General features: G+C 45.7%; 1 protein-coding gene and 1 long non-coding RNA gene across 6 annotated transcripts; both read left to right on the forward strand.

The window, feature by feature from the left end:
- Window positions 1-7,108: 7,108 nt before the first annotated feature.
- On the forward strand, window positions 7,109-34,150 carry RBM17 (RNA binding motif protein 17). The gene is made up of 12 exons (XM_019800848.2): window positions 7,109-7,247; window positions 13,903-14,040; window positions 17,938-18,054; window positions 20,539-20,705; window positions 22,562-22,659; window positions 25,538-25,594; window positions 26,901-27,042; window positions 28,970-29,121; window positions 30,450-30,523; window positions 31,337-31,435; window positions 32,553-32,625; window positions 32,758-34,150. The coding sequence occupies exons 2-12, from the start codon at window positions 13,918-13,920 to the stop codon at window positions 32,859-32,861; spliced, it is 1,206 nt and encodes a 401-aa protein (XP_019656407.1). The 5' UTR covers window positions 7,109-7,247; window positions 13,903-13,917; the 3' UTR covers window positions 32,862-34,150.
- Window positions 34,151-35,334: 1,184 nt separating this feature from the next.
- Window positions 35,335-52,196, forward strand: LOC109489803. Of its 5 annotated transcripts, XR_004621046.1 has the most exons (4): window positions 35,335-35,395; window positions 44,583-44,670; window positions 46,882-47,005; window positions 47,225-52,196. It is a non-coding gene; the product is annotated as an uncharacterized LOC109489803 (long non-coding RNA). The 5 variants fall into 5 exon arrangements; XR_002142927.2 differs by lacking the exon at window positions 46,882-47,005; XR_004621045.1 differs by lacking the exon at window positions 35,335-35,395 and having other exon boundaries at window positions 44,431-44,670.
- Window positions 52,197-70,941: the final 18,745 nt, after the last annotated feature.

Here is a 70,941-nt window from a genome sequence, read left to right on the forward strand (position 1 = left end):
TTAAGTGAATGCATATGTAAACTCAGCATCTAAAAAATATCCACATTTAAGTCATAAAACATGCACAAAAATTATGTTTTTTAAAAAGTAAATTTCTTATGGAAAGGGTTAGTTTTCAACTAATCAACACAATTAAAGACTTATGGAAAATCTGTCAAACAAGCAAAACAGACATCAGTTGGTAGAAAATAAATTTAAAATTGCTTTTTAAGGGGCACCTGGTGGCTCAGTCCATCAAGAGTCTGACTATTGGGTTTCAGCTCAGGTCATGATCTCAGTGTCCTGAGATTGAGCCCCACATTGCTCAGTGTGGAGTCTGCTTGTCTCGCTCCCTCTGCTCCTCCCCCTGTGCTCTCTCACTCTTAAATAAATAAATTTTTTTTAAAAAAATGTTTTTTAATTCAGAAAGTTCTACAAACCTGTAAACTCTTTTATAGGAAAATATACAAACAAGCAAAAAAATATGAATAAAGAGCTGCTGTGATCCCACCTGTCTGGAGAAACTTAGATTGGCAAATAACCCTTGGAAGCTCTCTCTGTATATGTGTACTTATTTTTAAAACAAAAATGGGATCCTTCCATATAAACTGTCACCCAACATAATTGAATTTTACTGAGTCTTTATTATTGACTGTGTAGTTTGTTTCTAGATTTTCACTGTTATAAACTTTGCAGAGCAGAAACAGCTGTAGAGAATGACTTGAGAAAAAATGTAGGGAAAAAAATCAAAAAAGTTTCTACAAAATGGACAAAATTGCTTAGAGGTATATAAATGTCAACAGAAGTCATCCTCTGTGGTAGACCGAAAGTATCAGTACGCACCCAGTCCCTGGAGATTATTATTATTTTAATTTTTTTTAGAGAGAGAAAGAGCGAGAGTGTGCACACACTCGAGTCAGGGGAGGGGTAGAGGGAGAGAATCTTCAAGCGGATTCCCTGCTGATCGCGGAGCCCTCACAAGCCTGAGATCACGACCTGAGCGGAAACCAAGAGTGGGGCGCTTAACCGACTGCACCACCCAGGTGCCCCTGGGAATTATTATTTTTGATCAAATTATAATTTTGATCAAACTGTCAATTTACCAACTTGTTTCCTTCCAGTGCACCCAGCCCCTTGTTTCGTCACTTCCCGGCCCTCCCCCATCTCTGTTCTCCTGTGTACTGCGTTTCCAACCAGCCCAAGCATCTCCGTCATCTCCTGTCTTTCTAGAACATCTGCCCTGCTAATCTCTAGTTTCTGATGAACTCTACCACCCGCTTTCTGCCCTCCTGCCCTCCTACCTGCTGAGTACTGCTCTCCAGCCTGGACTGTCCTCCCTGCCCCTGCCTTCCACCGCAAGACAAGTCTCTTATCTTGTCCCTCTTCTGAATCTCCACAATCTATTTCTCCTGCCTGCTCGTTGCATGGCCCCGGCTATACTCCTCCATCACATGAAGCCTCAGATTCTCAGTTTGTAAAATAAAGGTCATATAAGTTACCTTTGACAGGAAGTGGAAGAAAGAATGAAGTTTCTAATACACTCAGCAATGAGGGAAAGAAGATTTCCTCCTGGAGGTAAACTAGAAAACTCTCAAACAATGGAGGTGATCACGTCTGTGGTCTATAAGACAAAATGTTGTCTGTAAATGTGCGTTGTCACGATTGGGAAATGCACAGAGCTCCAACCAGAAGGAAGGAGAGGAGTGGTAGTACACAGCAGAAAACCAGATGTCCCGGCCAATTAGGGAGGCTTGGTAGACACCAGATTCCACTTAGAGGGTCCTGAGGCCTCCGCACCTCAGACTCAGGGTTTTGCATACCCACCCGTGCTTTGACCTGGGGTGGAGAGACCCAGCCCAGAGTCTGTCTTTGTTTCCAGGGCCCTTCCCTGCTCAGAGCTTGGTAGAGAGCCAGAGAGTATCAGAGGCACTCCGTAGGGTCATTGTCTTTCTTAAATGTTCAATGAACATATCGTATTTCATCAACGACTACCCCTCTCCTTGTCCGGGACCAAATTTTTTTTTTATTACATTATGTTAGTCACCATACAGTACATCCCTGGATTCCGATGCAAAGTTCGATGCTTCTTTAGTTGCGTATAACACCCAGTGCACCATGCAATACGTGCCCTCCTTACTACCCATCACCGGTCTATCCCATTCCCCCACGCCCCTCCCCTCTGAAGCCCTCAGTTTGTTTCTCATAGTCCATAGTCTCTCATGTTTCATTCCCCCTTCTGATTACCTCCAGGAACCACATTTTAAGTTGGCATGAAAGCTTAGCCCAAGCCTCCTTTCTCTCTTGGTGCTGCTGAGACAGAGCACTCACTGCACTCGCTCTGTGTGTGTTCCCCTGCTGGCTGTGCCACGTGCTAACTGTGCCCGTGACAAAGTCATTTCCCCTCATGAGCGGTCATCTGGAGAAGGGATAACACACCTGACCTCGAACAACATAGGTCCACTTACACGGGGATTTTTTTTCCGATAAATATGGTACAGTACTGGAGATGTATTTTCTATTCTTTATGATTTTATTTATTTATTTATTCATTAAAAGTAATCTCTACACCCAACATGGGGCTCGAACTCATGACCCCGAGATTAGGAGTCACATGCTCTACCAACTGAACCAGCCAGGTGCTCCCTTTATGATTTTTTTGATAACATTTTGTTTTCTCTAGCTTATTTTACTGGAAGAATACAGTAGTATGTGTTAATCAACTGTTTATGTGATCAGTAAGGCTTCCGGTCAATAGTCAGCTATTAGAAGTTAAGTTTTCTGGGAGTCAAAAGTTAGATGGGGATTTCTGACTTGTGCGGGGTGAGGGTGGGGTTGGCGCCCCTAAACCGCAAGCTGTTCAGGGTCCACTGTGCTACAACCACACAGAATTGTTAAAAGCGTTACCCAAATAAAAGCCAGTCCCTCCCTTCCCTGCCCGGTGTATGTGTGAGGTAACAAAAGGCCAGTGGACCTGACTCTAGGAACTTTGAACAAAAAAATAATGTAGATCATTAGCATATCTTCCTTTGAAGGGTATCTTGCAGTATTTTCTACAGTGATTGCGGTGGAAAGTTTCTCAGACTCTAGTATGGATGCCACTCCCCACCCACTCCGTGGTTCCTGTGAGAGAACAGGCTAAAATCGTGTCTTCTCTCTCTACCGGGCTGTTCTTGGCCCTGACTCCCTACTGGAAACCTCCATGGGACTTCAGCCCCCACATCTGGCCCACACCACACTTGAGGACACAGACAGCAGCTGAACCAGGCCCATGCTTCCTCTTTCCCCCTCACTGTCCTGAAAAGGCAGCATCTAGAAGTTTCCAGAGCCCCTGAGAAGCATGGTTCTTTCCTCACTCTCTGTTATAGACTACGTGTTTATGTGTCCCCAAATGCAGGTGTTGAAGCCCTAACCCCCAGTGTGATGGTATTAGGAGGTGGGGTCTTTGGAAGGCAATTAGATTTAGATTAAGTCATGAGGATGGGGTGCCCAAGATGGGATGAGTATGCTTGTATGAAGAGAAAGAGACCAGAGCTCGCTCTCTCTCCATCGTACAGCAAGATGGCAGCCGCCTACATGCCAAGAAGTGGGCCCTTTTACCAAGAACTAAACCTGCCAGCACTTTGATCTTAGACTTCCAGCCTCTGGAATTGTGACCAAAAAATCAACATCTTTTGTTCAAGCCACCGAGTCTGTGATATTTTATGATAGCAGCCTGGGCTGACTGACACACTCTCATTGCTCCTTTCTCAATCTTTATGGGGACTACCTGATGAATGTAATGCTCCACCAAGTTACATGAGGATTAAGGTGTAGTGAAGTAAGCAGAATGCCGGTTATATAAGTAAACAGGAAGCCAGATTCTGGATCATGGATTCAGTACTTGTCAAAAAACCAAAAGAGTTGGGGAACCGTAGTTGGTTCTGTGTGCTTGCAGAAATCTGTCTCTCTTGGGTGATGGCGATCCTTGCTTGGTGCCGGTTTTGTAGGATGTGGGATGGGAAGATGTACTTTCTTATTTCCAGGCCCTTATTTCCAGTGCAGGTCATTCCCATTCTCTGCTCAAGGTCTGGCTCAGTTTTTACTCTGAGCACTCAATATGATTTCAGTGATATTCAAATGATTTCTACAGGGTTTGCTCCTTCTAACATAGCCTGCAAAATACCAGGTGCTATAGACCAAGGGCTTGTGTCCTCCTGAAATTCACATGTTGAATCCTAATCCCCAGTGACAGTATTAGGAGGTGGGGCCTTTGGGATGTGAGGAGGTCTTGAGAGTTGGAGCCCCCATGAATAGCCTTGATGCCCTTGTAAGAGAGATCCCGTAGAGCTCCCTTGCCTCTTTTGACATGAGCACAGACTGAGACATCACACAGGCTTGCTTATTCACATGTAGCTTCATGGTCCTGTAGTTGCATTCAAATAAATAACAGACTGGCAAATAAGAAAAGAAGAAGACAATAAGAAGAAGGAACCTGGCTGGCTGGCTGTGCTGACAGGTGCACAGAGACCATCATGGGCCCAGGTTGGGTTTTGGACAAATAAATCTGTTCACATCTTTTTCATCTGTTCACCAGGTCTCTGCACCGCCCCCCCCCCAGGGAGGAGTGCTGTCTCCTACAATCTGGTCTACCCACCTCCCACCACAGACTGGGTGGAGACACAGCCCCAGATCTACCTTGTCTCTCTCCAATGAGATCTTAATCTCCTGCTGGGTTGAGTCATTGCCTTTATGTCTAAACCAAAGTTCCTTCCACTGAGAATTCAGTCTGACTGCCTCCCAACCACTGCACATCTTCCTGCCTCTGGGAAGGGCGTGTTCCCTAGAGTTGTACACATCCTTGGTTCGTGCCCTGACTGACCATTTCTTCCTAGTTATGTTGCCTATCTCTAGCAGTCTTCAATATGTCTGGTCCATTTTTCCTACCCCCTTTCCCTTCTGCTAGGCTGAAATACTACCTGGTTGACCACAGGCTCCTAGAAGCAGCAACGCCTTTGGAAAAGTCTTCAGATTCCACAGCTGAGTGTGAACCTGAGAATCAGGTCTATGTGTGACCTTGAACCTAAGCCTGATTACATTTGAGCCAACAATCTGGAGGAGGAATGACTCCCCAGCTTTGGAAATCCTCAACTCTAAAATGGAGCTGACCCCCACAAACCTGGGTCTCCAAGCCAACCCTGGAAACAAACTGTCCCAAGCCAGGACTGGTTCCTTCAAAACTGCAGTTGAGTGAGGACTCCATCCCTGAGCATGTTTGTCTTATTGCCAGAATGTTCCCCTTCTCACCGAGGGCTGATTGCCACAGCTCTGGGAATGGCCTTACCCTAGGACTCAGGATCTCTGTCCTAATGCCATACTATATTTTATTAGGATTTTTGCCTTGACAGTTGTAAGTGAGAATGGCTTATAGTTTTCTTTGGGGTATATTTACTAGGTATCACTACTGTGCTGGCTCATACAATAAATTTGAAGCCTTCCTCCATTTTCTATCCCCTGGAACAGCACATCAGGAATCACTGGCCCTAGGGGTTTGGTAAAATTCCCCTGTGGACTTGCTGCTATTTTGGACAGTAGGAGTTTGCTCTTCTTCCCTATTTCTCTTGTGATAGTTGGTCCATTTAAATTTTATAACTTGTCTAAGGCCCATTTTAAGAAATTATACTGTCCTCCAAATTAACTCCTTGATCCAGATTTTCTAACTTGATAAAACTCAACAAAGTCTTCTCTTAATATAACTTTACTTTCCTCTGTGTCTCATTTAATGCTTTTTGCCCTGAAATCAGTAAGTTTGTGATCCCTGATTTCTTTACGTTTGCATATTCCTGGTGTATCTTTTCTGTTCTTGCGTTTTCAAGCTTTCAGAATGACTATTTTATGAATGTTCTTGTGCGTAACATAGAGTGGCGTCATGGCCGGTGCTCCCATCTGAAGCTGCATTTTTTCAGACAAGTATGTTGGGCTCGTTTAACGTTTACTCATGTGAGATGTTCGATCTTAGCTTTGTCTGGCATGTTGTTTTGTTATGCTTTCTGTTTTGTTACTTTTCCAGACAGCTCGCTCTGTGCTTTTGTTTGAGTTTGTAGCTGTGTGTATGTGTTTTGTTTTTTCCTTTAAGATTTTTTATTTTATTTATTTGACAGAGAGAGAGACAGCCAGCGAGAGAGGGAACACAGGCAGGGGGAGTGGGAGAGGAAGAAGCAGGCTCCCAGTGGAGGAGCCCGATGTGGGGATCGATCCCAGGAGTCTGCGATCACGCCCTGAGCTGAAGGCAGACGCTCAAGGACTGAGCCACCCAGGCGCCCCTGTGTATGTGTTTTGATCATTTGGAAGGTTTGCATTTTTGTCCTGGGTTCCTGTGATTATAATGATAATGTTACTTGATGTCTTTAATCATCTATTTCTTTAGATTGTTGACTCCCTACTATATTTCTTTCTTTTCTCCCTTTTCCTAGTCACCAGATTTTAGTTGATTATATATTTTTCTTAGTATGTTCCTTTGTAGGAAGATGTGTAATTTGAGCTCTATTATTTATCAGCTCGAAATATTTTTACCTCTCATTATAGAGGTGAAAATCCTATTTACACGAAATCCCATTCCCCCTTTCCTCCCACTTTTTGTTTTATCGTTTTTAAATTGTGAGGCTTTATAACATTTACGTTCTCTTGTGTAACCCTAAGCTCCTCATTGACCGTCTCTTTCCTCGGATACTTAATTGAGTGCATCCGTTTTGCAGCCGCTTTCCCATACCTCTCGCCTATGGCGATTTATTTTCAGCCTTGTGCTTAGACGACGAGGTCTAAGCACAAATGAGAACGAAGGGATTGGAAGGTTTCTACCCCCTATCCTATTAGAACGCAGTGGACTCCCAAAGACGGTCTTTGCAGCCTTTGGACCATTTCTCCTCCTCACCATCTGGGGTCACTGCCAGGCTCTCCCGAGTCTGATCTTTCACAAACTCGGGCCACTGCGACCCCTCATGGCCGGAGAGAAGGACGCCGGCGGAGGGGAGGTGCGGTGCGGTCCTCCCGCCGGCAGAGGGCGGAGCGGCAGAGCGGCCAGGGGCGCAGGCGCAAGCGTGCCTCTCTTCCGGCCGCACGCGTTCCCTGACCCCGCGCCGCCGCGCGCCCTGCGGACTCGGCGTAGGGGTTGGCGCCGGTTCGGGTCTTGCGGTCGCGGGCTTACGCTGAGTGCGCCCAGCCCGCCCTCTCCGCGGCGCCTCGGCCCCGGTGCGCCGCCGCGGCTCATGGGGAGAGTCGGCCGGGCAGGCCGGGTAAGTGGCGCCGGAGGCGGCGTCCGGACGGGCGGCCTGGCGGGGCCGGGGCGGGAGCGCCTCCTTGGGCGGCGCTGGACGCGAGGCCGCGGCTTTAGGCCGCGCCGCGAGGTGGGCGAGAGGTCCCGGGCCGGCCCCCGGGAGCCGCCGACGCCCTCGGTCTCCAGGCTGCGGGCCCCCGATCCCGGCTGCGGCCGACCCGCCGTGTTTCCCCTCGCGCCCGCCGCCTTCCTCCTTTATTTGCCTCGGGTCACCGGGCCCTTGAGCTCTTCCGGTCTTCTTCCTATTCTTCCCTTTCCCATCTGTGTGTTTCCTCTCTCGGATCCGAGCATGTTGTGGTGGTGTTTTTTTGGTTTTGTTTTTTTTCTTTTCCCCTCTCCGTCGGTCCTGTTTTGAAAAAGTTGTTCGGTCCCTAGATCCTGGTAGCCAGGCTTGTGTCACCTGTGGCCCAGCACACTTGGTCCCTCTCCAGCGCCCCGGGAGCGGAGACGAGGGAAGCCGCTTCCTTCCCGGGCCGCAGGACGGGGAATTCCGGATGTCGACGTCTCTCAAAGGCGCAGGTTTACCTAGGCCGGTGATAGAAGACAGAACTCCGGTGTTCCTCGGTCCCTGTCCTTCTGAAGCGGTGTTGTAGCCCTGAGGCTCCATCACCAAACATGTTCCCGGAGCATTTCCCCTTCCCCAGACCTTGTGTCCTGAGCAGCAGATGCAGGATAATTAAGATTGGGTTCCTACTCTCAGGGAGTTTGGTCTCTAGGGAAACAGGCATTAAAAACCCATGCCTGAGTTGATCCAGAGGCTTCCCAGAGGGGGTGATGCTTATAACTGAGTCTGGGAGGTGTTTTGTTAGGTGTGCAAGAGGGGGGATAAGGCTCCCTGCCGAGGAAAGAAGTGCACCATAGTGCATCCTGGAAACTGCCAGTAGCGTAGCTTTGAGGAGCGGGTAGTCGGGTGGGCTCCAGAAAGTTCTTTGAGAATGCGGTAGAGGAGAGATGCAGGAGTTCCTTACTGCTAGAGCCAAGCCTAGGGATGGAAAATAGCGTGTCCTGGAGAAGTGCAGAGTTCCGCATATACTCCGGCGAGCACCGTGTCTCCTGGCAACAGGTGGAGTTTTTAAAGGACGCCCCTCAGTTTCCACACATTGAGGGGATAAAGGTCACTGCCATTTTTACTGTAATAGAGATATTCGAGGAATAGGGGCTAATGCATTAGTAGCTTAAGCAGATGGTGTGTTGTAGAATTTTATTAAGAGACGTGCTGCCTCCTGTACAGCTTAGAAGGAGTAGGTTGTGAGACAAGAATATAACAAGGTGTGATAAACGTGTAATCAGTGGAAAGCTGTTGTGTTGGTGGTTTTGTGATAACTAAAGATAGCCGTTATGGAAAATAAGAATTTGGGGGGAATTGTTGGTGTGTTCCCAACTGTGAATGTATAGAGTGGATTTCTTTTTTTACCTGGTTTATTTTAAATTACCTTCAGGGAACAGATGACCAGGGCTAGTGATCCCCCAAGTCTGTCATAACAGTGAAGGACGTTTTGTTACACACCCATACTTCAGGTGACTCTCCTGGACTTCGTTGAGTACACCCCAGCCTAAGAAGGGACGTGACCAGGGTGTCAGAGGTGGAGATACAGGGGGAAAAAATGTTTTCGTTCTTTAGAAGGTTGTAAATTTTACACGGGGCAGATGCCTTTTATTGCTCAATAGCTGTATTTTTTTGTGAACATCAACGTGCACCGCCCCTCATAGTTCCCGTCCTTTTCCTTACTGTCTGTATATACTTCCCATGTTCCTTAGGCTTCCTTTTTGCTTTATGATAATGAGTATCTACTTAGTGATTTAAAAAAAAAACAGGTCTCTTATCATGCTGCTGCTTTAGGTGTTCAGAACTCAGACTTTAGTTATATGGTGGTGGTCATTTTTCTCCCATTATGGTGTACAACTCAAAATTTAGCACACTTACGTCAAATACCACTTACAGTAAGTTATGTCCTTAAAAAGCAGATCTGAGGATCTTAACTGTTTCATAATGTGATTTAAATAGGTACACTTGAAAACATTCAGAAAATATTAATGAAGTGCCTACAGTGTTCAAAGCATTGTGTTCAGCTGGAGATACAAAGATGAAGACAAAAACAGCCCTTACCCTTAAGGGGCTTGTAATAGAGGAAGAGACAGGCGTGTCAACCAGGAGGCAGCGTAACCTGTCGAAATTGCAGCTCTGAGTGTGTTCAGGGGAAACAAATTGAGGATGGAGAGTTTTATTTGGGGGTGGCAGTCACCGAAGGCTTCAGAGATGCGCTTGAGAGATGAGATAGGTGGGCTGCTTCTGAGAAGACTTGTTCCATGTTCTTTTTCTATTACTTGCACGTTTAAAAAAATACTTTGCCAGCTTAGGTAGAATTTTAACAAGTCATCATTCTTCTGGCAGAACCATGTTACTGTGTTTCTTCTTAAGAAAAAAAATGGCGTCTACGTGAAAGATGTGTTGATCAAAGCATGGTGTTACCATGAAAAAATAGGTATTTTAAAGTTCTAAAAGTCACGTGTCTGTGTTTGTATTTGACCTGGCTTAAAGTGTATCCAAATGTTAGAAAGCGCTAGTTTTTATTACCTGGCACTAGACTTCATGAAATAAATGTGTTCTGTCATTTAAGTAACATCTCAGCAGTAATAAGGTTACGTTCATTTGCTGGCAGTCTTGTCAATGCTGTCACATTTCAGTGACTGCAGTGGGGAGAATGAATGAATCAACTCTGGTATATTAGAAGTGCTTCAAACAGCTAAAATTAAAATGTGCACACCTTTTAAGGAAATCACATTATATAAAAGGAGGATAGTAAGGAATTAATGGGACTGGGATTCAGGGTGCTGCCCACCCCTGGGCTGGGAAATCACTTAAATGGGATTGGGGAGGGACATCGGAGTTGAATGTGTTTTTTTTGTCCAGATTCTGACTCTTGTGGTAAATTCACTGGTGCTGTAGTGTTACAGTAATTAAAAGCAGGCCATACGTGTGTGGATGGATAATGAGTGTGTCATTCCTGTGATTAATCCAGTTCTCTGAATTCGAAGTTCGGTTCAAGCGAGAAAAGCGAAGAAAGCTCTTCCTCAGTTACTGTGACGTGCAGATCTGATCTATAAGCTCTGTGTTACAGAAAACCAGCAGATGCTGGTAAGATGACATCAGTTTCTAATATTTGAAGTGTGTTTTTGAAGGTTTTGAGAACAGAAACAGGGAGGTTTAAATGAACATAAGGTTTTCGAAGCTTGGAGAGGGAGGCAAATCAAATGGAATTGTCAACAGACCGTCTTCGTTTTGGAAGTGGACTCACTGGAGGTATGGCCCTGTGGGACCTCATTAATTCCGCCATGAAATCTTTGCTAAATACTGGATTCTTGCATGGAAGAACTCTGGTGGAGGAAGAGATCCTCTATACTGTTTGACTTCCTTTTAACCCCCGAATTTGGGGAAGCATTTCCATGAAAGTTAACTCTTCTTTGTAGGGAGATGTACTAGTGTTAATTAGACAGCAGCCTGTTCCCTCACGCCCTCTCCCCCGGTGCTGCTTCTCCCTCCCTTTTACCTATTCTTTTCTGTTTGTGTGTGGTAACCGTATGTAACACACAACTTGGGATTGAACCATTGTAAGTGGATGGGACCATGGCAGTAAGTACATACACATCGTACAGCCATTAGCACCGTCTTTCTCCAGGCCCTTTTGCCTGGAACCTCAACCGTTGTGTCGTTTCACTGCTGATTCATGTGGCTACACCGACTTTACTTAATTATTAATACCTCAGCAAACGTTAATTTATTAGATTCCTACCCTGTGCCAGAAATTGGAGATGCACCATTGGATAAGCTAATCTTTTCCCTATAGTTCAGTGGTCATTGGGTTAGCCTGTTTCCGTTGGCACAAGCGTATTTGTAAATACCCTTTCGATGAGGTTCTTAAGTTTCTCATGAAGAGCTACTGGGAGAAGTGGAGATTGGGTTGCAAACAGATTTCAATAGTTTATTTTTGCTTATAATTTCCTAGAAAGCTTCATTGTTTATCTTTGTTTCCCAGAATGTGTTCATCTTCCCTTGCCTTTATGAGAATAAAGAGAAGACAAATGAACCCATAGTTTAACTACAGTTTGGTTTAGTGAGTAGTTGAATGGAGAGAGCCCACACGGTTAAACTAGGTTAGGTGAAAGGTGCATGGTCGGTTTTGAAGTAGTTTGAGAATCACAGCAGTAAGCTGGACATTCATTGTTGTTTTTCTTTGCTGTTGCTCTGAGTTCTTCAGATGAAATTTAAAGTTTGAGGACCCGTATTTAGATAAGAAGGATGAGTTCTGAATACCATGTGGGCTCTGAGGAAGGTGCTTGAAAGCCTCTGCAGCTTTTTGTGCATTGTCCCTCCTGGGCACTCATCATTGGCCAGAAATTTCTGAAAAGATGGCTTGGGAGGGGGGCATGCAAATAGAGCATTAACTGTGCAGTTGGCCTACCTTCCTATTCAGCTCTGGGTCAGACGTGATCGTAGTCTAGGGGGAGTGCAGTGAACTCAACAAACTGGATCTAGGTTTTCATGGACTTTTCCCGTAGTGTGGATTAAAATGGGTTCTGAAGTGGACGCCAGGGGGCTTTCCTTACTGTTTCTTTGTTGCCTCAGTGACTCAAGCTTAACGTGACAATGGGTTGCCAAGTTCCTGAGTAAAACGTTCACTTTGTCTGGCGCTGCAGGCAGTGGGCATTTATTTCCCTGTTGGATATGCTGTCTAGGAATCTCTTTGTTCCTGCTATCAGCTGAGCGGGTGAGTAGTCGCAGAAGCCTCGCTGAGGAGAACATGCAAGCGTCCCTCGAGTTTTAGGTGATTCATTAGAGCGGTCAGCCACCCATACCTGGGCTCTCCTTTATCCTCCCTGTTTCAGTACTACCTTGGGGGCCTTTCATGTAGAAGTCAAACCTGAGAGCTTTCAAGTAATCTGAAGGTTGGAATATTAAGGAATAGAAGAAATGGAAGAGCAGCAACAGTTGCGTGGGGCCCTGACTTCCAGGCTCAGAGCTGCTCTGGTTAGAACCAGACCACCTCTTCTTGGGGGGTAATGTTGGTACCCACCCCTGTTGTCCGCACCCCACACAGAGTGGAACCAGGGTCAGCCAGGATGTTGCGGTGGCAGGGTCTGAGAATACCAGTCCTAGAAGGGCGGAGAAGTAAGTGTATACCAGAGAGAAGTTTTTGCCCTGAGTCAGACGCAACCGGGATCGGGGGATTAAATATTTTCATTCTCGTCTATATTACCTTCTCTTCCTGAGAGACAGACACAGGCGAAACAGGATTTGTTTCACAGTTTCTACGGCAAAATGCTGTCTGGACCTAGGACCTGACAGATTTTTTGGAATGTGTCCATAAATCAGAAACTTCCTATGCTAAGTATTTTGCGATTTCAGGATTTCAGTCAATTTTTTTTTCCTCTTTCCATCTGTGAGAAAGAGATTGATTTTTTTTATTTTGATTTTTATTTTGATTTTTTAAAATTTTATTCTGTTGTGGTTTCACCCCGAATGTTGAGTTTTTTAAAAAGGTGACAGTAGGGATTTAGTGACAAGAGTTGTGGTGTTCCCACGACTAGGTTTGAAATGGGTCTTCCCACCCTGACCTTGTGCAGATTGATCTCCCAACGTCCCAGGAGCAGGCTCAGCTTCAGTGGCAGCCTCTAGTAGGTCCTCCAGCAGATACTGCATTTACTGCCAGCCTGGCTTGGTAAGGCTTCCTAAGGGTGAACTCTGCTGTTTTTGTTGTTGTCTTGCATTCCTCTGTTCTATAAGGATATTATGTATTAATCATTTATATGTAGATTATTGCTTATCTTTGTAATCAATGTTATTAGAGATTACAAATTTCAACTTGACGGAATATGAGGGAAGTCAGGGTATTTATGATTTACCTCCCTACTCTCCTTAATAACCAATCATAATTCATGAAAATACAGCATCCATGATACCATTTCTGGTTTTTGTTTTTTTTTTTAATTTCTAGGCATATGTTTAGATTTCTTCTTTATAAAAGGTAGCTAATAGTGCTAAATCAACCTGGTAATGGGTTGTTGTAAGGTTTCTACTTTTGTTGTTGAGACAGAAAAGAATTTTTAAAACTTGGATACATATAGGGGTACCTGGGTGGCTCAGTTGTTAAGTGTCTCTGCCTTCAGTTCAGGTCATGATCCCAGGGTCCTGGGACTGAGCCCCACATCGGGCTCCCTGCTTGGCAGGGAACCTGATTGTCCCTCTCCCACTCCCCCTGCTTGTGTCCCCTCGTCAAATAAATAAATAAATAAAATCTTTTAGAAAAAAATTGGGTATGTATGATAATAGTATATAATTATTAATCATTATATGCAATAGCACAGAATGATTTCACTCATGAATTACTTGGCCACATGATCTTCGAGGTAGAAAAATTAATTGTGCAAGTTTATTTGTAAACTCATACGCAGATCCAGTGTCCTGTGTTAGAAGGGGCAGTGATTGGCTGGATGAGGTGCTCTCTTCCAGTACCTTTCACCTTTACAATTCCATGATACTGAGTTATTTTAACGTGAAAAGATGTGAAATCCTTCTTGTATGTTGGGTTCTTTAACCCATCTCCCTTGCCTTTCAGCATTAAACTGGAAAGATGTCCCTGTACGATGACCTGGGAGTAGAGACCAGTGATTCAAAAACAGAAGGCTGGTCCAAAAACTTCAAACTTCTGCAGTCTCAGCTTCAGGTCAAGAAGGCAGCTCTCACTCAGGCCAAGGTAAGATACGCCCGCGGTGGGGACGCGCAAATCTACGAAGCAGGATCCTCCCGAGCAGCACAGGTGCTCTGGTTTCAGCTTGCTCTTCCGCCTGCTCATCACGTAGGTAGGGTGCAGCAGTTCTGTGCGGAGAGGCTCTGGCTGCAGGCAGTCAGGAGTGTGAGTGATCGTGCTTCTCCGGGTCCTGGGAACAGAACTGGTTCAGGGAATCGGAATGGAGAAGAAGCAGGACTGTCCGTTTCCAGCAGTGACACTGGTTTTCAGGCTTCAGTGTGTCTGAGGTTGGCCGAGGATTTGGTTGAAATGTTGCTTCATTAACTGTATTCCTGGCTGGGGCCTGGGAGTCTGCTGTGTTCGTTGTAGGTGGTTTGGAAGCAGCATGTGGAGGAGTGGGGCTGTGCAGGAATTAATCATTTGTATGCCTTAGTGAGGGCTCACGTTGCTTCTGAACATGTCGGGCATATGTAGTCCGGGAGTGATTGGTTTTGTTCCTGTTGTATACACATTGGGCACTGGCACCAGCTTTGAAATTGAACAACATAACGACATCAGGAACATACCACCAAATACTTGTAGGAATGAGAGCGGTATCTGGTTTGCTTGTTGTTTTAGGGCCCTTATGTTTTAGAGCGTATAACCCAGTGGAGACTGTGTCCCCCTAAATGGGGCGAATATTGTCCTAATGGGGTGAAAACTGGGCTCTTTTCATGTGTGGAGCAGAGATACACGTATGCATAGTATATCTGTGGTAAAGTTTTTTGGGCAGTGGGGGATGTATGAAAAAGTTTCTTGAGGGGGAAGCAGTAATGAAACAAGTTAACAAAACCTGCCTTAGAGAAACCTGCCTTAGAAATATATTGAAATATTTACTGATAAAATGTTTGAATTTAGGGAATTTGCTTTAAAATAATCCATTATGGGGCAGGGGAGGTGAGGAGGCACACGGAACACAATTGCCCGTAGGTTGGTAGCTGGTGACACTGGGCCTTAGAGATTTAAGGACTCGTGAATCTCTTCTCTTTACATTTCGTGTTTGGAATTTTACATCATAAACATTTATTTTCAAGTTGGAATTATCTTTCTTTTCCTTTACTACCTCCTCAGTAGGTGCTTCTGTTGAAGTGCTTCCACGTGAGTGCTCAGCGCTGTGAAAGGTTTTTAGGGTTAGGATACCCACCGGTAAATCAACAGTGTCTGAAAATTTTAGTTTGTTTTGTCGATTCTGTTCATCAGGGTTTTTGTCTTTTTCAAATTCATCATGACGAGATTTAAATTTTTTTATGCCAGTGTTTTTAAAGAGACAAAATTTTGTTTTGAAACAAGCTTTCACCCCACGTGAAGGGAAGATTAGCAAAACAAGTCTTGTTTTTCCTTTTAATTTTTTAAAATTGGTTAATTTTTTAAATCTTTTGAATTTCATGTAACTTTTACTTTGCACATGAGATCTAGGAATAAGGTTTTATATTCCAGTGCCAGTACCATTTTATGTATTATTTATTCAAGGCCTAACATTTCCTTTTGTAAAATGGCTCTGGCTGTGAGGAGCAATCTCATCCTTAATAACATAAATTCAGTTAGACTTTAAGTGGATGTAATTAGTGGACAATCACAGGTCAATGGGAGAAAACAAAATAGAAAAGCAGAAGTCAAAATATACTAGATAAATACAGATGAAAAACTGGGCAGTTCTTCAGTTACCGGTGTAAATATTGTCAGCTTTGTGATTATTTGCAGCCAGATTTTAAAAATCCTAACTAATTTGTTTCTTCCCGTTCAGTGTAACTTCAGGATTACTTTCTCTGTCCAGTCAGTGCATATTTATATCCTGCAGGTTAAAAACTAGCTTATATAAAATATTGAGAAAATAGATACTTTGAAAAATATATTAAAAAGTTAAATGAAATTTGTTCACGTACTGATTTTTCTGTACTATTATTTTACTCACATGAGAAAGAGTGAGATTTTTTTTTGTGAAGTCTGGGCCCTCGGACATCCTCTTTAGTATCTGCTACAGTCTGCTTAATTTACACTTACCAGGTTTTCATTTCTCCAGTACAGTAATTTCAGCTCCTAGGACATCTCATGAGATTTCAAATAGGTTTTTAAAAGATAGGTCAGAATAAAAAGTGGCTGTGAAATAATTTCTGCTACTTTCTAATATCTTTTTTTTTTTTTTTTAAAGATTTTATTTATTTATTTGACAGAGATAGAGACAGCCAGCGAGAGAGGGAACACAAGCAGGGGGAGGGGGAGAGNGGAGAGGAAGAAGCAGGCTCATAGCAGAGGAGCCTGATGTGGGGCTCGATCCCATAAGGCCGGGATCACGCCCTGAGCCGAAGGCAGACGCTTAACCGCTGTGCCACCCAGGCGCCCCTCTAATATCTTTTTGAGATTACTGTGTGAAGTTAGTATTTTGTTTTTCTTGAAGGGAAGTGAAGGTACGTTGCATTGATTCTCTTAGGTTTAATTGACTAATTACTCAGTACTAGGTCGGCCTAACCAAATCTGTAAAGGTGTTTGGAAGAGAAAACTTTACCTACAACTGAAAGATGGAGCTGTGGTCTCATTTGTGGAATAATAGAAAAATACATGATTCTGATAACCTCCTCCATTGTCCTCTCAACTGGTATTCACTTAGTGGATTGGATATTTAATGATTGGATTAAGTTTGTTTCCTTAACATTATAAGCGCTGTTAAACTCAAGAGGATGGTGGTTTATTTTGAGCCTTTTGTAGTAATAACAATGAAAACATATAACATTTTAAATTGCAAAGGGGGAATTAAACCTTTGTGACCACAGGACCAGATGGTCCTCCCTAGGCGCATCTGATGTTCCCACTGCCGCCAGACGGCCTGACCCCGCACGTGCGCGGTGATGCCAAATGGAGCACAGCACCGCACCCGTGAAGTACTCGGCTTCCAGGAGTTACAGGGCGTGGGGGAGTAGGTGAAACTGGACCACCAGGAGGTTACCAGACAGGTCTAGAACGTGCAGCATTTGACAGGCGTCGGGGAAAAGAGGAGACAGATGCTGTGCTGGTGATGATGACAACAGCAGGGAAAGGAGTCTCTTCTAAATTGAGAGATTTCACAATCCGATGCATTGTGGAACTTTGGTACGATTCTGGTTCAAAATCAAATCAGCCATTCAGGTGTCATTTTAGGGGACAGTTCAGAAAATCTGAGTATGAATTGGATAGGAAATGATACAGGGGATTATTGATGTTATTAGGTATGGTAATAGTACTGTGCTTATGTAAGAGAACGTCTGTAACATGAGGGGATTAAGGGAAGGTGTCTTGAGTCTCCAGCTTCCTTTCAGATGGTTCAATGCAAGATATAGTGTACGGTAAAGAAAATGTGGTAACATGGGAACAGTGGTTCCTGGTACATGAATGAGTATTGTAAAGTTTTTTCTGTAGGTTCATAATAAACCAGGTAGGAGTTTAGATTCTACGGGGAGGGAAGAACTCCTAATCCACAAGTATCTTCCGCTCAGGATGTAAAAACATACCTGTTCCTGGTGAAAGACTCCCACTAGTCCAAGTGTGTTGTGCTGTTACAGGTTTGCCCTCCTGTGCTCGGAGGGAAAAATCAGGTTAGAGCTTTTTCTTATATTATTTTATATCCAAATTTAAATAAAAGAGACCAAGCTTACTGTAAACATTTTATAAAATTAGAGGAAATTTGTGTTGTTAAAAAAAGGCCTGAAAATAGTGGAAATCAATGGACGAACCCTCCTACAATAGCGAAGACGGCTCCTATATGGTTATGGTAATAATTGAATTAAAAGGCTGTTGTTTTAAGATTGTTTTTCTCAGATCGGAAAGGTTGTTATAAACAGTATGAGTTTTAATTTGAAGCTTCAGTGTACTTTTGTTTTTCCATGATTTTAGAGCCAGAGAACGAAACAGAGTACAGTACTTGCCCCAGTAATTGACCTAAAGCGAGGTGGCTCTTCAGACGACCGGCAGATCGTGGACACGCCCCCGCACGTCGCAGCTGGCTTGAAGGTAAGTCACAGCCCCGCCTGACAGGCTCTCCTGTTTCCTGTGCATGTCCTCAGAGCCTGGTCCCCTCGGTGGGTCTTTGTAGGCTAGCTAGTGTCCTTTTCAACTTAATTGTAAAAATTAGTATTGAAAATAAAATAGTGCATTATAGAAAAATCAAAAACTGGAGATATGCAGGAAGGAAAACAGTAGGACATCAGTCCTATCCTCTGGAAGTCAGAAACTTTATATTTTGGAATATCTTTCCGTTCTCTGACTTGCTTTTCTCACTTTATATATGGTGACCGTTTGTGTTAAAAAGTGTAGGACTGTATGATCATTGTACTTCCTCAAATGAGTGTATTATAATTTATTTAGTTCACCTAAAGCTGGATATATAGGTTGTTTCTGACTTCCACTGGCATAAGGAATGTTAGTGCTTACTGTCTTATTGTGGGTGAAAACAGAGAAAAGGTTTAAAATCTACCAGCCTAACCTTTAATCTCAGCGATTTTATATAATCTTAAAAACAAAGAAACAGACATGGTCATCTCTGTAAATAGGTTAGTGAGGATGAGGACACGGATAACTGAGAATCATAGTTCGAACGATACAAAATGAGGGATAAATGAATTCAGTGTAAACTGTGGTTAAAATCACACCCACCCTTTGGGTAACATTCATCCTTCTACGGATGGCAGTCAAGTAATATGAGTTTAAACAGCACCGTGCACACAAATTGCTTGATGAGAAATGACCAAAAGGTTAGTAAATAGGATATGCTATTATTGCTGTTTCTTAGCAAGGTCCTCTTCCCACCTGCCACCCCCACACCTGTCAGAACGAACCCAAATCATGGGGCGCCTGGGTGACACAGCGGTTAAGCGTCTGCCTTTGGCTCAGGGCGTGATCCTGGCGTTACGGGATCGAGCCCCACATCAGGCTCCTCCGCTATGAGCCTGCTTCTTCCTCTCCCAGTCCCCCTGCTTGTGTTCCCTCTCTCGCTGGCTGTCTCTATCTCTGTCAAATAAATAAAATCTTTACCAAAAAAAAGAAAGAAAGAAAGAAAAAGAACCCAAATCAATCTGAGACACAGTCCCAACAGCATGCTCCCGCCCTTTATATAGTTTTAGTCAAAACTGTTCTGGGTTGGAATCTCCTCCCCTAATTTGCTTTTATTCTGAGATTTCTTGGCCAGAAGAACAGGTGTTGGTCCTGCAGGCTGATAGTCTGTCGAGGAGGAAAGGCATCCCCCCGTGGAGATGTTTCTGGGGGTTCTCCATCATTTAACATTCTTTCCCACAGATTATCTACCTAATTCTCCCTGACTGCATCTAAACACAAACTGGTTCACTGTCTTCTGTTGCTGTGTCTTGACCCTACAGCTCCCCACAACATGAGTGTTGTAGTTTTACCTACACTCCCCGGCTTTGGGGTATTAACATTGTAATTTAAAAAAATTGAACAGATTGCTTTACTCTTTGTAGCATTTAGAGATGATGGCTCATTGTTCCACTCAGCAGGGTTTATACAGTAAAAGTTGTTTACTTCCAGATTTTGAAATGACAAAGAATTAACCTTGATATTGAAAATGGTTCTGTCAGAAACTCTGTGGTGATAGTATTATATAAATTGAGTAGCTGATTATTAGTTTCTCTCCCGTCTTAATAATAACTGATAGGAAGTCTTGGTTCATGTGCCTTTGTGTTGTCTTTTATATGAATACAAATTCATAACTACCCTTTGGGAACCTTTCCTTAAATAGATTTGTATAAAGTTTCCAGCGTTCAGGCCTGGGAGCTGACTATACCTGTTTTTCTAATTTCTTATATTCATTGGACATCATGTTTCCTGATTTTTAGTTCTAAGAAAGCATTGAAATGTTTGTTTTACAATGGCAAAACATGAGACGGAACGGTGTAATGTAGGAATTGTCGGATTTAGATCCTGTATCAGACTCAGTTCCTGGAATGCAGCCTACCTGGAAAGGGCTGTGTGTTCCAGAGGGTTTCAGAAAGCCTAAGAGAATGCTTTCTGCCTTTTATTGTGAAGTCTTAATATATCATGTTTCCATGTAAGCAGAATCTAAAATTAGTCTATTAAATGGCCGACCACAAAAATGATTGTTATTCATGGATAGTTTGTTTTTAAGTTTTCATAAAGACATATTAAAACAGAAGTATTCATTGTTTATTATAAGTAGTCAAATTTATTGCTTGAAATTTTAGCTGGTGGCAGCTTGTTTAGGAATTCCAGGAAGATGCCCCAGGGTATTTATGGAATTAATACTAAACTGAGAGGTGAAACTCTTGGTTCAGCTGCTACATAGCTAGGTGTGTGGCCATGTCAGGTCACTAACCCTTAGAGGTTCCTTGTCTGTAAAACAAAGGAGGCAGATAGGTAGTCTGTAAAGCCCCTTCTAGCGCTCATATTCTTTGACCTTAATTCTGTGAATAAAATTCTGAAACATGAGGATGATACATAGTTTGGCATTTTTACCTTCCTCAGGATCCTGTTCCCAGTGGATTCTCTGCAGGAGAAGTTTTGATTCCTTTAGCTGATGAATATGATCCCATGTTTCCTAATGATTATGAGAAAGTAGTGAAGCGCCAAAGAGAAGAACGACAGAGGCAGCGGGAGCTGGAAAGACAAAAAGAAATAGAAGAGAGAGAAAAGTAAGGCTCTGGACTCGAGCATATTTTACATTTGAAATGTTCATTTTGATACTGATGAACGAACCTTAGTGCTCTCTGTAAGGCTGAAGTTAGTTTTGGGTGAAGTTAGTTTTCATGGTTGATCTAAGCAGTCATCAGAAGGAATCAATTTGTTTTTAAGAACTTGTACAGGCATACCTCATTTTATTGTGCTTTGCAGATGCAGTACTTTTTACAAATTAAAAGTTTGTGGTGGGGCACCTGGGTGGCTCATTTGGTTGAACATCTGACTCTTGGTTTCAGCTCAGGTCATGATTTCAGGGTCATGAGATGCAGCCCTGCTTCGGGCTCCACACTCAGTGCGGAGTCTGCTTGAGATTCTCTCTCTCGCTCTCCCCCCTCCTCAAATAAATAAATAAATCTTTAAAAACAAAGTTTGTGGCAGCTCTCTATGGAACAAGTCTGTCAGCACCATTTTTTCTTTCTCTTATTTTTAAAGATGATTTGAGAGAGAGAGAGAGCGTGCGCGTGAGTGGGAGAAGGGGCAGAGGGAGGAGGAGAGAATCCTCAAGCAGAGTCCATGCTGAGTGCATCGCCTGACACAGGGCCCCATCTCACAACCCTGAGATCACAACCTGAGCTGAAGGCGTGAGTTGGATGCCTACCGACTGAGACACGCAGGTGTCCCTCAGTGCCATTTTTCTAACAGCATTTGCTCTCCTCATGTCTCTGTATCACTTGGTAATCCTCCCAGTATTTCAGACCCGTTCATTATTATTTATTTTGGTGATCTATGGTCAGTGATTATGACTTGCTGAAAGCTCAGAGGATGGTTCGCATTTTTTAGATTTATTTTGAATTAAAGTATATACATTGTTTTTTTTAAGGCATAGTGCTGTTACATACTTAGTAGACTACAATGTAGTGTAAACATAACTTTCCTTTGGGAAACCAACAACTCCATTTGATTCCCCTTATTGCAATATTTGCTTTACTGCGGTGTTCTGGAACCAAAGCAGCAATATCGCCAAGGTGTGCCTGTGGTGGTTCTAGCTGGAAAACAAATGCTAGAGCAGATTTCATGTCTGGATGCAGAGAACTTCAAGTATATGTTTTGGGTGAATTGTTAGAAAAGTAACTTGAAAATATGAAGTTAAGTAATAGGTTTTTTCCTATTCTACTAAAGTCATAACTATTGAAAATGCTTAAAATGTTAATGGGCACCTGGCTGGTTCAGTCGGTAGAGCATGCAACTCTTGATCTCAGGGTCGTGAGTTCAAGCCCCATGTTGGGCAATAGAGCTTACTTTAAAAAATTAAATAAAATACTTAAAATGTTTTAACTGATTTTGAGCCAAATAGAATTTTAAAAGCTTATATACATCTTTTATTTATATTTTTTAAAGGTATAGGTAAAAAGGATTTATTCGTATTTCTTATTTTGAAAAGATTGAAGGTTAATTATTTAATAGTTATATAAAATATTAATATACTTTTTCTCATTTTTGAATCATTTCATGAAGTGAAAGCACGTTCTAGAGAATCAAAATTATTGAAGTATTACCTGTGTTGATAGGCTTTAAAATCAAAAGAGGTAAACATCAAGGAAACTTTTTTCATGCTACTTATATTCATGTGCCTGTTAAATTTGTTCAATTTTTTTTTTTATTTTTCTCACTTCACTTACTTTTGCTACTTTAGTCTTCAACCAGTTATCTGCCCATGTGCCCCCTCCACCCCCCAAATTAATAGTTTAGTGGGAAAAAGAGGATTTGAATGAATGTTTTCTAGCCAAGAGCAAGTCAAGGTGACATCGTTGGGTTCATGTCTTCAAATTGGTTCATCTGTACTGAATATTTGGTTCCTTTGTTATCACAGGAGGCGTAAGGACAGACATGAAGCTAGTGGGTTTTCAAGGCGACCAGATCCAGATTCTGATGAAGATGAAGATTACGAGCGAGAGAGGCGGAAAAGAAGTAAGGCGTGGAACATAAATGTCAAGTCACGTTTCAAACGTGACGACATTCTACTGTTTACTTTTCACGTTCAACTTGATAAATAGTTCAGTCAACAGTGATTTGGGTAGTTTTCTCTCTGGAATCCCAGCAGTCTATGTTTGCCTAACAGTTTTAACCTACATCGTGTTTTCATGTGTATTCTCCTTTGAGCTTCTCGATCACTTTCTCACATGTGTTGCTTGGAGACTTCGGGGATCCCTTCTTAAGTACGTACCACAGTTTCCTTACCCACAGCACAATCACATTGACCTTTTCTCTGTAGCCAGCTGCATATTTGTTCGGCACTGAACAGAGAGTCAAGGCACTCGTTTCCACAGTGTTTGCCACTAATATGCATGAGTTTGAGGAAATCCCTTAGCTTCCCTGGACGTTGGTTTCTTTCAGGGTCTGTGGAGAGCAGGGAGACAAGGATTTGAGCCAGGTACTTCAGAGGCTCCTTCCTTCTCTAAAATTTCACAAGCAGAGTTGTACTTGGGTTGAATTCTTTGTGATCTCTAGGTAGCTAAGTGTTCCTTCTTGAGAGAATGGGATACTTGTTACACTTTAATTGCCGGGATTTCCTTGGTTTAGCTGACCAGTTTGGTTGACTTGTTGAGATTTATTTAAGCGAGAAATTTAAATCTCCTTAAGTCTACTAGATACCAGGTACTGTTCCAATAAGCACTTTCTATTTTATCTACTTTACATTATTTTCTACTGTACATCACACAGCTTGAAGTAGGAGCTGTGATTATCCCCATTTTAAAGGTGAGAAATCTAAGGCACCGATGGAATAAGTGCTTAAATAATATAGGTCCACTGTTCAGCTTATCCAAGATCTTCATGTGACCGAAGACCTGTGTGGTCATCTTTAACATGAGACCTAAGAATAACGTTGCCGTAAAGCTGCAGTATATTTCCACATACATGAGCTCGGTTGTATGACCAGCAGTTTGGCAAGCCCGGTCTTCCCCAGCGTACAGCCGGAGCTGCTTTAGGGTTCCATTTAAAATTTAAAATAGTAATCGAGTTGGAAAGGAACAAGTCTGTAATAATTTAGAATTCTTAATCTTTCAGTGCAGATATGAATTAAATGTATTTATAGGATGCTTACTGTATACAACAACAAAAAACCAAGGTCACAGATACAGAGAGAACTGATTGGCAGTTGCTAGAGATGAGGGTGGGAGGAGGGCAAAATGGGTAAAGGGGATGGAAAGGTACAGACTTCCAGTTATAAAATAAATCATGAGGATGTGACGTACAGCATAGTTGCAGTTAATAAAACTATACTGCATATTTCAGAGTTGTTAAGAGAGGGGATCTTAAAGCTCCTCATTAAAAGAAACAATATTTGTAATTGTATGATAGATGGTAACTAGGCTTGTGGTGGTGATCACTTCACAGTGTACACAGATAGCAGGTCATTATGTCGTACATCTGCAATGAAGAAGTCATATGTCGGTGATACCGCAATTAAAAATACTGCCTGCCGAGCACTGTCAGGTTCTAACGGAGAGAAGAGTTAACATTGAGTGCGCTCCGTCAGGCTTTATGTTAAACGTTCCATATCCATTATCTCACTAATTAACAAATGTTAATTAACTTGTTTTAGAATCCAGTGTGTAGGTTGAATATTTGTCTTACCTTTCCAGCTTACAGGTCGGCTGCCCTTTGGATAAGGAGCTGTGCTTTTTCTATATTAAGGACATTGTTTTTTTTTTAATGTTAACAAGAGCCATACAGCCTAGTATTAGGAAAATAATGGCATTGTATTCATTTTGCACGCTGTTCTTAACAGATCAGTGTTCACATTTTAACCAGATTAGTAGCAGATTTCCAGTAATCACCTGAATTTTTTATACTGGACTCAGAGCTGATTTTTTAAGAATCAGTCAGTAATCACCTTAGGTCTTAAAGACAAGGCAAAAAAACGATAGTAGGTATTTCAGAAGAAACATAAATTTTACTCAGGTCCGTATCTCTCCGTAAGAATGTTGTCGAGTCTGGCCGTGTCCACCGTGATGCACGCACACTAGCTTTAGAGGGGCTGCTTTGTGAACCCTTGCGTATGCTGGCGCCGTGGGGTTTGTATCGGTTTTTTAAGTTTACATTTTATCGTTTTGATTGTTTCTTTGGTGATTAAGTTGTAATACATATGTTAGGGCTTGTATCTAATGAAAAATTTCTTATGTCCTCCATGCGTGTTCTCCCTCCGGTGGCTGGGTAGCAGGTGGAGTCTGTTTTGGTTGGTTGTGTCGTCTTGTCCAGGAAACAGGAGCAGGAATGGCGACAGCACAGGAGCCCGAAGTACCCACATTGCCGAATAGATGTTTGGCTCCAGTGGTTGCTGCCCTGGAACGGAGTGTGCCGGATCGTGGGGGGAGCTTTGGCGCCACGGGCAGCTGGGTTTTATTCTGTCTCTGCCTGTTAATTCCTCTGATCCTCTTCTCATCTGAAAACTGGAAGCAGTAAGACCTCCTTCTGAGGTTAAACCTAAATGAAATAACACGTTTGAAAACGCCTCACCGGCACCAGACCCTCGGGGGAGTTAAGTTACTGTTCTCTGAGTAACTGCTGGTTCTCTGGGCTGTGTCCTTTCACCTTGCGATTCACTCGTTAACTGCTTTCCGGGGCTCTTGAATGACTGCTGTGAAAAAGATAATTTTGTCCGCCTGTGTTTTGCCCATTTTCTATGTTTTTAATCCTAGGCTCAGAGATGAATTCCTAAATGTTAGCAGGAGGGATGAGGTGGCTGGTAGTTTCCTCCCCCCTCCCTCGGAGAAGGGGTGCGGTCAGCACAGGGCCTGAGGCGCGGGGGCATCCCCTCCTCTAATGCTGGATTCCTGTCTTGCAGGTATGGGCGGAGCTGCCATTGCGCCACCCACTTCTCTTGTAGAGAAAGACAAAGAGTGTACGTATCTGTTTCTTGTCTCTTGTCGTATCTGTTTCTTGTCGGTTTCTTGTCGGTTGTTATTCTGATCCATGTTTTGGGCCCGGTCAGGGAAGTCTTAGCTGGAATCAGCCCGCTCTTCTGAGTGTAAATGGTAATGGCCCAAAAACCCATCCTCTGGCTCCACCACTAAGTCCAAGGGGGAGACCACCCTTCCACCCCTGTGCTTTAGAAGTTTTCACGCCAGGCCGAGGCTTGGATTTTATACAGTGAGATTTCATTTTTCTTTTCTTTTCCTTTCTTTTCTTTTTTCTTTTCTTTTCTTTTCTTCTCTTCTCTTTTCTTTTCTTTTCTTTTCTTTTCTTTTCTTTTCTTTTCTTTTCAGTAATTTGTTTTATTTTCTCTAACATTTCACAGTTGGAGTAGGTTAAAGCGAATGTATAGCTCAGTGTGGGGTTTTCATACTCTTGTCGTTCAGAGGCTGTTAAATTCATGACCTTCCACAAGGGGGCAGTGTCTTCCTTGATGAGATTTTTCTGCAATTAGTTTCTATTTCCTCAAACGTGTTGTGTATATTTACTTAGATTGCCAAAATATGCTCACTGTTTCTTCTCCCAGTGGTCAATTCTAGAATATTTGGGTTGGAATTGGACTTAGATACAGCATCTAGATAATTTTTTATCCTCTGGGTTGGATCACACCTAAACTATCCCAAGAAAATATGATCGTCCTAGTGCTTTTTAATATCTGTTGCCCAATTTATGTTATTTTTTAAGGGGATAATTCAAAAGATATTGTTAAATACCTTTTATGTGAAAACACCTAACAAACGTAAAGCCCCAATTGACTAGTCTCTGGGAGTGGGGCCTAAGCATTTAGATCTTTTTAAAGTTTCCCTATTCACTGGTCTGGTATATGGTCCCTAATCTCAAAGGCTTTTATTGTTTGCTAAGCTAACGAGGTAGTAAGATTAGAGTCTAACACAGGTGCACAAAATGCTGTGGGCATCGAGAGAGTTCAGTCGGGTCTACCTGGAACATAGAGAACATCTTAAAGTTTTAGACACAGATTGTCATTTAAGAGCACTTTAAAGGGAGAATGACATTTCAGTAAGGTGAAAAAAAAAGACATTTGAGGAGGTAAAAAGAGGAGGAGCAAAGCGGGAATCAGGAAAATAGTGTTCTGCCTCTGATTTTTAAAATGTCATGTAGTGGCTGTAAGATTGATTTGTTTTTTTCTTACTCCTTGTAGGTGACTGATCTGTGTATATCTAGTTCAGAATTCTTTTGTAGTATTTTGGTAAGCCTGTTTTATTTTTGTCCAATAGTACCCCGAGATTTCCCTTATGAAGAGGATTCAAGACCTCGCTCCCAGTCTTCCAAAGCTGCTATCCCTCCCCCAGTATACGAGGAACAAGACAGACCCAGATCTCCGACTGGCCCTGGCAACTCCTTCCTTGCCAACATGGGGTAATGCTTCCGAATGCTCTCATCTCAGCAAGAGTAGGAAAGACAAGACTCAGTGTGAAGTGTTGCCAGCCTTGTCCATAGATGCAGCTTTCGTGGGGAAGTGAGGGCTCCTGGGTTTCTGGGAGACACTTGGTGTGTTCAGTCACATGGCGTCCTTAAGAACCAGTGCTTGAGTCACGTGGAGGGCGTTCCCGCCTGACGCTGTCAGGTTTTGTACCAACAGAAAGCCGCCTGATGTAAGGTTTGAATGATTTGGATACTGAACATTACATTCTATAGGTAGGAACCGTTTCTTATAATTACTTACATTGATTTTCATAACATTTGCAAACAAAATAGCACTTATGAATTAGAGCTGACATATGCTACATCCAAAGGGTGAATGACATTTTTTTCTTAATAAAATGAACCATTTGCTTTAAGGTCATGGTTCTGCACTTTGGGTTTAAAACACTTAGCTGTTCTGACTATAATTAGAAATTTGTTTGCCAGCATATAAAATTCAGTTTTAAGGTTGACTTTCAGGTGGGGCTTTTGGATTTGGGGTTTTTTTGACCCTCACTGGATCTGGCCTGCATTTTGGTTTAAAGAATGTTTTACAGTGTTGTCTCTGTCTCATGCTACGAGGAGCTGTCCAGTGAGGCAGCATTCCACTAAGGCCTATAGTCTGCCTATGGACAGAGCTGCGGTGACTGCAGCAGTGACACTGCGGTGCCTTCCCCTGTGTGCACGTGCTTTGGTTCTGAGAGCCCTCGGAGAGAGGACAAGGCCGTGCGAGCACGTGACTGGGCTTGTTGGTGTCCATCTCCTTGACCCGTGCTGCTTTCTGTGGTGTAATTGGTGGCTATTAAATTACTTGAAGATGAATGCAATTTAAAATGCAGTTCCTCGGGCACAGTAGTCTCCTCTCGGGTGCTCGGAAACCACACAAGCAGTGTAGATGGAGAACATTTCCACTCTTGCCCTAGAATGTGTGCTGGAGGGTGGACAGACATGAAGGCTGGTTTTTGTTTTATTGAATTCCCTTTTGAACAGGGATTAATTATTCACCATATACCCCAGGAAGGCCGAGGGTGGCATAGCTCAGCTGTCCTCAGGCCTCTCTGCTCTAGATTGGCTTGTTCAGATGGAATTTGTAAGGAAATTACATATGGGAAACAGTGTAGGTGTGCTGTTACTTGAAGCAGGGTTTTGTGATTCAAGCCCTAAATAGTAGTGGTCTCTGGGGGGCCCCCTCTAGACCTGTGAGGCACCTCCAAGTGCAGTTTGAACGCTAAGTACTAAAGAAGGAGCTATGGGCTAGGAACCAAGAGCTGTAGGTTCCAGTTTCACTTTATCATTAGCACCTTTGAAGGAATTTCTAAATTGGGTGTCTTGCTTTGCTCCTAGACAGCCTTAAGCTGATCAGCTAATCTGGGTCTCAGTGTATCTTACCATCTGTTAAATGGATGATCTCTAAGAGTTCTTTGATTTATAAAAACTGTCATCGGAAACTCTACTATACTATTTAGAAAAATGTGATCCTCTTCATAATGTAAAATGTATGCTTGTTTTTTGACAGGCACACTTGTAAATAAGCCGTGGTCATAAACTGTATAGCAGTGCTGACTCTGGAGCACACAAGACATCTAGTGTTTTCTAACAGGGGTACTGGGAGAATTTTGTAGGAAACGGGTATTTCCCTTACCTCAAAGATAATCTCGGGATGTCCAGGATTTCAGCGTTAGCTTTTTCCATTTTTTTCATCCTGAACATCCCCACAACTTCTAGCAAGTGGCCTTTTGGTAGTTACATGTGAGCACATCGAAGCCCATGCGGGATTTACACTTTCTGTTTTTAAGAAGGCGATTGCTATGATATGAAATTGGTCTATGCTCTAGCTGGTGACTTCAAGTCCAAGAGATCGTCTTCTTTTCCTTCCTTCCAGTGGCACAGTAGCACATAAAATCATGCAGAAGTACGGCTTCCGGGAAGGCCAGGGTCTTGGGAAGCACGAGCAGGGGCTGAGCACAGCACTGTCAGTGGAGAAGACAAGCAAGCGAGGAGGCAAGATCATTGTGGGTGATGCCACAGAAAAAGGTGGGTCTCCTCCACAAGCGGGCCTTCCCGGGTGGGAGCAGGGCGAGGTGCGGTCCAGCGTGGGAGCACCGGCCCTCTCTAGAGTAGAGCAAGAATTTGGGATTAGGGTGCATTCCAGTCTGTGTTATGGACACACAGACTCCAGAGGCTCATCTATTTGTTTAGAACAGATCTAGGGGCGCCTGGGTGGCACAGCGGTTAAGCGTCTGCCTTCGGCTCAGGGCGTGATCCTGGCGTTACGGGATCGAGTCCCACATCGGGCTCCTCCGCTAGGAGCCTGCTTCTTCCTCTCCCACTCCCCTGCTGTGTCCCCTCTCTCGCTGGCTGTCTCTATCTCTGTCGAATAAATAAAATCTTTAAAAAAAAAAAAAAAGAACAGATCTAGAGATAGGAAGGTTCGTGGAAGAAAAGACGAGAGACTGGCAGAAAATAAATAGCACTCAAAGAAGTGGTTTCATGCCTACTTCTACTTAGGCAAAGACCTTGTTAAATTGGTAAAGTCATAGTGACGTTTTTAGAGTGTGAAAGACAGAGCCACATACAGTATGTCTGTGATTGTATCGGTGTATTTCCATCCTGTAAGGGTTCTTTACTTTTTTCTTTTTCCTGCCCTTTCATTTTAAGTATGATTTCTCATTTTCTTACAGATTGATCGCTCTGTGAGACCTAATGTTATTTCACGGTCTGTTGATAGATGATGCCTACTTGGTGTTTTATTTTCATTTGATTATTCTGTGCTGAAGGCATATTGGAATGAGACTAACATAGCTTCACATTTTAAGCAAAATTGAGTTTATTTTGAATATCTTAGTTTAGCTCCCTTTCCTAAAGAAAGAAGAAAACTTTGCTGGCAGCCCTGTCAACACATAGCCTGAGGAAGCAGCTGGTCAGCCTGACAGGCTGGACCCGCAAATCAGCAGTCGCCCTGATTTGTGGGGGTGTAGGAAGTTAGTCAGCCAGTGGCTGCCTAATTCACTGCTTATTACGTTGGGCTAGTGACCTCTGGCCACACTGCCTGTGCCCATACTCTGACCTGTAAGGTTTGTGGTCTGTGCTCTGTCAGCTGTGTGAACTGAGGAGGTGAATGAAGCAAAAATTGCAGGTAATTGGAGAAGCTGAAAACTTATAGAAATTATGGTAAAAATCTACACCAAAGCAGAGCAGATATTTTCATCACAGATAAGGCTACGTTTTTGCTCAGAGACTGATTGCATAAATTGTTATAGATGACTCTAAGGACATGAATAGTGGGAAGTACTCTTGAAATTAGTCATTGTAACTCGGACTCAGTGTTCTAACACGCCTGCATCTTAAATGTTTTGCTGCAGATGCATCCAAGAAGTCAGATTCAAATCCATTAACTGAAATACTTAAGTGTCCTACCAAAGTGGTCCTCCTAAGGGTAAGAAGCAGAATTGAAGAAACCGGTTTTCCTACCTTGATTTTTGCGTGTCACTCCACCCTGAGCTATCTTTGCATGCTTTCAATCCTTCTGGTACGGGAGCTTTTAAAGAAAACTGAAAATAATTTTTTTTTTGACACATGATTTTCTTAGACTCTAAGATTGATGTTTTAGATTATTTTTCACTAATTTTTTTTTGCTAAATATAGTATTTAAGACCGCAGTGAGTAATTGCTTTAAAATATTTGAAATCGTTACAAGTTCAGCTGGGTTTATGTATCTTGGTGCTTACATAGATGTTTTTGTGACTCTGTGAAGCTTAATGTATGTGTGTGTCCTTCTGTTTAGTGTTTCTCAAAAGAGTTACTTATTTCACCTGTTATTTTACAGCATAAATGCATTCATGCACTTTCGCTCATTATTCACACCTGAAACACTTATTTTTGCCTCGAGCAGTAGGTAAGCCATGTTTAACATGGCCATTTGTCCATGTAGGACATTCTTTTTCAACTTACACTCAAAGTAAACATAAGCTCAAAAAATTCTTTATCAATTAGATGAGTAAACGGAACAAGAGTATGCATCTGTACTCTGTTATGTGCCGTGAGCGCATGATTTGCTTTAATTCAACATGTTAAAAACCATAAATACGTATTTTTGTTTTGTTAAGAAATACCAACTTTGGGTACTACAAGGATGAACATTTTCATTGTGTCGTTTGGGATTGAGAACAGTTGCCATCATGAGAGAGTTATTTATTCATCTTGTTTATATATTTGTAAATTATACTTGAACGTCTTCATGTTTTCGTAGAACATGGTTGGTGCAGGAGAAGTGGATGAAGACTTGGAAGCAGAAACCAAGGAAGAGTGTGAAAAATACGGCAAAGTTGGAAAATGTGTGATATTTGAAGTAAGAGGGTTTTCTTTTGATGTTTATAACGCAAGTTGTAACTGACAGATTACCAAACATTTTCTGCAAATGGAGACAAGGTGTGCTGTGAGTGTGTTGTTACCACGGAAAATGACAGGTGTTACTTAGTTATACTTCTCTTACTGGTTATAACAATTTTAAACATAAAGACAAGAAGGACTTCAAATTTCATTTGGTGAAGAAATGTTTCATTTTTATGATTGAGGTTTAGTTTGGTGATTCAAGACTGTCATGTGCTCGGTAGTTAAGTTAGTTGGACATGCCTTTGGTATCTTTCATTTGGCAAGTGTATATTTAGTGCCTCCCACATATATTTGGGAGCAGGAATCGTGGTCTGTGCTCTCAGTGATATGTTCAGTCAAAGAAACAACAAAACAAGCACGTGTAAAAATAGGGAATATGCAGTTGCTAGACTCTAGTATTCACTATAAATACAACAGTTGAGAAAAGGATTCGATCACAAAAAATAGAGCAAGCTTTGTGAACAGTATCAGATGTGGGCTGAGCTTGAAACACACGGGTAGGATTTGGATAGGAGGAAAAGGTATCCTGATGGGGTCACAGCTTCTGGGAGACTAAGGAGGGCTACCAGGGAACGGGGGTTGGGCGGGGGCGTGCTTACCTGGGTGGAACGGGCCATGTTATGCAGGGCTTGCAGAGACCGACAGAGGAATTTAAACGAAAACGAGAGGCAGCTAGAACACAGATCTCGTCATCTTAAATTTCTGATCCCAGTGCTACCTCTGTTCTACTTTATGTTCTGTTTGTTGACCGCATAATGGTTTGTTTAGGTGTTGGCTGGCATAGGACCTCTTCAGGGCCAGAGACTGCCCAGCTTAGTTAGCTCTGTGTTGTCTGCACCTAACATGGTGTCTCTCATAAACGGACATTCAAAAAACAAAAACAAAAAAAACCCCCAGACGTTAACAAGTTTTGATGATGAACAAATCATACTTATTTCCTTGGTATTTGACTCGTCTGTATATGGTGATAGCTGCAATACTTCCTCTGACAAAGATCAGTTAAGGAAGAAAACATGATTCAATCTTATCTCCGTTGATAACTTCACCGATTACACTTTCCATTTCTTTCCCAGATTCCTGGTGCCCCTGATGATGAAGCAGTACGAATATTTTTAGAATTTGAGAGGGTCGAGTCAGCAATTAAAGGTAAGTGGTAGAGCTAAATGTAAAGAATTTCACAATGGAATTTATGATCTTGATCCTTATAATTAAAACATGCTCTTGTAATGTCTTACAGGATACCTGTATTAACGGACACTCTTTCTGTTTGTCTTTTAGCTGTTGTTGATCTGAATGGGAGGTATTTTGGTGGACGGGTGGTAAAAGCATGTTTCTACAATTTGGATAAGTTCAGGGTCTTGGATTTGGCGGAACAAGTCTGATTTTAAGAACTAGAGCACGCGTCATCTCCGATGGTCCTTAAGTGAGCTGCAGGCTGAGCAGAGACGGAAAAGGCATCAGCCGGCCTGTGTGGCTGCTGCGTAGAGAGACTCTTGGAAGGACTTCTAAGATATATGTTGATTGATCCCTTTTTTATTTTGTGGTTTTTTAAATATAGTATAAAAATCCTTTAAAAAAAACAATCTGTGTGCCTCTCTGGTTGTTTCTCTTTTTTTATTACCACTTCTGAGGTGATTACATTTTTTGCTAGGATTTCATGATAATTCTCAAGTGCTTCAGTGATATAGCATTTCTTGCACTAAAAAATCTAGAAAGTTTTGGGATATGGGGTTGTATTGTTATCCTTTGCTTTTCTTTCTTTTTGATTAATTTTAATAAAACCTGCAAGTTACTAAACTGTAGCTTCATAAATTCTATAATAAAGCATCATCTTGGCAGTCTGCCAAAGGTGAAAATGTTTGCTTTCTCTAACAGAGAAGTTCTTATTGACTCCAGTCATAGAAAACTCTTTGTGACGTGAGCTAAGGTTGAAGAATTGCGAACCTACCATGACTGTTTGGTTAAATCATCTTTGGTGAAGTTAGACTGTGGGGTGTGTGGTGGGTGTAGGGGTAGATGGGTGTAAAAACCATGGATCTAGCACTTGTTTTCAGAGACTCACCTATCGTCTCAGTGCAGGTCGGAAGTGACATGTTGATTCTAGAATTCACAGGTACATTTTAAATGTATGTCCAGTTATATTTTGGAAATGGCTCCTCGGGGGTCACGTTTCTACTGGCAAAATTCTCAGTAGTGTTAGTTCTCATATGTAATTTTTAAATTTATAAACTGTTTCCACATAAGCTACTTAACCTGTATTGCCAGTTGATAGAATTCTGGAATTGTGAAAAATTGTACCATTGAAATGTGGTTATGTGTGGCTTAAAAATGTAGCAGGACCACACACACACACAAAACAACAACCAGATGATACTACTTGGTACTGAGGTTCATTGCCAGCACGGGAAGTGTTTCCAGAATATACTGTGCCTGTGTTCTGTTCCTTGCTTGCCTACGTACTGCGTGTCTTTCCCGGAGTGGCCGCTGGAGAGCACGCATCTATGTTGTCTCTGGGTGATTACCACATGGAAGTGTGTTGTGACCCTGTGGGGGAAGAAAGCACTCAACAGTTCTTTGCATCCATGGTTTGGAGACATAAGGAATATTCTGACCCTTTTTAAAAAAGGATTTTCTCATGTTTTTATTTAACATAAATAAAAGAATAACATTTTCTCTTTTGTGGTATTATTTTACTGAGTAAAACTGAATTAAGACCCGGTTTTTGTGATAAAGGTGCACATATTCTGTAAAATAAGTTCGGGCTAAAGAATATAAGGTAAAAGAATTACATAATTGAGTATTTTGCAGAAATAAAAATCAACAGCAGCCTTGAGACTTTAGCAGGTCTTCCTGTGGACCTGACCACCTGGACCAAATACCGATGTGGACGCCGCCTTGCAGCTTACAAGTACCTAAACGTGCTTCTGCTAAGTACAAACCTTCCTCCACTTACGATGGAGTCACATGCCGGTAAACCCACTGTAGTTTGAAAATCCATTTAATACACCTAACCTGCCGAATGGCCTGGCGTATGGGCCCACCTTGAACGTGCCCACAACATTCCCGTCAGCCTCCAGGTGGGCAGAGTCCTCTCGCATGAAGCCTGTTTGATAATCAGGTGTTGAGTGTCACGTACCGAGAACGGCCCTGTGAGTGAAGAACAAAACTCGCGGGATGGGTCATCTGCCCTTGTGATCGCTGGCTGCCTGGGAGCGCAGCTCACTGCCAGCATTACGAGAGCGGATCTGACCACATGTCGCTATCCTGCGACAAGATCCACATTTCACATTCAGAACTCCAAGTACAGTTTCTACTGAATGTGTATCGCTTTTGCACCATCGTGAAATTGAAAAATTGTCGTGACTATCTGTATTTATGACGACAGCTTAATGTTCTTAAAGTGTAAGTTCCCAAACGCCACTAATGCCTGTTTAATTGTTCTCGTTATGGTAACATCATTGTTTATTTGCATTCAGGTGGCTTTGTGCAGTGTTTCCGTGATCAGCTGAGAGAAATGCAGGTGCCTTACACTACTTCGATTTTTGTTAGCATGGGCACAACTTAGTATCTCTCTCCCCAGCTTCTCGGATTATTACTTCTTAAATTATCCATGACTGTGTTAGTCATTTAGTGTGTTATGGGCAATGAATTTTGGTATTTCTAGGTCTCCTGCAAGATAGTGCTTGAGAACTTTGAAGTTAATTTCCAATATTAACTGCAATGTCCAAAATTTCCATATAGGGACGGCTGGGTGGCTCAGTCGGTTAAGCATCTGCCTTCGGCTCAGGTCATGATCCGGGGGTCTTGGGATCGAGTTTCACATCCTGCTCCTTACTCAGCGGGAGCCTGCTTCTCCCTCTGCCTGCCGCTTCCTCTGCCTGCTGCTCCCCCTGCTTGTGCATGCTCTCTCTGACAAGTAAGTAAATAAAAATCTTTAAAAACCCACAAAAAGATAACAGTTTAAAAAAAATTTCCATATAAATTAAAAAATCAGTGAAGCTACGGTGTAATAATTAGGTTCAGCGTAATAGACATTTGTCACTCCTGGTCCACCTGTGATCAGCGAGCCCTTCCTGTGTTCAGGGAGTCGCCTGCATCCACCCCCCTTCCCTAAGGTCAAGACCAGAAACTTGCTTTCCCAGTCTGTCTTGCAGCTAGGGCAGCATCCTGGCCCTTGTTTTTCCCATTGCGTGTGCCAGCCTCTGAAGAAGCCGTCCTTGCAGTGGTGGGGACAGGCCCAGTGTTGTCTGGCCTTGGGGTCAGCAGTGGCAGAGTCCTTGTCGTGTTGGAGGGGCATGTGTTGTGGGGCTGCCTGTGTGGCAGGGCAGGCTCTGGAGCAGTTTCAAGGTGTGGTTTGGCAGTGTTCTTGTTCTAGTTAAACCTCCAAGCATGACTGGGGCCAATCTGGAGATTCTTGTTTCCTATCTAGGTGTGTTTTTTTTGTTGTTGTTTTGTTTCTTTGGTCGTTTCGGGTTTTTTTTTTTTTTTGTAAATTCCTTTTCTGAAGCCAGAGTGTGTTCTCTCAGTTGCAGCTGAGAACAACTGATAAAGGAATTGATTATCTGGAATTGGCAAATGACAGATCTTAAAAGATGGAGGAGCTAGGACAGGATTAGGGAGGACTCCCTATGCTAGGTTAGTTGGTAAAATTGGTAAACCTAGTTATTTGGTGGTAAAACATTTTGCCAAACTTAACTGTACTTTAGCATATGGACCAGACTGGTGTGAAGGGAAATAAGAGGAAAACCACAAAGCATTAGCACTTCTTAGGCAGCTGTGATATTGGTGCCAGACTGTGTGGGTTCAAACCCCGGTTCTGCTTGCTTGCTATGTGACCAGGTGCCTTGACTGGAAATGGAAATGATAATCACATGTACTTAGGATTGTTAGGAAAATTAAGTCAGTCATATGTGGAAAGCAGTATCCGAGAAGTATTGAGTCAACGCAAGCTGCAAAGTCCTAAAAAGAACGATAAAGCCGACCTACAAGAGTCTGGTTCAAAAGCAAGAGTGGGGGTGCCTGGGTGGCACAGCAGTTAAGCGTCTGCCTTTGGCTCAGGGCGTGATCCCGGTGTTATGGGATCGAGCTCCACATCAGGCTTCTCCACTATGAGCCTGCTTCTTCCTCTCCCACTCCCCCTGCTTGTGTTCCCTCTCTCGCTGGCTGTTTCTGTCTCTGTTGAATAAATAAATAAATCTTAAAAAAAAAAAAAAAAGCAAGAGTGGAGAACCCAGCCTCGCTATGGGAAGGCTCCCGTGCTGGCGGCCTGCATCTCAGTTGACAGAGTTCCGAGTTAGAGCCCCGGTGGTACAGGGAAACCTCCTGTCACTGAAGCTCCGCCAAGGGCCCCTGCAGCAGCCTTAGCAGGTCAGGTTGGAGATTGCGGTCCTGCAAAAATGGAACCAAAGGTGCTGCTCTCTTGAAAGGATGGTTTTGAATTCCTCAAGACTACAGCCTTAATTATTAGGTAAGGGAGAAGGGATTGGACAGACCCTCAGAGACCAGCTGCTATAAGAGAGTGCTCAGGTGAGAGACCCTCTGGGTGAGCTCGTCCTGTTTGCTCAAATGCAGAACAGGCAGTATCCACGTCCCGTCCTGCCTTTGTATGTCAGGCCCACTGTTCAGGGCGGGTCACCTGGCTTTGTAGCTGTAGGCGTGTACCAAGTAGGGCCACATTTGGATCTGATGGAAAAAACTGCGTTTCACTCCCAGGATTTGGGCAGGAATCAATAACTGGAACCGACTTGATGTCATCTCTAGGTCAGGGGTGAACGCATTTAAAGTGTACCTGTGGGAAGAACAGTGAATATTTTGGGGGGAGCCGAAGAGGCCAACTGGCAACACTGCATATCCCAGTACCTATTCCCAAACTTCTATCTTAGGCCTCTTTTTTAAAGGCTGGAAAAATTAAATTCTTACCTGGAGACAGGGGCATCCATGAGACAGTTTTGGCCTGTGAGCTCTTAGTGGGAATGTAGTGTGCATTTTGGTAGTTTTAGAAATGCTTTCTACTTTCTCAGTGGAGCCATGGCAGCCATTTAGTCCAGGTGATCAGCCAATGTGCCAGGGAGGGTGGGGAGGAAAGGCTTGGTCGTATCTGTGAGGTGTGGCTTTTCAGCTTTTCTGTACAGTTATTTCTCTTTTGCTTGAAGGTGTGTTCACGTCTTGCTGATACAATCTGCTCCCAAAATGTGTGTGATTATTTTTGAAAACGGGGCAATTTTTTTGCAGATAATTAAAAATCACGTGTTAGGGGGCTCCTGGGTAGCACAGTCGTTAAGCGTCTGCCTTCGGCTCAGGGCGTGATCCTGGCGTTCCAGGATCGAGTCCCACATCGGGCTCCTCCGCTGGGAGCCTGCTTCTTCCTCTCCCACTCCCCCTGCTTGTGTTCCCTCTCTCGCTAGCTGTCTCTATCTCTGTCAAATAAATAAATAAAATCTTTAAAAACAAAAAATCACGTATTAGTATGAAACCTTGCAGACTCTTCTCAGTTTGCTTTTCCTAGAAGCAGTCCCTACCTAAACTGAAATAGAATTTAGTTCTTCATTTTGTTTCAGCAAGCACTTCTTTGTCAATTGCCGTGTACAGGTAATGTTTTTAGCGCAGGGAATGAAGAAATGAATACAGTAGCAATACTTGCTTTCGGAGAGTTCATGGTTTATTTCAAAGACAGACACACACACAAAGCGAAAACAGCGCAAGGTGAACCATGCTGAGATAAGACGTGTCACTTGAGTTCTTTGGTTAGTGACATTGTCCTCTCGGTTCCCAGCATCTAGCACATATCTGGTAAACAATAAATTGGCAGTAAATTTGCTGACTGTGAGGCCACAAATCACAGATGACTGAGCAGATCTGTTAGGAGTGGCAAAGTCTGAGACTGCAGTTAAAGAAGAGGTGACTTGTGCTGTGGGTCTTGAAGGAAGAATCAGGACTGCCCTCTGGAAAGAAAAGCAAGAGGACAGCTTCCCAGACAGAACTGCAGGGGAAGGACAGAGAAGTGATGGCACCTTGCGGCCTTTTGACCTTGAGCTATTAATGGTCTGATCCCCAGCTTGATCAGTACTCCTCTCCCAGTTTTCTTAAACTTTTTATTTTAGATGTACAGAATTATCGTGACAATAGTACAGAGTTCCCTTATACGCTAATATCTTACATTAGTATGGTACATTTGTTACAATGAGCAATACTGACAGGTTATTATATTCTTTATATAATATACATTATTATAAATTATTAATGTAATGTACAATTTATTCAGATTTCTTTAGTTTTTACCTAAAATCCTTTCTCTGCTTTAGGATCCCATTCAGGATATTAGTTCCCATTTAGTTAGCCTTATCTTTTTCGGCTCCTCTCGGTTTTGACAGTTTCTTAGACTTTTCCCTGTTTTCGATGACGGTGACAGTTGACTATCGGTCAAGTATTTGTAAAACAGTCATCAGTTGGGATTTATCTGATGTTTTTCTCATGGTTAGACTTGCATAATTTGGGGGGGAGGGGAGAAGACCACAGAGGTGTAATGCCATTTTTATCACCTATCGAGGGTACATTCTGTGGACATCACCTGTCACTAGTGATGTTTACCTCGCTCACCGGACTGAATCAGTGTGTGTTGGGTTCCCCACTCTGAAGTCACTCTTTCTCTCCCTTGCTGTACTCTGCTCTGGAAAGAAGTCGCTGTGTGCAGCCCACACTTAAGGAATGGGAGCTGTGTTCTGCCTCCTTGGGTGGAGGGGCTACATAAATATTTGGCATTCTGCCTGGAAGTTTGTCTGCTTTTCCCCCATTTGCTTATTTATTTGGCCACTTATGTCAGTATGAACTTACTGGTATGTATCTTACACTCTGGGTTGTAAACTAGTATTAATTTTTTGACTCAAATTGTTCCAGCTTCGGCTGTTGGAAGCTTTTTCGGTCGGCATCTGTATGCCCTTGGCCTTCGACATCCATCATTGTGCGGTGTTTGTTTGCTTACAGCACGTCCTTACTTTCTGGCACTCCAAGGTGCTCCAGGTTCTGAGTCCTAGAATCAGCCATTTCTCCAAGGAGCGGTAGTTCCTTTTCCTGAGGAATGGTGTTAGGAACCAAGATCTGGGCATTGGGTGTGCTCATTGCTGTTGGGGTGGCCATTGCTTCCAGGCCCTCTCAGCTGATAGCGTGAAGAAATATATATGTGCAGAATAACCTGTGTATATGTGACCATCTGTGTGTATATTAAGGTAAATATGAATCCATACTGATGTCTCCAACTCTGATCCCTTGCCCCCTGGACTCCTACCCTCTGCCATCCATTTACTTGGTTGCTTCAATGCCAGTATACCTTTCTAGCACTTTCAGAATGTTTAATCCATCTCTCTGGGAAACAGCTTTATCAAGTAGAGTACGGTGCTTATGTACAGTTTATCGTGTAGTCTTACAGACTTCACTCATTTCCAGTTACTTAGGTCAGCACTTTATTCCCCACCCTGACCTTTAGTAAGGTGGTTTTTTATGTTCATAACACATTTGGATTTATCTGTCATATTCTGCATTTCACCCTGGGATCATCCTATCTCCTAAATGAGTTTTTAAATTTTTATATATACATCGAGGTTTACTCTTTGGGCCCTGAAGTCTTACAGGTTTTGACAACTGCTTAATGTTCTGGGTTCACTGTCCTAAAAAAACATCCCTGTGCTGCACCTGTTCAACTCTCTCTCCTCTCCCATGCCTGGCAACTACTCTCTTTATTGTCTCTGTAGTTTTGCCTTTTCCAGAATGTCCTATAATTGGAATCATACAGTATGTATGTGGCCTTTTCAGACTGGCTCCCTTCTCTTAACATTGTGTATTTGAGATTCATGCATTCATTCATACCTTTTGTGGCTTGATAGCTTGGCTTTCCTCAGTGACTAATACGCCATTGTCTGGATGTTTAGCCCCTCCCTTATTGTGGGACGTCTTGGTCATTTCCAGGTTTTGGCAATTACGAATCAGGTGCTATAAATGTTTGTGTGTGGGTTCTTCGTGGACACACGCGTGGACATTAGTTGAGTAAATCTCTAGGAGTCTGATTGCTGGATTGTGTGGTAAGGCTGTATGGTAAGACTCTCCCATCTTTTCAAGTTATTTCCGGGCTGGCTATTTTCTGAAGCATGTAAACATTCTCAAATTTCTCCCTTCTGTAGGGGAGAAAAGTTAAACCCTTGATTTGAGTGCACTCTCCTGCTCCCCAGTGTGCAGCGTCTTCTTTCACAGCCGGGCTTCTCAAAGAGTCATGTGCCCTCCATGGCCACCTGCTGACTTTTGAGTCCCCATCCCCTCTCAATTCAGCCCACGCTTAAGAAAGGGGGTTTGTAATTGACTACAAATCAGATGTCCTTCCGCTGCCGCTGGACCTTCTCGATTGCTCTGTTAAAGATCACTGTGAGCCACTTCTAGAGGGGGTGTGTTCAGTTCTCCTTCTTGACCTTTTATGGCATTTGACACTTAACCACTCCCTTCTTGAGGCCTGTGACCACTCTTCCTGTTAGTGTTTGCCTTTATCGCTCACCCTCTCCCTAGGTGATTTTATCTGCTCTCCTGGCCTTTAGTTTCTGCTGTGACTAACACACGTCTTTATCTCAAAGCCAGTCATTGCAGGACTTCTGATCTGTATCTAACTGCCTATTAGACGTCCCCCTCCCATCTGAAACGTGTTCAAACTTCACTCACTTTTCCCCTTTCAAACCTCTTGCTAAGCTCTCTAATTTGGGAAGAACATAGCCTAAGTCAGAAGCCTAGGCATCATCTTAGATTCCTCTTTTCCCTTCTATCCCAACCCCGTCTGTAATTGAGACCTGTTAATTTTTTCTTTTCTGTCTTTCATATTAACCCAGGGGAGTGCCTTGATTTCAGAGCCTCACTCTCTTGCCTGGAATGGATGGTGGTCTCCAGCCAGTCTCCCTGTTCTGATCTTGCACTCTTCTAATCGGCTAAAGTAATGCCTTAGCCGTTGGGTTACACTCTTTGGTCTAGCCAGGCCTTGGCTCTGGAAGCCAGCAAGCTGGGGCGTTCTCCCTGACTGATCCTTCTGCTTAACTTATCCCACCACACCTTCACCTCGTATCCCAGGAGGTAGAAACATTGGTGAGTTGTTTTGCCTGGAGAATTGACCCTTTCCCTGTGTTTGTCCAACAGTTATCCTGCACCTGGTAGGCTTATTGGCACCACAAGTCTTATGATGGAAAACAACAGCCCTCTGCTCTCTACCTCTCCTGCAGTAGCTACTTTTGCCTGTGTTAGCTGGGTCGCTTCTGGACTCTGCCTCCTTATTCCTAAACACATCCCATCATGAGGCTGCTTTCTACCAACCCCCCTCTACTGCTCCCATTCTTCACCTTTCTCTTCCTAAGCACATGTCTAAAAATAGTCAGAACTCAATCTCCACCTTCTCAATTTCCATTTACTCTCCAACCCACTACAGTTTAAGGAGTAAATCCAGAAAAAGATGACATTGACCCAGCACAGAGAGGGAAAAGCATCCCCGAGATGATGGTGAAAGAAGGTTTGGCCCAGTAGCTGTGCAGAAGGCCTGGAGAAGTCGGTCCCTGTGGGAGCAGGAAGATGAGGGCTCTCAGAAGGACATCTCCAGGGGGAAATGGAATATTCTGACTCACTTCCAGGAAAAACTTGACTCAAGTAATTCCAGGAAAAGTTGTACAATAATGAAAATGAACCATGGCTTAGCTGAGAGTAATATACAAAATGTGGCAACAATACAAATACCCATTTCTGGTCTGTTTTTTAATGCTGCTCTATGACTAACTTGAAAGGACGAGTAGGGGGAGTAGAAAGGCCAACTTTGCCATTTCCCAGGAAGTCACCAGATTGTTAAAATTCTCTTTGACTCCCCCATGTTGGATATCTGTGCTGCATTCTCTCTTCATTTTCTGCATTTCCTATTTTTGGTGGGGCTTATCCTCTAGTAGTTTCCTGAGAAAGAAGACTTGGGAGATACGTTTTTTTGAGGCTTTGCATCTGAAAATATCTTGATTTTGTCATCGTACTTGGTGATTTGACTAAATCAGAATTCTTGGTTAAAACCCATTTTCCCTCAGGGGCGCCTGGGTGGCACAGTGGTTAAGCGTCTGCCTTTGGCTCAGGGCGTGATCCCGGCATTATGGGATCAAGCCCCACATCAGGCTCCTCCACTATGAGCCTGCTTCTTCCTCTCCCACTCCCCCTGCTTGTGTTCCCTCTCTCGCTGGCCGTCTCTATCTCTGTCAAATAAATAAATAAAATCTTTAAAAAAAAAAAAGCATTTTCCCTCAAAAATGTGAAGGTATTGCTACATTGTCCTCTTTCTTTAGTGCTGTCGAGAAAGTGAATATCATCCTTTATGGTCTGTGTCTCTTCTCTCTGGAAGGTTTTGTGATTATGTGCCTTGGTTTATCTCTGTTCATTTGTTAGGCGTTTGGGACGGACTTGTTCAATCTGGAAATTCATGTCCTTTGAATTCCTATCCTGGAAATTTTTCATGTAATATGTGATATTTGATAACTTCCTCTCCTCCCATCATTACATCTTTCTTCATTGTATCTCTTCTGGAGATTTTATTAGTCAGTTTGTTCCTGAATTGGTCTATCTTTTCTCTCTTATTCGCTGACCTCTCATCTAAGGCAATAAAATACAGAAGTGATTGAGTCCTGGACCAGAACATTAAGGACTTGGATGTATCTGAATTATGGAGCTGCGTATGTTGTTTTATTTTTAGAAGCAGTACATTATAAAGATTTTCACATCTTTTGAAGAACAATGAATTTAATAATGACATTTTATATAAATGCACATATACCAACAATATGGGAAAGTTAGCAGTTTCCTTCTAGAAGTATATTCCTCTTAGTATTTAGTTATTAAGATATAGCTATTATTTGCTGAATAAAAAGACATAGACCTTATTCTGTGAAATGCAATTCAGTAAGTTTCCTTTTTCAGTTATCGGCTAGACATTCACAAAATAGATTTTACTTTTTAAAGGGTAACCTAAAACTTTTTTAAAAAGTGTGAGAAAGGGAAAGATTAGGGAAATAGCTTACATGGAGAATACCTTGGGTTCATACAACTATGATAACAGAGAAAGACAGTTTTATCACATTATCGTCCCTTTCGAAGGTATATGGCTTGCAGATGATTTTTAAACATTTCAGGATACCAGTGACTTCCAAATTTGGAAACAGCTGGGTCCTTCTCTTTAGCAACCGCCTTTTTCCCCTCCTCTGCACTATCAAAGGATATTAAAAATACCTCTTATAAAGTCTCATGTATTATCCTTTTCCTGCTACGTCCCATCTAAGCAATGAACACCTCATGGTTCTCAAGTTTCTGATAAGCCAAGGCATTGTCTCCTGTGGGTGGGTTTGTGACAAGAGCCTTTGGGCGGGCCCATGGCTTGCTGAAACCAGAGCGGTCGCGAGGGGAAGAAATAGGTCCACAAGAATGGAGTTGCTAAGGGAATTTTATTACTAATTTATCTGCAAAAAAACAGAAGGAACAAATCGAATCAGAGTCTGGTAATTTAGTAAACGAGCTTAAACTAGCAAAGATACACTTTGCAGTTACTTGCAGTACTGTTCTTTGGGCTGTAATCAAGAACAAAGAAACAAAATCATGCTGACTGTATCATTTGGAAGTAAACAGCGGGCAAGTCAATGAACCATCGTAGGCGAGTGTAGATAGGGGTACTTCGTGACGGGTCACCTGTATTGAGTCATTCTGACCTGAATTTTGCATAATTCTTACCAAAATTCCAATTGAAAAGTAAGTTCAAGGTTGTTAGTCCTACTTTCAGTTTTCATTTTAATTTTTCAAAATAATATAGGCACATAATTATAAAATCCACTAAGTGCTCAGAGGCTCGTAGCAAATTAGAATAGCCCTCTGCCTCACCAGCCTCGTTGCCTAAAGGAAAACGAATTCAGCCCTCATAGCTGACTCTTTATGGCATTTATTTCTATTTCGAATTCATTGGCTTAAGCTATTTCTTGACTGATTTGTAGACATGTTTCTAGTGATTTTCTATTGTAGGAGAGGAGGATTTAGATGTCTTATCCCAGCTCCTGTCTCATTTCTCCCTCCAGCTCTCGTGAATTGCTTACTTCAAAATTCCGAGTCAGAGCAGTCACCGCAAACTTACTAGGACATAAATACGACTCCTGCACGATCCAGGTAGTATATTATGGTTATTTTTTTTATAGAGAGTTTTCTAGAGTTAATAATAATTGCCCAGTTTAAAAAAATCGTTTAGTGTATGTACCTATTCTAAGATTTTTCTAATTTCTTCATGGGTGTTTATCTGCCATTTAGTATTTTTCCCCAGGTCAGGCATATCAGTGAATTTATCGGTTTTGTATTTTTCCTGTTGTCCTCTTCCCCAGTCTGGACTGGTCACTTCCTAGGTCTGCACATTGCCATCTCGACACTTCCCTTGGCTGTGTTTCATGTTGGGCCCTAATTTTTAGAGTCTCCTACCTTCTACGTTCTCGCTTTAATAGGATACATCCCCCAGGCATTAATGTAATTGAAAATTGAGGGATGAGTGGAGTCACATACAGTGTTGGAAAAGGGGACACTTGACACGTCCATTCTCGTCAGTTCATTGTTGCTGCGACAGGGAGGCATTGATGGATGAGGCTGTCAGCAGAGGCTTTGTGCCCTTTAGGCTGACAGCTGGCCTTTACAGCATGAGGAGAAGCCAAGGGCAAGGACCTCCTACCTAGTTAGCTTGACGTGGCGACTGCCTGACCGCAGCTCTGGCTGCCATTGCTTTCTGTTCCAAGTCAGTGCGGGTACACAGCGGAAATTTGAGAGTGAAGAAGGCCTCGAGGGTCTAAACTACATTCCCCAGGGAGCACTCCGAGGTTTTTTTCTGGGGTGGCTTGCACAGAACGGATGGGTCAGGGGCTGGATGGAGAGGGGAGAAGGGTCCCGGGGGGGAAGATGGAACAAGAATGAAGGTGACCCCTGTATCAGGAAGTGAGCTCTGAGTAATCTTGTTGATCAGTCAGTTTTCCTGCTCTGCCCTCCTACCTTATCTGGCTTCCCCCCCCCCCCCAATCAGATTGTGAGGAAAAGTCACAGAGAACACGGCTGAGTCTCAGTGGGCAGTGCGGAGAGGAAGGAAGGTTCTAGGCAGAATCAGAGTGGAGTTGGTAATAAATCTGCCTTAATCTCCTATAAATCAGTGGATATCATCAGCCATTTGCCAGCAACATTTCCAGCTCCTCAGACGACAGTGACATGGGCCAAATGGAAAAGCAGTGCGTTCTGTACACTTAGGCCTCATATAACAAATGACAAGATGTAACAGTAGCTCTGTCAGTCCCTCGGGCTGTGCACATCCGGGCAGCTTCAGATGGAATTTGTTCCTTTCACGGTTCTCGGGAAGCTACTGTTCTGAAATCAAGTTACCAGTAGGGTGGTGCTGTCTCTGGAGGTGCTGCGGGAGGGTCCTTCCTGCCTCTTCCTGGCTTCTGGCAGCTGCTGGCCATCCTTGCCATTTTCTGACTTAGAGACTTAATTCCAGGTGTCATCACATGGTGTCCTGTCTCCATGTCTCTTTTCTTCTAAGGACACCAGTCATGTTGGCTTTAGGGCCCACCCTACTCCAGTGTAACCTCATCTTGACTAATTACATCTGCAGACACTGATTCCAAATAAGGTCACATTCTGAGGTGTAAGAAAGGACATAAATTGTGTGTGTGTCGGTGGGGAGACACTGTTCAACCCAGTACAGTAGCTTCGGTTAAGAAAATACTTTTGTTGCTTATAGAAAAGTTCCAAGAGAAACATCCAGGGGTGGCCAGGTGAGGGTATCGGGCACCCCAAGGCTGCGTATCTAATGGCCCCTCTGCCATCCTCAGCATGTGCCTTCTGCTTCATGGTCTGTGAAGGCTGCTTAAGTTCCAGCCATCACCTCTGCCTTCCACCTTCAAGGAGAAAGGGGGAGAAGACGGGTTCACACAGCCTGTGCCGGCTGTCCTTCACACCGCAATTCAGTGTTTCTGCTTATGTCACATTGGACAGAACTTTGTCAAATGCATAGCCAGCTGTGGATGAGGCTGGGGATATGGCCTTTTTTCAGACAGCTTTGTGTCCCGCTAAAATTTGGAAGTTCCCTTTCTGAGGAAAAGAGAGTGGATGGAGATTAGGTGGGCAGCCAGCAGCCTTCCACAGTTGGGGTGGCCTTGTCCCACTTGCCCGCATCATATATAGGAAGTGGTTCCTTAATCTCCAGAAGTTCCTGCGCTTGTCAAGCGACCCTCTCAATGTCTGGATAGTGTTTTCTCTCAAAAACTGATGTATGTTTGTAGGACTCAAAGGTGGCTGCAGAACTCCTCAGGGGACTTTCTTTTTTCTTTTTTTTTTAATGAAATCCAGAGCTACTGCTTTACTCTAGAAGCTCAGGGGCAGTCGTGATGCCTAACATGGACCCTTGTGCAAGCATGACTACAAAACAGTGCCAGCCTCCCGTATCGTGCCCGAGATCCCCCGGTTCGGAGCAGTGAGTCCCCCTTACCTTCCTGCATCTCTGTGCTGCTCTTCTCTGTGCTGCAGCCTCTTCCGTGCCCTTCCTGTGCGGGCTCCCTGAGCATCCAAAGCTACGGACACAGGTTTCTGCAGCAATCCAGCAAATCTGGACGTTCTCAGAGAAAACAAAAGGAAAGACCTTTTTTTGGCAGAGACTCTACCTTTGCTAAAAATAAAACCTTTGGCCCCATAGGAAGTCTTCAGGAGGCTGGGACCAGGATGGAGGAGGACAGTTTTCTCACCTCCCGCCACCACACATCTCCCCTGTCTGGTGAGTCACCCCTTCGCCTTGACGCATGGTCTCTGAGTCACCACATTTCTGCGCCCGCCTGTTGCAAGCGTTCCAGCCGAGGTGAGCCTCCCATCAACAGAGAAGGTGTTCTTCTCCAGTTTTTCCTCACGTTTCTGTCTTCTCCTTGGCCTCAGTAGCACGAACAGTTGTCAGTCCGTGCCCCCCCCCCCCCCGCTTGAAGTACTTCAGTGTCCTTGTGGAGGAGGCTTCCCAGGAGGAAGGGCGCAGGCATGTCTCAGCTCAGGGCGAGAACTTGGGGGGCTGGGGCACGGGCGTGGAGAGGGTGCCGGAGGCGAGGTGGGTGCCTGCGGCCGTTGCGCTCCTTTGCTGAGCTTACTCTTGTACGTCTCCCTGTCTTCTGGTTCCTCTTCTCCGAGTAGAGACCTTCTGAATGGCACGGTGTGGAGGACGCTGGCCTCGCCTGACAGCTTCTCACCTGAGAATCCCTCCTTTCTCTTGAGGAGATAACGACGGGTGACTTTCTCAGACTCTGTAGACTTTGTAATGGGCCGTGGCTGATAAAACTCATGAGCGCATGCACCTCAACAACAAGGCCGGTGTGTCATGTCCACGCTGGGCGACATCTTGTCGTAACAGTAACTCTGCAGGAATATAGGCCACGCTTGTCCTCCCAGCGATTAGACAGATGCATGTTTTCTGACACAAACCTTTCTCCAACATGTCCTTGTACGTTTCCCCCCGGCCACCCACGCAACCCCCCATTCTGAATAGCAGGTCCCCTCCTGCTAATGACAAACCCTTTGGGGCAGAGCCAGAAGTAGTTTCCAGAGACTGGAGACATCACTGCCGGGGTGGTGCCGTCAGACCACCGCGCTCTTCGATGGCCCCGAGCGAGCCTAGTTGTGTTGAAGCAGTTCCTCTTGCCAGCGCGTAAAGGGGAAGAAGAGGCTGGAGAGGACGTTCAACTTCTTCATGACGCAAGTCGATTTGGAAATATTAGGGGAGGAGGGAAGAGCGCTGTAACTTGCTTTTTTCAGCGTTAAAAGATGCCATCTCCCTGCTTACCTGCACAGAGTATTTAAGCCAAATTGTGGTTCAGTGGTTGACTGGGGCAGGTTGAAAAAAATATTCAGGGAAATTGTATATTTTTATACCAGTTACCCATTGATGAAGTATTTCTTAAATGCTTACCATTCCATTAGGCACTGTGATAAATTAGTTTATCAGATGTCTCAAAATCATGTCGAAAATACGGTACGAATACGGTTCTAAAATACGTAATCACTAAAGCTAGTAAACAGATGAACAAGGTGCAGCTGGCCCAAAAAACACATTGAGAGCTTAGAGGAAAGATTTTTTTCCTTACTTCTAGACCATATTACAGCAAAAAATTCCAAAGCATGAAGCCCCTACGGAAGCCGCTGACACCCATCCATATGGAGCCTCAGATGTTGAGTACCGGGCTTCTCTTACTCAGCCAGTGGTGGGCGACCCCTTTGGCTCTGAGTCCTCTTCGGTTTCCAGTTCTCCCTCCAGCCAACCGGGGAGGGGCCGCTGAGCATCCTCAGTCCCATGGCAGGGCTGTGACACTGGATTTCAGGTTAATCTTGGGAATCTGGAACAGGTCATTTTAGTAAAACATTTTAAAATCCTTAGTCCAAGATTGGTGCTTGTTTAGAACATCTGTTCTGTGTTTTAGGGACTGGGATATAAAGGACTTTATCCACAGAATGCTTCTCCCAACCATCCCTGGGTCGTTCCGCGAACAGGACTGAAAGGCCTTTGAATCCCTTCCTCTCTGTGCAGGAGTTCGTGGGAACAGGCATCCCTGCACCTTCTTTCCACACACGTCCTCTGCTTCCCAGCACCCAAGTTATGGTTCTGTTCAATGAGACGAATGTAGAAATATCTGCGGTTGGGCGCCTGGGCGCCTCAGTCAGTTAAGCGTCTGCCTTCGGCTCAGGTCATGATCTTAGGATCCTGGGATCGAGCCCCGCATCGGGCTCCCTGCTTAGGGGGTGGCCTGCTTCTCCCTCTGCCCCTCCCCCTGCTCATGCTCACTCTCTTTCTCTCAAATAAATAAATTAAACTCTTTAAAAAAAGGAATATCTGGGGTCTTTGAGGGGAAGATTTTGCTTTACTGGTAAAAGAGAAGAATGCGATTGTGCTGCTTCTCTCCCCGTTCGACCTTGACTGCCGCGCACCTGATGTCTGCAGGTGCAGCGTGGTCGGGATGTGGACAGAAGCCCCCTTGCTGCGTGGCTGGAACAGGACACCGTAGAGTCCCCGCACCTGCCCTGTGATGCTTATTACCTCTGGACTTCTCGTGCCAGAAAAAGAAGCCCTCTCTTGTTGAAGTCACAGCCGACCTGAGTTTCTGTTAGAGTGGGCAGAAGCCTCCCGCACTGATAGAGAATTTGGTATCTGAACATGAGTGGCTCCCAGGATTATTTTTTAAATCTAATACAGAGCTTAGGAGGTATTGCTTCTTTGTCACTGTAACATGTATACTGAGCATTTTTTACGTGGCAGGCACTGTGCGAGACCAGTGACACAAGGAGAGGAGTCCAAGCCACACAGCAATAGGAGCACGTATTCAGCAGAGGTCGCTTTGTGATCCACTGACTCATTCAACAGTAACTTGCTGCTCCGCAGGGAATCAGGCCCTCGGAGCTGAAGCTACAGACACAGACGTCCCAGCTCAGCGCTTCCAGGAGCACAGTCTTCCAAACAGCCATCCTGCCTCCAGTGAACGTTGAGGAACTAGGACCATGTAGCAGGCAGGCTCAGGAGCGCATGTCTTGAAGGAAGACATCAGTCAACAGGGTTACAGAGTTGCTCCGCTTTGTGGTAGTATCATATGTACAAAAAGTTGGGTTCAGGGGGCAACAAAACAAAGGATGGGGGGCAGCGCCTGAGGTGGCCCAGTGGGTCCGCCAGCATGAATGGCTGGGCTCTCCCTGTGCGAGGACAAAGTGCCGCTGTGTGGCTCCTGCTGCCAGCCTGTCTCCATCTGCCTTGTCTCGCGTGTGGCCAAGAAACGACCCTGGTGAGAAGGCCTGCGTCCTTCTCCAGCCCCATTTGCTTTAGGAAGTGTGCTATGTGATCCATGCCCATGTATCCAGCACGCTCGCAGGGGCCCTTCTTAGCTCTTCCTGCTCCCCAACCAGTCCTTCTGCCCCCAATTCAGCGAGCTTTCACATCAGGACTAGGAGGTGTCTCCTCACTTTACAGGTGAGAAGGGAAGCCTGGAGTTGGCTGGTGACCGGAGTTGGCCCCAGAACCCACTTCTCCTGGTTCCTGGCCCTTCTGCCCAAACTGTTGGTAGTTCTGCTTTGGAGAAGCCCAGGGGGATGAGCTGCTCTCCTGAACTGGGGTTGATCCACCTGCTTCCCGAATAACAGCTCCTTCCTTTGGAACCACTCCTGCCAGCTCAGAGCGCGTGGTTCCAGCAGGAGCCGTGTCCTTCAGGGCCCCCGTGGTGGCGGCGGCAAGGGGAGAGTGGGGTGGGGGCCCCAAGCACCACTGCCACCTGCCCTCGGTTGTGCTCCTGCCCTGTGGAGGAGGCCGGGTGGCCGTGAGCTAATGAGAGGACTGGTGGAAAGAAGAGGCAAGAGACAGGCAGGGTCCTGGCTTGTAGCAGGGGCCCTGTGCCCGTTGCTCCCCCCGCAGGCCGTCACTTCTCCCTATGGTTTGGGTGTTCTGCCTTTCGTTCTGAGTCACGTCAGCGTTCTTCCAGATAACTGCCCTTTGGCCCAAGCTTCTTTGAGTTTGGTATCTGTCCTTTCACACCAAGAGTGCCGATGACCTCCACGGCTACCAGTGAAATGCGCTTACCCCATGGGACTGTGATTTCAACTCTTGCCTTTTTTTTAACTGTCCACATGCCGTCCTCCCCTCTAGTCATTAACTGCCCTCCCATCTGAGCAGCGACTGGGCAAGGCCCCAGACACAACCACAGCGTGTCCCCAGAACATGAGACCGTCTAGAATCATTCCCCGGCTAATTCTTGAAGCCATCTTTAAGCAGCAAGGGCCTTGTAAGAGCTTAAAAGCTCTTCTCAGATCCCATCTAGACACTACGCAGCAGATCTATAATTTAGCTTTCTTTTTAGTTTTAAACATTTTATTGCAAAAATAACCCACAATTCAGAAGGTCTGGAAAACCCTTATTATGTTGTACGTTTTTTGCTGTCCTAATTGGGGTCTTTTTGGTCGATAAGTAACCTCAGTGCCTTGGGACAGGATAATGACATAATTGTTTTCTTTGTAGACTCCCTTTAACTGTGGAAAAGTTTCTATTTAAGCAGAAGAATATGAAGCAAATTAAACTCATACTGTTGATATTTGGGGTTAAGTTCAGGTGACCAGTATCTATTTGGCATTTTAAGAACTTGTAATTTTAAGAGAATGTGGCAAATATGAGTATCCAGGGACTGGCCTTGTAATCCCACTTTAGTATACATATTTGAGTAATCGATGTGGACTCGTGATTTGACCTTAAAGTTGCAGTGCAATTTTATGAAGATTGTAAGCAGTACGGGAACATGTAAAAGAACTTAAGATTCAGCATATTTAGTTGGTTATTTGAGAGGGCTTGTGAGCAAACCAAAGTGTTCTGAAGTATAAAGTAGTTCACAAATGCATTTTAAATTGAGAAGGCAGTTGTTTAAATTTCTCCGTGCAACCTGTCATCAAGGTTACCCTTAACAGTGGCTGTTAAATTTCACTGTATTTTATATGATAAGTTTATAAGTAGAATAACACAGTTTTAAGTTAAGCCTAAAAGCTTAAGGAAAACCCAAAATTTTAAATTTGGATAAAATGAATGTTAAAAATAGAAATAACTCCAAGCAGTCTTTCATATATATAAAAGCCACCCTCAAGTACAGTAAAAATCTGTGCTCCTCTAACATTAGAGATTCTGTGTTTTCTTTTAAGCAGTCATTTGGTCCTCACACTCGGCCAACAACTACTATCCTCTGCATCTTATTGATGGGGAAACAGGCAGAGCAGCAGAAATGGCCCCGGCGGGCAGGAGAGCCGGTCACGAGTCTCTCACCAGCTGCCCAGCCTGGCTCGTGCACCGTTCCGTTCGCCTCTAAATTGTCCTTATCACAGGTGAAGTGAAAGCCCATGGCGAAGACTTGCCCTTTTTCTCTGGAAGCGATTATGTGACTAATTTAAATCCCAGTGGCTCTTGGGCTCTTCGTGTTCCCGTCCGAAAGCAGCAGCATATTCCAGGACCCCGACACGGGTGGGAAGCTGCCACGTGGCCAGAGCAGTTGAGTCTGATTTCTGGGAAAGAGGCAGCCTGGCTCCTCAGCCGCAAATAGGTTATTAAGACTAAGTGCACTGAGGCCGGATGGCCGTCGGTTCCCAGTAAGCTAACCCTCTGAGGACGGTGACTTCCCGCCTGCAGGACAATGACCAGGGAGAAGCCAGGTCCCTGGGGCAAGGCTGTGGCGCAGTGAGGACAGCAGTCTTGGTCAGGAGGCCTGCAGTGAGGCCTCTGCTCTGTGACCAGGCACCCAGAGCGGGCCAGCTCCCTCGCTGAGGCCGGCTTCGTTGGCAGTGAAATGGGGCGAATGCAGGAATCCAACATTTGTCAGAGTGCTAGGAGAAAACAACAGAAAGCCTGCTCAGATACTGGCACAAGAGCGAGCTACCTGAGAGCGGCCTGGTGACACAATAGAGTCATTGAGGGCTCTGATGTTTTCAGTGGCTCCCTCCTCAATGCCACCCCAGCCCTGGGCTCAGCGGGCTTCAAAGGTCCAGGTTAAGGCCTGTGCACAGCTCACAGAGGCCCACCACTGAGTTTGGAGGCTTGCTTGCCCAACTTTTCCTTCTGAAGAAAGGGGTAGCTGTCCCTGAGTGGCAGGGAGCTGGTCAGCCTCAGGGCACACTTCCCCAGCTGCCGCAGCTGTGCTGGCCTGGCGCCTATGGAGCCAGAGCCGGTGCCACAAGGACAGGTGAGCAGTGAACGCAATGGTACGCCCCTGCCACCAGGGACATCAAGGATCGGAGCAGAATCTGTCCCCAGAGACAACATCCTGATTTCTGAAACCACCTGGAAAGATAATTACATTCCAAAACAGTCAGTGCTGTACATAGGAGTCTGCTTAAACAGGAGGATTTTGGGGGCGGAGGCCTTAAAGCATTTTTTAAAAAATAAATTCAATTAACATATAGTGCATTGGTTTCAGAGGTGGAAGCAGTGATTCATCAGTCTTGTAGAACACCCGGTGCTCATTACAAAACATACCCTCCCCAGTGTCCATCCCCCAGTTACCCCATCCCCCACCCCCTCCCCTCCAGCAACCCCTCGGTTTGTTTCCTAGAGTTAGGAGTCTCTTATGGTTTGTCTCCCTCTATGCTTTTCTTATTTTATTTTTCCTTCCCTTCCCGTGTGTCCATCTATTTTGTTTCTTAAATTCCACATATGAGTGAGATCATATGATATTTTTCTTTCTCGGATTGACTTATTTCACTTAGCATAATACCCTCTAGTTCCATCCCCATCGTTGCAAATGGCAAGTGTCATTTTTTGATGGCTGAGTAATATTCCATTTAAACAGGAGGACTATTAGGGAAGGAGGAGACCCTCTCTGAGCCAGGTCAGACTGCTTTGGTGGGCGCTGGGGAGCCCACATCCTCAGTACAGGTAGGCCATGCCCTCCACCATCCATAAACTTCTTGCTAGCTTGTACCCATTTATTTGGTTTAAGGAATAACCTGTGTGGGTTGGCCGGAATCCCACACGGTCCCCAGCATTCCTGGGCCCAGCATACTACACAAAGCTTCCTGTTATTCAAACACTAATCTAGGTACTGCCATGAAGAGAATTTGCAGATAAAATTAAGATCCCCAATGGGCTGAGCTTACAGGAGGGAGATAATCTGCACGGGCCGAGTCCTTTAAGGCAGGGAGTTTTCTCCACGGGTCCCAGAAGAGGTCAGAGGTCAAAGCATGAGAAGCAGTTGGCCTGCTTCGGTGGCTGACTTGAGGACTTAGAGGGGACCACGTGGCAAGAGTGCAGGCAGCCTCTGGGAACTGAGAGTGGTCCTGGCTGACAGCCAGCAGGAAAAAGAACTTTATTCCTGCAACCACGGGAGCTGAATTCTGCTGATGGGAGTGAGCTTGGAAGCAGGGCTTTCCTCCAGTCTCCTGGTGGGAGCTCTGCCTGTGACCATGATTCCAGCTTCCCGAAAGGCTGAGCAGAGACCCCAGTCTCGCTGTAAGACTTCCGACCTACTGAATTGGGAGTGAATAAATGGGTGGTGTTTTAAGTCACTAAATTTGTGGTGATGCGCCTCCTTGTGCTGCCTGGAAATTAGGCAGTTCCCATCATTAATGGTAATTAGTAGCTGATTACACAGCCAGATCAGTTTGGGAGTTCTCTCACTTAGTGAGTTCTGCAGCCTCTATAATTACTTTTTAATTTTTTTTTTTACTTTTTATTTTGAATTTCAAACTTACAAAAATATTGCAAAGAAGACAAAGAATTCTGACCCCCACCCCCAATTCCGAGATGTTACGTAAGCAGAGTACAGTCACCTGAATCCGGAGATTAATATTGGCACAATACTAGTCCTGCTTCACCCGCTGTCCTGCTAATGTCCCTCGTGTGGTGCGGGGCACCGTCCAGGGTCACCCGTTCCATTTGGGCTTCATGCGTCCTCAGCTGCCTTCCAGCAAGAACACTTCCTCAGTCTGTCTGTCCTGATTTTGACATTTTCGAAGAACTATTTGCTAGTTATTTTTGTAATGTCCTTTATTTTAGGTGTCTCATGTTTCCTCATGGCCCGGTTCAGGTGATGCGTTTTGGGCGAGAACACTACACGAGTGACGTGTCCTTCCCAGTGCTTTATATCAGGGGGCCCCTGTTGCTGATGGGGTCCATTACTGGTGACGCAGACTTTGATGATGTGGTCCAGGCGGCTTCCAGGTTGCTCTGCCGTAAAGTCACCATCTTCCCCTTGGTGATCAATCCATAAGTACCTTGTAGGAGATACTTTGAGACTGTTCATGTCCTGTTTCTCGCCACATTATTGCTTGCTAATTTTAGCACCCACTGACGGTTCTTCTGCAAAACAATGATGTCTATGCTATTTGCCAAATGGTGACTTTTCTAGCTCCATGATTCCTTCTACATTTGTTTGCCTGGATTCTAATCATTCCCATAAATTCTAGAATTTGTGAGGAAGAGCTGTCCCTCCTTCCCTATGTATTTATTCAATTTTTTATTTATGTCAGTATGGATTCAAAGATTCTTACTTTATTCTATGGGTCACAATCCATTACTATGATGATTTATCTTCTTGCTCAGATTGGCTCAGAGGAGCCCTTTCAGCTTGGGGTCTGTGCCTTTTGGACACGTCCTCGTCACTTGTTGGTACCTCAGCAAAATGATTACTTGTTTTCTGGCACCACAAGATGTTCCAGGCTTCTCTTGTTTTCCTGTTCTAACCCTCCAAGTTCTCTCGGTTCCTTCAGTCAGAGTCTGGTATTTAGAAACCAACGGCCATGAGTTAGATGTGTCCATATAACTACTCTTAACGTTTACAGTTTTCTCTAATACTGTGGAGCACTGATTCGTTCATAGTTACATGGTTAGACACACGTGCACCTGTACGTGCACGTGCGCGCACACACACACACACACACACACTCATATGTTGGTAATGGACAGTTGAGGAGCTCATCTTCAGGCAGCTCGATTTTCTTTGTTCCACTTGAGCCCATGGAAGCTCAGCCCCAACATTCCTGGGCCAGCCCACATGCTCCCGCCCTGTATCTTCCAGACGCTCCCCATCGCTTCTCTCCTCTTTTGGCACCCTTCCCTCTCAGTACCCCAGAGACCCTGCTTCCAGCTCTAATAATACTACTATGAAGGATAATAGCAGCTAGCTTTCATTGAGCTCTTGTGCTCTAGGCAAATATAATTTTATTGAATCCTTATAGCAATCCATGAAAAAATGCATTATGCCCATTTTACAGACAAAATACTGAGGCTTGAGGAGGGTATATCGTAGAGCCTAGGAAGCCATGGCAGGGATTCTTAGCCAGTCTCTTCTCCCCACCCCCAATCTTTGTATGCACCCCTCCTAGGGCAGGCTGGCTGTAGGTCTGCCTTTTGGCAGAAACCCAGGAGCTGGAAAGCTTAAGGCAGCAGGAGCTTTAAACCAAAAACATACCATGCCAAGAGGCATAGAGTGGGGGGGATGCCCAACAGTGGGGACAGCCCCTGCTGGACTCTCCATACTGGGGAAGCTGGTGGAGGTGGGGGCTGAGCTCTCAAGTACTTTATGGGCCCTGCCTGTCCCTGTCCCCAGGCACGCCTCTTCCTTTCTTCCTCCTTCACACACACTTTACCACTGTTCCCTGGCCCTGATCAAAAGGTTCCCTCTTCCTATGGCCTGAATTCCTTCATTGGAGACAAAACCTTATATTCTACAACTACAGAGGAAAGGCTTGAAAATGCAAATACCTGCTAAGGAAGAGCTGTGGGAGGGAGGAATTTCCAGGGTAGAAAGCGTGAGATCTCTTCTGTTTGAGTGTCACCCTCCCTTTGGAGAGAGCATGAAAGCCTTCAGTTTGGTCTAGGAACTGGGAAAGAAATCTGGGAAGAGGCCCTTTGCTTCCTGCAGTAAGAGAACCAGAGGCTATGGGCCTGACACTTCCTGCCCCAAGAGCCTGGGCGGGGTGGAACCCAGCAGGGCACCGATTCCAGAGGGTAAGCATGGCTCATGCCCTGGGTGAAAGGAGCCCCGATTCTGATCCAGTTCCCACGGGGCCCTCACCCCACAGCCTAGTTCCATGCCCCTCTCTGGGTCTCTTAGCGCAGTGTGGGAGTGGGGGAACTAGCAACATCCTTATCACCTGAGAAGCTTTGCCATGCAAATTCTTACACCCCACCCTAGACTTACTAAATCAGAAACTGCTAGGAGGCCCAGCCATCTGTTACAAAGCCCGCCCTCCAGCCTGCTCTCCTGCCTGAAAGTTGGAGCGCCTCTGCCCTTGGGACCTCAGTGACCAGATGATGCTATTGATGGGATCGTTCTAAAGTGATGGTGACTGGGGCCTGGAGGATCCTTTGAGCCTGGCCCAACAATCCTCATCGTTTCCCCGTGGTTCCAGCCACTAGGCGAGATTTTCAGACACCACTTTGATGTGTGAAGAGCTCCTCAGAAGAGCGGGGTTTAATCAATAGTCATTAGACTGAGAACAGAAATGTCAGCGGACACGGTTGGAAGTTTCCGAGAGCAATGACGAAATGACTTCACTCTATGACACAGACTGTATTGTTGACAGAGCCTGGGAATGTATTCTCAATTTTATTTATTTATTTATTTATTTTTTAAATCTGTTTTTTTTTTTTTTTAGATTTTATTTATTTATTTGACAGAGACAGAGACAGCCAGCGAGAGAGGGAACACAAGCAGGGGGAGTGGGAGAGGAAGAAGCAGGCTCATAGTGGAGGAGCCTGATGTGGGGCTCGATCCCATAACGACAGGATCACGCCCTGAGCCGAAGGCAGACGCTTAACCGCTGTGCCACCCAGGCTCCCCGTATTCTCAATTTTAAATCATTTCACTTCTTGCCTCCATGTTGAAAACCAGAACGTCATGTCTCCCTACCGCAGCCCATTTTTCCAACCTGTACTGGGTCCTGGCTGTGATGAGCTCATTCTTGAGCAAATCCAATTTTTCACACCACTCGTTTATCTCTTGTGCGAACTTGCTTGAGGCCGTTCCCTCCCTTGTGCAGAGGACAAGCAGAAACACTCTTTGGTTATGAAATGTCAGCATCAACACTCATTGGCTGACTCTGATTGGGAGCGAAAGTACAAATGTCCCAGGATTATTAACAACACCACCCAACCTCTGAGAGGGCTGCGCCCCAACGTGACAGAAGCAAGACAGCGATGAGTCCCATGCTCTTGCTCCTCCATCGGATGATGCTCCAAGTGGGGAGATCAGGCTCTGTGGGTCCGAACCGGTTTTCCTCACAACACTTCTGATGCCAGGTGTGTGGGGTTTCCATGCCAACGAGCAGTTGTCTAGGTGTCCTGCCATCCGGTTCAGTTCTGACATGACTCCCTGGATTACAGGGTAGGTGAGGGCTCAGACCCACAAGACCACCCCTCACTTCAGACGCCAGTGCAGCTACTGCGTGGCCGGGGACGCACTCTTCCGTCCAACTCGGCTACAAAGTCAGGGTCTCCACAACTTTCCCTCTTTCGGGTTTGATAATTGGCTAGAACTGCTCCCAGAGCTCAGGAAAGTGCTTTATTTGTTATTATCAGTTTATTATAAAGGATACGACTCAGAAGGAGCCGAACGGAAGAGATGCCTAGGACAAGGCAAGAGGGGAGAGGTACAGGGGCGCCTGGGTAGCGCAGTCCTTAAGCCTCTGCCTTCGGCTCAGGGCGTGATCCTGGCATTCTGGGATCGAGCCCCACATCAGGCTCCTCCGCTGGGAGCCTGCTTCTTCCTCTCCCACTCCCTCCGCTTGTGTTCCCTCTCTCGCTGGCTGTCTCTCTGACAAATAAATAAAATCTTAAAAAAAAAGGGGGGGGGAGAAGTGCATGGACCTTCCATGCCCCGAGCACGCCACCCTCCCCGCACCTCCACATGCTCACCAACCTGGAAGCTCTCCGAACCCCGTCATGTAGGGTTTTTTCTGGAGGTTTCATTACGTTGGCATGACTGACCACTGGTGATCTGACTCAATTCTAGCCCCTCTCCTTTGACTGGAGGTGGAAGGGTGGTGTTGAAAGTTCCAACCCTCTAAGCATGATGCGGTCTTTCTGGCCACTGGCCCTCGCCTGAAGCTGCCTACGTGCCCCAGCCACCACCAGTCATTTTCGTGGCGTGCATACATTCTCTCATCCCTGTGCAGATTCCAAGGGTCTCGGGAGCCGTGTGTCAGGAACTAGGGACAAAGACCAAATATATATTTCTTACTGTATCGCAATCAGCCACATGAGTCCACAAGGCAGTAAAGATGCCAAGTACAAGGAAGAGAGGCCCACCCACCTCAAAGTGCATGTCCTCTGGCTTCACTGTGACTTGAAGCTGGACAGATCTGAGATGTGCAGTCTTGCCCACTTTATCTGGCCTTAGATAAAACTTGCTTTCCTTGGCAAGTGAGTCCACGGAGTAAAGTGCAAGTCCACCGAGTATTACAGCTGTGGCAGGGAAAGAGCGGAGGGAGTTGACAATCTCTCAGAACACAATCAGCCACGGCCCATCCCTCACTTCCTGTTCCTCTTACACAGACTGACACCCACACTCGTGAGGCCTGTGGCACAGGAGCTGAGGTCTGAGAGTTCATGATCTCTAGCCAGGCCCATGCAGCAGTGTCTTTCCAGAAGGCTCTGCCAGGGCCATCCATGTCCCAAGCCAACTGACAATACCTTGTCAGAACTAACAATGACTTCCTTCTCCCAGACACGGGCTCCCTTTGAATGTGTGGCAGGAGTTTGGACCACTACCATAAGAGATAGCAGGCCAAGAAACTGATTCTAAGAAATGATGAAAAACAGACAACACACTGGCTCTGACTTTTCAGTTCACCTGGATGGTTTTTTTTTCACTACGGAGAAAATGGGAAAATCGCTATTTGCATGAGTGTCCTAAATAGTAGATCAGGAGATTGTTCCTAACATAATTTCTTCAAATTGCAATATAAAATAGCACTTTCCACAGGAATTAACTCTCAGCAGAACAGAAAGATGACCTGCCTTTGAGATATTTGATCCCATCAAATAATCAAACATTTCTCAGATGCTGGCCTTTACGGAGGCAAAATGAGTAGTCATGTGAGGAATGGCCTCCCTCCTCCATCTCTCTAGGTTACAGTTCCTCAAGTCCCATTATTTTTATTATTTTTGACATTTATCGACCTGTGTGTGAGGTGCTGTTCTAGTTCCCAGGAAACAGCAGTGACCAAAGGAGAAAACAGAATGTTTGTCAGAGGTGGTCATTGCGGGGGGGGGGGGGGGGTGACTCCCTCCATCCCTCGTTTCATTTCAGTTCAAGCCAGCCAGCCACTTGAGCCGTCCCCGTGTGCCTGAGGACGGAAAGATAAGCACGGGGTCAGGTTCCCCAAACCCTTCCTGGGAGGGCGTCCCTGAACCGCCCCAAGGAGCCAACGTNCCCGCGCCGGTGCGCAGCGCGGGCTGCCGGGAACCGGCGCGAGTCGCGCGACTTGGAACCGAGCCCTAGGCGCGCGGCGTTCAAGTTCGCGAGGCTGCCGGAGCAGGTTCGCGCGCGGACCCGCGGCCTGGGGGCCCTCGGGGGCGGCAGCTGCGCCGCGTGGGAGCCCGGCCGCGCGCTCGGGTTGCAGGCTGAGTCTGGGGAGGGACGGCGGGGGGAGGGCGCGCGGGTGTGGAAGGCGGGCGTGTGTGCGAGTCCTGCCGCCGCCCTTTTCTGCCCTCGGACTCTTGGAGCCTCAGGTTCTTCTTTGGCCAAATGGACAGGAATAGGGACGACTGCGTGGGGACCGGTGGCACCGTGCACAGAAAAGCACACAGACGTGAGGTGAGCTGGACCAGGCCTGGGAAGGGGCCCTCCGGCAAGACCTTCCCTCGCCCGGCCCCCTGCAGGGAGCGCCGCACCTGGCCCGCTTGCAGGCGTTTAGGCTGTTCCCTGGGGCCTTCCCTTCTGCGGGGGTGCTGGCGCACGGGGCCTGTCATGAAGCCCAGATGCTCCTGTGGCCCCCTGCCCCGAAAGGGGGTCTCGGTTGTACTTGGCCTCATTTTTCCGGGCGGGGTGATGAAGGCTCCTGAGTCGCTGCAGAGCCCCGCGGGAACGCTAGCCCGGGGTGCGGAGGAGGACTCCGTTTTACTCGGCAATCAGAGCTCCCGGACTCCTTCCCTTTTTTATTCGGGTTGGGAGGAGCTTGGGCCCCGTGACCCACTGTCACACAAACCCTAGGCTTCTGCACCCCCACCTGAGCAGTAAGGGAGAGGAAGCCTCCACCCCCTCCCGGGTGCCTGGGACTGAGCTGTGTGGCCCTCTCCCTATTCCCTCCATCCCTGTCGTCTAGCCCTCTCTTCCCTTCCCTCGTATCTCAGGTTAATAGGTCAATGCTGTGGTTGCCGGTGATGCCCTGTTGGCCTTTGTCCCTTAAACAGAGGTTGCTAAGATGCCACTGCGAGCTCCTGGTTGTGAAGGGGGATGACTGGCACTCCTTGTTCTTTGGGGGATGGTGACAAGTGAGGTGACCGCTCCTGAGAGCAGGGACAGAGAGTTCCGCGTGGTCCTCGGTCAGCTGATGACGTGTAGTCCCATGGTTACTGTCCTCAGTGTCTCCATTATTCCCCGTAGTATAACACGGTGCCCTTGTGTGGAGGTTCCCGCAGCTCTCACCTGACCGCGTGTAGCTGCAGCGGGAACAGTCGTTCATGTGCTCAGTTCGCCCCTTCTTCCAGCTTGTTTCCTTGTGGGCTCTGGTGGCAAACTCCCAGAAGGCAAGGATGCTTGTCTGCCCGTCTCAGCACTTGTTGCAGGGGGGGTGGGGGGAGAGGAGCAGAGGGGCGTATGCATCAAGGACGCAGTAAATACCTGGGCTGCTAAGTGATTTTTTATGTGTGGAGATTTCACTTGAGGACAGCATTGATAGACCACACAGGACAAAACATTTGCAAACTGCTAAATGTTAAGCTTGCTTGNCGTATGCATCAAGGACGCAGTAAATACCTGGGCTGCTAAGTGATTTTTTATGTGTGGAGATTTCACTTGAGGGCAGCATTGATAGACCACACAGGACAAAACATTTGCAAACTGCTAAATGTTAAGCTTGCTTTCTTTCTTTCTTTCTTTCTTTCTTTCTTTCTTTCTTTCTTTTTTTTTTAATGTGAAGAGAACATTGCCGCACGAAGGGAAAATGCCGTTCCTCCATTCTGTGGATGCCAATTCCTGAAGGTCCTGGGATGTGAGGAGCAGTCCTAGCTGGGTTTTCCGGAAGCTTTGGTGGGAATCCAGGGCAGGGACTCTGGAGGGTTTGGAGTCCAAGGCAGGACTTCCCACATCGTTGAGCTGCCATCTCCTGTGTGGAAGTCAGCACGGGTGGGAATTGCAGGGAGACCCGGTCCGTTCAGTACGGTGATGGGACGTCATCCGGAGCTCCTGGAGGGGATGAGGTCTGCCCATGAGGGGGCTCAGCATTCTGTCCCTGGAACTGTCCAGGTCGTGGAGACTTCAGTGCACATATTCTTTTATATCTTTTTGGACTTTGAGCCATCTGAATATATTAGCTATTCAAAAAAAAGTAATTTAAAATAAGGAGAANAAAAAAAAAGAAATTTAAAAAAAGGAGAAGACTTTCCCGCCCCCCCCCCCCCAGAAGTCTGGTGGAGAAGGACTTCCTTCTAGCTAACCTCTAGAACGTTATCGGACTGCTCATGCCCTTCCCATGCTGTGTTTCTGTGTCCTGACAGGTAAGACTTCGGGACCAGCTCGGTCAGAGGCCTGGCAGGAGTCACGAAACACGTGACATGCTCGTGCGGATGGGGCGAGCTGAGGAAAGTTTAAGAAAGGGATTATTACAAAAGTTTGGGTAGGGCGTAGGAAAGCCACAGAAGAGAGTGCATAACCCCAGGCAGCACCACCCCAGGCTTAACTGAGGAGCCTGTGGCCTGATTGGAGCTGACCCTCCCTTAAGGACTCCCACAGCTCACAGCCCTTCAGAGAACAAACTGGGAGATTCAGCACCTCTGCCCCTCCCTCCCTCTGACCACAAGGCATTGGCAGGTTGATGTCCTTGTAGGTCCACCTGCTGGGACGCAGAGGCAGGCGGACTCACCTTTTGTGAAGGATGATCTGGTGAGACAAACAGATAACCTGCCAGGAGGCAGGAGGTCCTGTGTTGTGAGTGTGGGAGGAACGCAGCTGACGTCTCCAGAATGCAGAGTTCAGAGATTGCATGCTACATCATTCATTCATTCATTCATTCTCTAGATTGAGCGCTTGCTAGGCACCAGGGACACAGAAGGTGCTAGTTGAGTACGATTTGGCAGTGCGCTCCCTGTAGTTAGACCTCCAGGGTCTGCCTCCCCAACGTGGTCCACGGTGCTCCCATAATGTCAGGCAGAGGCCCCGAGCGTGAATAGATGAACAGATGTGGCTGAGACTGGCCAGGCCAGCAGCTGACGGTGACCTTCCCCCTGGGCAGGTGGGGATGAAATAGGAACGCTCACTTCTCTTCCTGATCGGTTCCAGGGTGACCATGGCCATGGTGGGGGAACAGGGTTGAGTCCCCCACCATGTGGCTGGAAGAAGTAGGTCTGGAGAAGTCGGCCTTGAGGTTGGTTCCAGTCAGAGAAGGAAGCGTGCTGCCATGAGAACAAGACAGGGGCGGGCAGGAAAAGCTCAGGTCAGACACCCACAGGACGACCCAACTGGCCGGTGGAAGCCAGGATGAGCTGCGGAGATCGGCTGGGGGAGTTGGCTCTCTGGAAGCTTCCCAGATAGGAGAGGTGGCCACTTCTCCTGTGATTTGCGAGTGGCTCTGCTCGGTGGCTGGGGTCTTGACAAAATTCTCGAGGGCCCTTTCTGGTCGACAAGTCTGTAACACCGTCTTCAGAGAGCAGGGTCCCAAATATTCTGCCCGCCCCCCCCCAGAGGGGACAGGGGAATAGTGGGTGGAGGTCCTGCCTGACAGAAACCAAACTAACGTTACTGAGCACCCCCACACCCCAAGTGCCTTCCATGCGTGCACTTACCTCCCCACTGCCCTCTGATGCACGCAGCATTGTGTCCATGGTAAGGAGGAAGGACGTGCGGCTCCCGGGGGTCATGCAGCTTGTCTAGGCGCCCTCATCAAGCTGCGTGCTGCACAGGGCTGGGATGTGGACTTCTGCATTGTGCCTTTGCAGCACGGCCCATGATGGGACTGGATAGGAGGGGACGCAGGATATGACTGCCACCAGGCAGGAATCCTAGCAAATGATAGGTCCGTTGTTAGGAACCAGCAACTTCTTTCACGTTGGCAATGAGTAGAGAGACAGACGAAGGTGCCCGACTCATCTGGATCTTTGAGAGACGGATGGATGCAGGTGGGCCTGCCCAGAAAAGCCCCAGCATTCTGCGTGTCTTCAAGTGGCCCAGGCCGCTGCTGTCATAGGTGCTGACCCCATAACCCCAGCTGGTGTTGTGGAGCTGAGGGGCCAGCCAGATGACAGTCCACAGCTACTTGCTGAGCTGTCTGGTGCCTGCCGGGTACTGAGTGTTCAGGGACGCTGAGGGAACAGAAGGGAAAAACGAGTACCACCATCGCAAAGGATGCAGCCCCTTTGGAATTCCTGCAATTCAGCCCCTGGAAATCAATTACGTTTCTTGCAATTTTGCTAACTGGGGTCGGCAATTTTGGAACTTAAACCCAGGATGTCTCCTTCTTTTCTCTCTACTTCCCTCGTGGCCGTGCAGAGAGCAGATCCTGAAAAGACAGTCTCCAGGAGGGGCTGGGCTGGTGCGGTCCTTCCTGGCCTGGGCTCCCGTCCTGCACTCTGGGTGTCTGTGTCTGCAGGATGGGTTCTGGGGCACGTTCTCCTCCTCCGGGGCCCAGCGGCTTATTGGACGAGAATAGGGCTCCTGGCCATTGCAGAGTTCTGTCCCTGACATGCTCCCCGAGGAAGGAGACCAGGGGATGATGTGTATGAAAATGCCGTGGCATCGGGGACAAAACACTGGCCCAGGAGCTGGGAGACCAGGTAGTGACAGGCCCACCTGTGTCAGGTACTGGCTGGGTTATCTCAAGCCACTTAAGAGCATATGGCCTCAGTTTACCCATCTGAAAAGAAGGTGTGAGCTAAGATTCCCTCCAAATCTGACTCAGTGGCCTCTAGTCACCTGTCACACATACACTGAGTGTCCCGAGCTTCTTGGCCAACCTGGCTGCAGGGGGCAGAAGGGATCCCCTTGTGCCTTTGGCCCAGAGACTGTGCTGGGCACCCTGGCCTGGACTCTCCCAGTGTCTCCAGGAGAGAGGCTACATTTTAGGCAAGTGGCAAATGACAAGGTCATGGCCCCCCTGTGTTCTCTGGGTTCAGTGTTCCTTCAGCTTTGACTTCAGGACTGAAATTTGGGCCACAAGGAAATTGGTGTCAGAGTCCAATTTCTTGAATGTGCATTAGACCTTTCTGTCCTATGCAGTCAGTCTGGAAGTCTCTGTCTGTGGTGTCAGGCCATCACCATCGTGGGTCTGCAGGTCCTTCAAATAGCTCCAGGGCTAAGAACGTTTTGCTTATCTTCCCAGAGTCTAAAGTGGTCATTAGTAGCAGGCCCTCCCGTGTGGAACTTCAGGTAGAGTGTCCGTGCCCTGCACTGTGTGTCAGAGGGAGAGCCTCCCTTATCCCCGGCGTCCTTGGCCAGCTGGAACAAACGGGGGTTCCAGAAGCGTGGTCCCCTGACCTGGCTTTCCTCCCTTGATGTGCAGGGTGCTGAGCCGTGCCGGTGCTCATTTTGCTGTCTGCTCCACTTACTGAACCCTGGCAACAGCTTGGATTCAGGAAGCCCTCCCCCTGAGGCTGCGGAAGTCAGTCGCGAGGCTTGGGGACCTGGCTCAGCCCCGCCACAGGAGGAGCAAAGTTTCATCGGTCAGTGGGGGCAGACGGGAGCTCAGGGAGGTGCGCCAAGGAAGGGTGGGCTTCAAAGCAGGAAGAGAGACAGAGAACGATCCTGGCCAGGAGAAAGAAGCATTCCAATGCCGACAGACTCTCCGGACAGCCTGGGCCTCGGCACGGTGCCCGCATGACTGTTCGGGTAACCAGAGGCTGGCCGGGAGTTATGGGTGCAGAAGCATCGTTTCCCTGCGGAAAAGACCAGGACCTCATGGCTCTTATTCCTGGCCACACATTTGGATTAACCGGGGAGCTTTTAAAAAAGTCTGGTGCACCAGACATTCTGGTATAATAGTTTGGGTGGATGCTTGGACAGACATTTTCACGAAACAGGCTTATCCCAGAATATATAGGACGCTGTATTTTGTCCTCTGCTCCATTTCATTAAAAAGGACTCTGGTCTGCTTCCAATAAATTGGTTTCAAGGCCACTAGTGGGGAGTAATCCACAGTCTTGAAAACACTGTTCTCCTGTGATAGGTCAGACTGCAGAGGCTGGGAAGCCGTAAGCTGTGTTTCCCAGACTCCCTTGCAGCTAGGTCACTGAGCGTGATTTAGGGTCTTCTGCAAGACTGAGCGGTTGTGCTTCAAGGCTCCTGGCAGGTACTGCTGTGGAGGCGTCCAGCCTCTTGCGGGGGCTTTCTGAACCAGGCAGCTCAGGAGGCAGTGGTGAATCTGGATGAGGGGATGGAGGCCCTGCACACAGTCGGCCATCTGCAAAGGCCGCAGGTCCCTGGGGACATTCACAAAATAACCTTTTGGGAACACCAAGAAAGGGAGGGTTATAGGCTCGTAGCTGAGGACATTAGTAGAAGAGGCAAGAAACACAACTGGATGGCAGCTGCCTGCCCCTGCTGCTGGTACCTCTCCTAGCCGGTGGTGTTACTTAAGTCACTTCCATACGCCCTTTAGTCATTCGGCAAACATCAGTTCAGTGCCTCGTGGACCAGGTATGGGTGAAGAGCTGAGTGTAGAGCAGTGACCACTATAGGTGAAACTGCCTGCCTCCGTGGGACTTACATTCTAAAGGGGGGCAGACAGACAGTAAACAGATAAGTGAGTAAATACACAGTGTGCCCAATGGGCCTGAGTGCCCTGGAGAAAAATGAAGCAGGAAAGAGGAGGAGGAGGGCGATGGGGGCAAGTGGCTGTTAATTAGGATGGTCACTGCAGGGTGACATTTGGGTAGAGACTGAAGGGAGTGAGGAGTGGACTGTGCAAAACGTTAGGAGAGTGTTCTAGCAGGGGAAAGTGTAGGTGCAAAGGTCCTGTGGCCACAGTGCGCTGCATGTTGGAGGCCAGTGAGGCTGGAGCCGAGTGAGTGGAGGACACCATTTGGAAGGGTAGCAGGGCAGATCCTGTAGGTCCAGGCTACTCTAAGGCCTTGGCCTCTTACTTGGGGTGGGTAGGAAGCCCTTGGAGGGTTTAAACGGAGGCGTGGCATGAATAAACTTTGTATGATAAGCCATGTATGCAGCATGTGGCTTTCTTCCTGAGACTGGACTGTAGGGCGATGAGGGTGAATCAGGGAGACCAGGTGGGAGTCTGTTGGGTGAGCAGTGACGTTGGCTGAGGTTGGGGTGGGGCAGGCGGTTGTAAGTGGTTGGATCCGGAATATACTTAGGAGACACAGACCGCAGGGTTTGTGAGGGGTTGGGTGTAGGGAAGAGAAAGAGTGAGTCATGGAGGACTGCTGCGGCTGCTGTAGGTGAGCGGGAGAGGTGCCCAGAACACTGGCTGTTATCCTAACGGCTGTGTGGCCGGCAGGGGTGGGGGCTCAGCTGGGCTCAGTGGAGTAACTGTGTTGAGTAACCTGCAAGAGTAGCAGATCTCCCCAAGCCATGGTTCAGTTTGTTTCCATGGTTCCAGAGGCTTGGGACTCAACAAGGAGCCTTCCAGAAAGTTCTGTTGTGCTCTGGTCCAACTGCTGGACAGATACTTCGTTTAAGAACAAACCGGCTTTCAGAATCAGGGTTGATTGTTATTGCCATGCATAAGGGATTCACATTTTGATGTGTTTTACCTGATGGACGCTGAGCATGGATATGGTCCAAGCTGGTAGAGAAGCTTGTGGTGGGTTTTTCATGTTGCCAGGATTTCTGCGTCGGTAGTACCCAATTGCGGGTTAATTTCTGTCCGTTCGTCGGTTTCCTTAGCCTGTGAAGGGCTCAATTGTAAGGCAGGGGAAAACTCCACTCCAGAAAGGCTTCCTGAACCAACTCAGCCCAGCCAGGGGCTGGCCAACTTAGCCTCTGGGCAAGGTGACCAACTCAGCCTGGTTTGCCCCGGATTTCCCCTGTTTAGCCTGGAAAATGCTGAGACCCAGCCACCTCCCCAGTCCTAGGACGTTGATCACCCCACCTGCCTCCAGCCAACCCTGTGCCACAGGCTCGCTGGCCTCGCTCAGAGAAATAGGTTTTAAAAGCTCATTAATGTTTGAATAACAAAAGGAAAGAATCCAAGCAAAAGTTATGGCCCTGGGCCCTAGATGTGAAACTATGGAAGATCCGTTTCCAAGCAGTTCTGCCAACAGACGTATAAGAAAATCAAAACAGGAATTTTGTCATCAACCTGCTGCCTCATAATAACGGGGAAGCAGTCTAAGTCTGCAGAGTGGCCGGTGTCTGTGTGAAAAACCTAAAACCTGAATGTCATGCTTTTATTAATAAAAAAGCGAGTCAGGTAGCATTCACTTTACCATGAACCATGTTTGCTGAACGTGAATGGAGAACAGAAACATGGAATCTACTTCAAGCCAAAACCATGTTTTATGCAAATCCTGGATTATATCAGAGATTTTCATTTGAAGTCATTTGAATGAAGCAAAAGGTCATGTTGTCACTGCTGCTTTATAGGAAATTTCTTAACCTTATAAAACCTCAAAAAATTCATTTTGGAATGCCTATCAATAAGTAACAAATGGCATGACAATAAAATCATAACCCACACTACAGAAGAACCAACTGTCCCGAGCGGTGAGACAGTCCTTTTTTCTCTGTGGCTACATTCCTTTCTCTGCCTTCTGTTAGAAAGAACTGGGATTGTTTGGGGTTTTTTTTTTTTCATATTTTTTTAAAATTTAAATTCATTTAATTAACATATAATGTATGACTAGTTTCAGAGGTACAGGTCTGTGATTCATCAGTCTTATATGATTCCCAGTGCCCGTGACAACACATACCCTCCCCAGGGTCCATCGTCCCCCACTCTCTCCCCTCCCATAACCCTCAGTTTGTTTCCTAAGATTAAGAGTCTCTTAGGGTTTGTCTCCCTCTCTGGTTTCATCTTGTTTCATTTTTTTCCTCTTTTCCCCTGTGACCCTCTGCCTTGTTTCTTAAACTCCACATATGAGTAAGATGATATGATAATTGTCTCTGACTGACTTATTTCGCTTAGCATAATACCCTCTAGTTCTATCCATGTCAATCCAAATGGCAAGATTTCATCTCTTTGATGGCTGCGTGATATTCCATTGCATACACACCACATCTTTATCCCTTCATCTGTCCATGGACAACTGGACTCTTTCCACAGTTCTGCTCTTGTGGACATTGCTGCTATAAACATTGGGGTGTAGGTGCCCCTTCGGATCACTGTGTTTGTATTTTGGGGGTAAATACCCAGTATTTACCCAGTATTTGCTGGGTCGTAGCGTAGCTTTATCTTCAGCTTTTTGAGGAACCTTCATACTGTTTTCCCGAGTGGCTGCCCCAGCTTGCATTCCCACCAACGTGTAAGACGGTTCTCCTTTCTCTGCATCCTTGCCAACATCTCTTGTTTCCTGACTTGTTAATTGTAGCCGTTCTGACTGGTGTGAGGTGGTATTGATGTGTATTTCCCTGATGCCGAGTGACGTGGAGCATTTTTTCATGTGTCTGTTGGCCATTTGTATGTCTTCTTTGGAGAAATGTCTGTTCATGCCTTCTGCCCATTTGTTAGAAAGAAACAAATGACTGGTAACACCTTTTAAAAATCAGGTAGTGTGGAACATAAGATAAAGAAATAAAGACATGGAATCCCTTCAGGGACCAGGAAAGTGCAAATGGAGACCACAGTGGGAGACACAAGTTTAACCCCACTTGGTTGGCAGACGTGAAGAAGTCTGCCGGTGTGAGGTGTTGGAGAGAATGTGGGTCAGAAGTGTTTCTGATACGCTGTGATGGGTGTGTAAATTGTACAAGTGTCCAGGAAACAGTTTGGAATGATCTTGGAAAGGTGGGACTCACATCCCCTGTAACCAGGTGTGTCCTTCCTGGGCTTGTCACTGGGAGGGACTTCTGCACAGGTGACGTTAGGGAGGAGCAGCTCTGAACAGCCAGGTGCCCGCACATGAGAGGAGCAGATGCGTTCCTGGTGCAGTCATGCACTGGAATGTTGGCCGTGCGGCGGTCTGGGTGAGTCCCACCCGGAGGGACAGCGTGTTCGATGTTGTCACGACCGTTTAAAAAAATTGCAAAATATTAGATGCAGTAAAGTACTTCTCTTAAAATCAAAATGCCTAAAACGAAACAATATGCTTTTAACAATACATACATAACAAAACAGTATGTCTTCTATAAAAATCAGGATAATGGTTACTTCTGTTTGGAGGGAGGCAGGAGCAGGGGTGGGGGAGCGTATATATAGATGGAAGGTACGGTGAGAAGCTCAGATGTCAATTGGCTGATGGATTTCTGCTTGTCTATTATATCACTTCACCACACAGTATAAAGAGGGCCATTCACGGATCAATGATGAGTGTATGAGAGGGACCAAGGATTATGGTGAACCCAGATCTCTGTGCGTGGGGCCCAGAGATCAAGAAAGAATGAAGAATTGTGCCTCCTACTTGTTAAGGAGACCAGCCATTCCCAAAGCTGTGTATTCCTGGTTCACAAAATAGTTGTAAGGCAGTTCGAGTGCCCTTTGTGCCCACAGTAGTGAGCGTCTTCTGAATGAAATGGACACACAGGGAGAAGAGTATGGTGAATCTCCTTCATCAAAGTAGAACATAAAATTATATTCTTAAATTTTAATTGCTCGTCTCTATTC

The sequence above is a fragment of the Ailuropoda melanoleuca genome, chromosome 15, assembly GCF_002007445.2.
Source record: "Ailuropoda melanoleuca isolate Jingjing chromosome 15, ASM200744v2, whole genome shotgun sequence".
Taxonomy (NCBI): domain Eukaryota; kingdom Metazoa; phylum Chordata; class Mammalia; order Carnivora; family Ursidae; genus Ailuropoda; species Ailuropoda melanoleuca.

Coding starts and splice junctions, on each gene's coding strand:
- RBM17 (XM_019800848.2), top strand. CDS start 13,918: ATGTCCCTGTACGATGACCTGGGAGTAGAGACCAGTGATTCAAAAACA. Junction 20,706..22,561: donor GAAATAGAAGAGAGAGAAAA/GTAAGGCTCTGG, acceptor TTGTTATCACAG/GAGGCGTAAGGACAGACATG. Junction 25,595..26,900: donor TGTAGAGAAAGACAAAGAGT/GTACGTATCTGT, acceptor TTTGTCCAATAG/TACCCCGAGATTTCCCTTAT.